Below are 72,089 nucleotides of genomic sequence, written 5' to 3' on the forward strand. Positions count from 1 at the left end.
CCATTCCAAAATACTTGCAACATTTGCGTTTTTACGCGATTTATTTCACTAATTTAATCCCTAATATCTCTATTTATGTTTAATAAAAATAATTTAAAATTTGTATTAATAATTTTTAATCGAGACGAATTAAACAAGATTTTACTTGACTATGTTTTAACTTATAGAGTAAAAATTAATCTCCAATTAAAAAAGATAAATGAATGGTGTAAATATTTCCAATATTGTAAGAAATGGAGAGAATTATTAAAAGGCAAAATATGAAATCAGAGAAGTTAGTTAATAATAAAAATATAATGTGTATAAAGTCGTGGAAGCGTAAAATGAGTTAGAAAATTAAGTCAAACGCTTCAGTGATTTAGTCAATATTTAGTTAGTCACATTATCCACAATAGATGCATATAGTTAGTTAATTCGTTGGGAAGTTTGTTATAACTAATCTAGCTAAGCATAAAGTAAGAACGAAGCTAGCTAGGCAGTGGAGCTGATCTACAAAAAGGATAATATAAAAGTAGTTTACCCACCTCATTCAACTTACTCCATAATACATGTAAACTCTATATCTATACAAATTTGTTCATTCTTTATCCGCAAATTAATTCATCAAACATATATTTAGATTTACCAAGAAATTAAATTTCATAGCTGGCTAGCGACCATGTTTATTTCTTTTCTCATGTTCTTCTTCTTCTTCATTTGTCGTTGTTCATCATCTAACATCAATTCTGTGATTCCATCACCTTCTCATCATGCATGGAATCGCCTTGAAAAACTAGTAAATGCTAGGAAAGGAAATCGTGTTGAAGAGATTGTTGAGCTGAAAAAATACTTTCACCAATTTGGGTACTATCATCATCATCATCATCATCACTCTTTGCTTCCTAAGCATCATCATGATCTGAAATTAGATTTCACAGATGAATTCAATGATGATTTAGAAAGAATGGTAGCTCATTACCAACGAAATTATAATCTACCCATAACAGGTAGCCTTGATCCAACTACACTTTCCATGATCATGTCTCCTAGGTGTGGTATGCCTGACCATCACATGATCATGATGAAGAATGTTAAAAGGTCGTCTTCGTCATTATTATCACACCATGTTCAACACTACTTATATTTCCCAGGGCAGCCAAGATGGACTAAGGAAATACCTATCACACTTACATACGCATTTTCTGAACAGCACATGATTCCTACATATTTGAGCTTACGTGATATAAAAGCCGCATTTGAGCGTAGTTTCTCGAAATGGGCCTCAGTCATTCCTATCAAGTTTGTGGAAACAGAAGATGTTGATTTTGCTGATATAAAAATAGGATTTTATAATGGTGATCATGGAGATGGAGAGTCTTTTGACGGGGTTTTAGGGGTTTTGGCTCATGCATTCTCACCTGAAAATGGAAGATTTCATCTAGACGCAGCTGAAAGATGGACAATTGATTTTGATAAGGAAGATTCAAGCGTTGCAATTGATTTAGAATCTGTTGCATTGCATGAGATCGGTCATTTGTTGGGTTTAGCTCATAGTAATGTGAAGGAATCAGTAATGTACCCAAGTTTGAAGCCTAGAGAACAGAAACTGAAGTTGAAGTTTGATGATATTAAGGGAGTTCAATATCTTTATGGTTCCAACCCCAACTTCACTATTGGAGCTTTGTTACAATCTGAGACTTCTTCCTCTCATCGTCAAATATTTCAACTAATTGCCTCATCTTTTATCATTCTAATCATCCATTATTTATGCTAATTTTCTTTTTGTTGAAAATACTGATGATCATATATATGTACATTTTTATATAGTATGTCGAATAGCTTGTTTTTGCTCGGCTTAAAGTTTAGAGGATGGATGAGGTCCTACGTACTCTCAACATTATTTCTTTATTCTTCATATGTAGTATTTGGTGATTATAATAATATACACCATAAAAATTTACGGACACTATATTATATTTTATGAGAGTGTTTCATTAATCGTATTTTGAGTTGTAATGGATCGAAATGAATTTTGTAAACAAAAAGAATATATAGGGTATAACAAGCATGATTTAAAACCTTATAAAGTAAGTTTTCTAGCTAGACTGCTGCATTAAATTTTCAATACCATTCTCATTATTTGTTATCAACAATTAAATTAATACCATCAACCAAACGAGCTGTAATCGACATTAAATACTAATACTCGTGCGTGATGACCTTCTTAACTTTATGTTTATTTATTTGGACATTAGACATTATAAATTAGAGCTTTATTTTTTAATACTGTATATTCTTGGATAAGGAACGCACAGAAAAGAGTACCCCATTAACTAACTGATGGAGATATTTGTAGGTAGAAGTAGAATAGAAAAAGAATTAGGTGCAACAGATCTTACTCGAGTAGGATTAGCTTAAATGTCACTCTATGTTGATCAGTTGTGCACCAGACCACATAAAAGAGTACCCCATCAACCAACTGCAACAACGTAGTTTTAGTCATATGATATAACGTCTTTTGTCATTCCATTTTTGGTTGACCCATTAATTAATACACTTTGTTATAAAATCATAAAGCTAGGAAAATGCTTGAGTGTAATATCATCACTACAACATAATTTTCTTTTAGTGAAATATATTTAGCGATATTTAATTTAAATGTCCCTACTTTAAATTTCTAATTGTATATTAGTGGATTTTGTGACATATCTTAGACTCCTTAGCATATAATACAAAATCATACTAAAACTTCTCGCGACATAGGATATAGTGAGTAGTGACATTTCTCATAAATGCCACTATAGACAATAGTAACAATTACATATGCCACTAAAGACAAAATAAAGTGTCACTAAATTAATTTATAGTGGAAATTAAAATAAAAACTAACAATTATTATAGTAAAAATATAAATCAGTGGCATTTTTTTAAAGCCACTAAACCTAATGTCGCGAAAAGTTAAATTCGTTATAGTGTACACATATTCGAATCTTAATTATGTTTGGAAAAACAGCAATATCACACATTGATTGTATGGGTCTGGATCAGGAACATCAAATCAGGGTTACTAACTAATAAATCAAGGTTAAGAGTTGACTGAACTGGAAAGGAGTATTAAAAAACACTATTAAGGACGGTCCATTAATTATAAAGTTGATCAATGAGTATATCTACAATACATAGGTCACTCAAGTTGTAAGACCAATAGACCTCTTTTTTAATAATACCACGTGTCAGCCCCTAAAAGAAGGAATGGTTGTTTGCATTCAAGGCCGGCCCTAGGCAAGAGTAAGCTCGGCATATGCCCAGGGCCTACCTAAAAATGTTAGATAAGCATTAAAAAGCCTACCCATACCCATATATAGTTGGTACCCAAAATATTTTGTCACTTGTTTTACGTGTTTGATGGGAAACATAGAATTGAGAATTCTGAATATTCCGCATAACTTTTTGTTTTCTTAAACATTTGTGGTCGTTCCTTTGGTCGAGAACAACCACCCGAATGGTCGATTAACATTCCTACGCCACTAACCAGTCGTTCGCCCCGGGCCTTTGAAATCTCAGGACCGGTTCAGTTTGCAGCACATAATGCACCGCCATGATGAAGCCAATGAGAAGCATCTACATCATGGGTTGTAGCTGACTCTCCAAGGACTATTTCATGGGTTATTCAATAGTTCAAACACTTTGCTCTCAAATATTTTTGATCTTCAAACAATATTTTTGTGAACGCACAACATCAATACATTCTTCGATCATTTTTAAATTTGATGAACTCATTCATTCTATCAGACAAAAAAGAGTTGTTAACGTTACTTAGCCTCACGCCAGAAACAAGCCCTAATATTAACTTTCTAAGCTGAGAGTTAGTGTAAGTTAAGGGTTTATTAGGCAAACATTTGGAACATTTATTGACTTGGGAGTCGAAGAAGGTCTCTTCAAAACCATTTTGGGCCCTCATAACCCTTGTTAGTTGTGCATGCTAAAGGGCATTAAAATGGTCTTACTACAAGATTTGGCTAGATTGCAAGAACAAACCATCAAACCAGCATCATCTTTCTTAAGACAAACTTTAGAATAATTCTAACTTAGTCCTTAATTAATTATATCCAGTTTTTTATAGGAACAATTTAGCGCAAGAAGCTAAGCCTGTAAATTTGAAGACGTATTCAAAATTTGTTATAATTTAGATTTTTGGGGAGTATAAAGCCAAGGAATTTGTCACGCAAAAGTACCTACTCAAGGCTAAAGAACTAATCTCAAAGTTTGAATCTTTCTAGATAGAGAGATTTCCTAGATCCCAGAATGAACAAGTTAATGCTCTATCAAAGCTGGGAAGTGCATGCTTTCAAGACTTGAAAAGTTCGGTCTTAGTGAAAGTAAAGTCACACAAAGCTATTGATGAAGATACCACCTCATTCTTCAACCTTAGCAGAAGAAATGTCTGAGATTAGATGAGTGAAATTATAGCATAGTCCTTCCAGAGGATCCCACCCTAGCTAAAAAAATAAAAAAATAAAAAAATTCCCGTTTTATACAGTAGATGGGGATTTTTACAAAAAAAGCCAAGGGACCCTTCTGAAGTGTGTAACCCTAGTAGAAGCTGACTGTTACGAGAAAAGTTCACGAAGGGTGCTGCGGACATCATCTAGGATTAATAGCGTTAGCTAACAAGGCCAGTAGGATATGATACTTCTGGCCAACCGCACGTGCAGGCACTTTGTTTATAAATGTGAAAAAGTGCTAGAGGTTTGCTTCAAACATCATCCAGCGTGCCTTTGAGCTGAAATACTTCCACAATCTAGTTCCTTTTTTTCATAATGGGATTGCAAATGATGTTTTAGGAAAGAGCATCTCGCCTAGAATTAATATCAAGTTCAAACCAAATCTTCTTGTTACTTTGTTCGGGATAGAAGATCAGTTTCTCGGAGTTCTCGGTGGTGTACATAAGTATAGTTCTTAATTGTCATATGTAATTTGTTTCCTTCTACAAACTTGTAACTTTATTGTATTGTTAATTTAATAGATAAAGTAACATTTTACAACATCTAAGAGGGAAGATTAATCCGGGAAGACTTAGCCTAATAGCTAAGAAACCCACCAAGGTTTGATTAATCATCTGAAAAACTTGACGGTTTCAGATCAGATGGCCAGAATCAAACAAGTCAAAGGGTACTTGGTAATCCTCAATATAGAAAATGATTGATTCCTTTTTGCTCTAGGAAATGGAAAATCAATCTGGGAAGATTTAGCTTTACAGTTGAAAAACCCACCCAGTTTGGATTAAGCATTTGATAAACATAAATATTTTAGATTAAATGGCTGGAAATCAGAAAAGCCAAAGGGTACCTGGCAATCCTAAATCTAGAACATGAGAAGCCTGACTTGGCTTATAGAAGTGATGACCCAATTGAGCATAACTTAACCTAAGAAATTGTAAAGTAACTTGGCTCATAAGGCTGGACTAAGAGGGGTGAAGATAGGGATAAGAGAAAATAAACAAACATGCAGAAAAATTCAAGTTGAAAACAAGAAAAACACAAAAATTAAGTTAAGTGTTGAGATTGCACAAAGGAAGCAGGAAAATACAGAGCACGTAAATCAAAGACAATGATATTTGAAATACTTATTTTTCTGAAAATATTTGCAAGTCCTAAAAGTTATAGAAAAGAGTGGGAGGACCTATCCACTCACAAAAACGAAGAAAATAAATAAAATATATACAAGTCTTCTATATTGAACTGCGAGGAAGAGTTTTCAAAGTTGGGGGAGCATTTGTTTTGTTTTAGTTGGGCTCTCAGAAGAGGGATAGATGGAGAAAGTACAATCCCAGAGATAAGGTTAGGCTCAATCCTATACCAGTCTAGGTCTGGATAAGCCATATACACTGCATTCATGTTAGTAAGCAGGAGGGATTCAAATTGAGCCATAAAGTGGGCTCTAACTTTCTTCCTCTATTGATCTATATAGTGTTCTTCTCATCTTCTGGTTTGCAAATTTCAGCTTCCAGTCTGGATATCTCTTTCTAGGCAAAAGCCTTAGCTTCTTCCTGCTTGCCCATGGTTCACTGTTGAGTTTTGATTAGGGCTATGTGATCATCAGCCTCGGACTTGAGTTGCAGCAATTCTATCTCCTTAACTGACGCTCGTTCAACAGTAGTCAGTAAATCCCAAATCTTCTTTAGATCACGCTAAAGTTGGCCTGCTTCTTCAACCCCACTAACAATTGTGGCATGCTGTTGGCGTATGAATGTAGCATGAAACTAGGTCTCAGCTTCCAGTTCCTTAACCCTTGCATTTAGAGGCTTCAGCTGAGGGAATGCTAAAGCCAGCTCAGTTTCTTGGGCATGAATCCTAGCCTCCCTGGAAGCAGATGATTGAACCGAAAAATCCAAGTGAAGTTCCAAGGACTGGATACGTTGACGCAGATTCCCAGACTCAGTGGTGTCAGCGTGCTTCAGTAGGGAGCCCTACTCGGTGATCCTGAAGTCAAGCAGTTGTGCAAACAAAAAATAATGTTGATGAGAAAAATGGTTAAGTTAATAAAAAAAAACATACATGTATTGGAGAAGTCAGGACCGTTACCTTAACATAGCTAAAGTTGGGGCCAACAAGAAATCGTTGGACTTGTCAATTTGATGAAATCTGGTGTTGTTCTTTTGTGAAAAATATTCTGATCTTTCATTCCTTAGAAGCATATCATATATATACATGAGCATTGTAGTAACTTCTAAGAACATGGGTAAGTGCCTACAATGTAACTGCCTAAGAACAAATCAACTGTAATGAATAAAGTAACTGTAAATAACTGTAAATAACTGCTCTCCAATACTCCCCCTCAAGTTAGGTCGTGGGATCACCGATGCCTAACTTGCATAAAGTGCTATTGAAGATCTGTGATGAGACTGCTTTTGTGAGAATATCGGCTAGTTGGTCTGCAGATCTAACAAATGGAAGGCTGATGACTTTACTTTCTAATTTCTCCTTGATAAAGTGTCGATCAATCTCTACGTGTTTCGTTCGGTCATGTTGTACTGGATTTTCGGAGATGCTTATTGCTGCTTTGTTATCACAATATAAAGGGCTTGCCTGTGCCTGAACGAAGCCCAACTCTCCTAGAAGTTTCCTAATCCATAGGACCTCTGTAATTCCTTTTGCTATCCCCCTGAACTCTGCTTCAGCACTGGACAACGCAACCACCTTCTGTTTCTTGCTTCTCCAGGTGACTAGATTACCCCCTACAAGAGTGAAATATCCTGAAGTTGACTTCCTGTCGTCCCGATCACCAGCCCAATCAGCATCTGTGTAACCAATAAGGTCAAGGTTGCCATTCTTTGCGTAGAAGACTCCTTTATTACTAGTTCCCTTTAAGTATCTCAGGATCCTCAGAACTGCTGCCATGTGTTCTACTTGAGGTCGATGCATAAACTTGCTTACAATTCCTACTGCGTAGGCAATATCTGGTCTTGTGTGGGATAGGTAGATCAATTTTCCCACTGTCCGTCTATAACGATCTTGATCTGTTGCTTCTGCCCCTTCAACAATTCGTAGACCATGATTAGCTACCATAAGAGTATCTGCTGGCTTGCAATCCAACATGCCTGCTTCTGCTAAGAGATCTAGGATGTATTTCCTCTGATTGATGAAAATCCCCTTCCTTGATCTTAGGACTTTTATTCCTAGGAAGTATTTTAGTTGTCCTAAATCCTTCATCTCAAACTCTTGGAATAATTTGCTCCTAAGACGATCAATTTCCTTGGAATCATTTCCGGTAATAACCATATCATCTACGTAGATCACGAGGCATGTAATTTGTTTTCCACTTCGCCTGAGAAATAGAGTATGATCTGAGTTGCTCTGTTTGTAGCCAAATTTCTTCATTGCTGTAGTGAATCTCCCAAACCATGCTCTAGGGGATTGTTTTAAACCATATAGAGCTCTTTTAAGTCGACACCCTTCTCCTTGGCTATACTCATTGGAAAACCCTGGTGGTGGCTTCATATATACCTCTTCTTCAATCTCTCCATGTAAGAAGGCGTTCTTCACATCAAATTGAAACAGAGGCCAATCTTTATTTGCTGCTACTGAGAAGAGGACTCGAATGGTATCAATTTTAGCCACAGGTGAGAATGTTTCCGAGTAGTCTACCCCGTAAGTTTGTGTATACCCTTTCGCAACAAGCCTAGCTTTATACCGCTCAATGGATCCATCAGCATGATACTTGACTGAAAAAACCCATTTACAGTCAACCGTCTTCTTGTCACCTGGTAATCTGCACTTTTCCCAAGTTCGGTTTTTCTGGAGAGCCATTATCTCTTCATCCATAGCTTGCTTCCACTTTGGTTCTTGGAGGGCTTCTTCAATGTTTTTCGGAATGGCACTGGAGTAGAGAGATGCATTGAAGGCAACAGCTGTTTGTGATAGTTGTTCATCATCCGGTCTACTGATAGGATATCGGGATCTCTGGGATTCATATTCAGGATCATATCTCTTTGGGGGTATTCCTCTTGTACTTCGGGGGGGGCAAATTAGATTTCCTGGGAACAACAACACTACTTGGCACAATAGGGTCAGTGGATACATCAATGAGAGGATCAGTAGGACTCGGTGTTACCTCTCGTTCGGCTGGATGCTCGGGGCCAGGATGCTCAGGGATTGGAGTAGTAGTCTTAGGAAATGATTCAGTAACAATGTCAGTAGTAATATCGGTAGTAGTGCCTACTTGCTCCTTGGGATCTCGACTGTCAGCCAAGGGATGAGTCAACCAACTGAGATCCTCACTCATACTCTCCCCCTGAGATCGAGGTTGGGTGTAGTAGGGGTTGTGTTCAAGGAAGTCACAGTCCATGGTGGTATAAAGCTTGTGATGGATAGGATCATAACAGCGATAGCCCTTCTACGTAGTGCCATACCCAAGAAATACACATCTTACTGCCCGGGGGTCGAGCTTAGTTCGAGCGCGTGATGGAAGATGGACATACACAACACACCCAAAGACGCGAGGAGGAAGGGAGTGAGACGAGGGAACAGGAGTATACGAATGAAGTGTGGCAAGAGGAGTCTGGAATTGCAGGGTTTTTGTGGGGAGCCGGTTTGTAAGATAGGTAGCAGTAGCAACGGCCTCAGGCCAAAACTATACAGGCATATGAGTCTCAAACATTAGGGCCCGTGCTACATCAAGGAGGGTACGGTTCTTGCGTTCAGCCACCCCATTTTGTTGTGGGGTGTCGGGGCAGGAAGTTTGGTGGATAAGGCCATGGTCAAGAAAAAATTGTTTCATTGCCATTGAGATATATTCACCCCCATTATCCGAGCGAAGAATTTTTGGTTTTGCATGGAACTGAGTGAGAATCATGTTATAGAATTGGACAAAGACATCAAAAACCTCAGATTTGTGCTTTAAAAAATAAACCCAACACATTCGAGAATAATCATCAATAAATAACACAAAATAGGAAAAACCATGATTGTCAGTATGTGGGGCTGGGCCCCATACATCAGAATGTACTATATCAAAGGGTTTGGGGGCACGAGTATTTCTAGGAAAATAGGACTGTTTATGACTCTTTGCTAAGATACAAGTTTCACAATCTAGGGATGCAATACAATTCTTGAGAGAAGGAAAGAGTTGTTTTAGATAACCTAAGGATGGGTGACCCAAACGCCGATGCCAAGTCCGCAATTGGTGAGCAGGAGATCCATGAGCAAGCATTGCACCACCTTTTTGAATTACCGCATCAACATAGTATAGGCCACCTCGTTCAGTACCACGCCCAATGATCCTCCCCGTCCGAGCATCCTGTACAACACAATGATCAGAGGTTAAAAAAACAGTACAGTTTAAGTCCTTTGTCAACTGACTAACCGACAATAATTTATGAGACAAATTTGGAATGAGCAAGCAATTTTTGAGATGAAGGGAGGAAGAGATATTGACAGCTCCAGCCTTGGCAACCGGTACACGTGCCCCATTAGCAGTTTGGATGTGGGTTCGGTCAGTAGGGTGGGTGTATACAAAATCACTGGGATCGAATGTCATCGTATCTGTTGCCCCACAATCAAAGATCCATTGAGAGTCGTTGTTATGTCCAAGAAGGAATTTGGAATTGGTGGTTTTTGGACTGGAATTGGAATTGGGCTTGGGTATTTGGTATGGGCCGGATTGTGAAAGGGAGGGAGGTAGGGTTTGAGCTGGGCCGGTTTTTAAAGGGAAAGGAAGTAGGGTTCCTTGGCTATAAAAGGGAGGTAGGGTTTGGGTATTGTGGCATTTGACCTTCCCTTTTCCTTCTTGGCTGACGGCTCTCCTTTCTCTCTCTTCCCACTCCTGATTCTCACCATTCTTAGATCTCTTCTCTGAGATTACTGTTGCTTCTCCTTCCTCTGTGCGCCATTCTTCTAGGTCACCTGAGTTTTGACATGATGTCGGCTGATCTGTGGCACTGAGATTAGCCTTGCCGCCGGTCCGGTTAGCCGGTGCCTTGGTGGCGGCTCTCCTCTTCTGTAGATCGTCCCACCACTCAGGGTATCCCACAAGTTTGAAGCACCCCTCCTTGGTATGCCTGGAACCGCCACAGTGGGTGCATCCGAATTTTCTCCGGTCGTCATCTTCTCGGGTTCTTTGGAAGGGTTTGTTTCTCGTGGATAAACCCGAGCCAATCTCTGAGGGACTCGTTCCCGGTGATGAGACGCCGGTCATGATTTACCGGCGTGTGATCTCTCGTCTGATTGATGCATATGCCGTTTCCACCATCGGTAAAGGTTCACTATTGAGTATGTCCCTTTTTTCTTTGTCAAGACTATCATTAATCCCGGTAAGAAATTGATATAGCCTCTGTCTTTGGATGTATTTGTTGAACTCTGTTATATCCTGTGGACAAATCATCAGATTTGGCATTCTTCGATCTATTTCTTTCCATAACATATTGAGCTTACCGTAGTAAACTTCAATAGTGTCATGGTTCTGCTTTAAGGTTGCTGCCTTTGAACTCAAATCGAAGATTTGTAGTTCATCCCTACCACATCCTAAGAGACCTTCGATCCCTTGCCATAGGCTGTGTGCTGTTGTGTAGTCAGGGAATTGATTGACGATATCTCCATCTATGTTTTCGATTATCCATGCGATAACCATGGCATCTTTTTGTGCCCATTGGTTATAATTGGGGTCTGATAGTGGTGGGGGTCTGGCAGTGATGTGACTGAGCCGCCCCCGGCCTCCAATTGCAACGTGCATTAATTTGCACCATTTTGTATAGTTGTGGTAGGTGAGTTTTTCTGAGATTTTGAATGATGTTGGGTTTTCGGTTTGGTTGGTTGAGTTGTTGATTTTCTGGAACATCTGAAACATTTGTTCCATTTGTTCAATAGACATTAAGGTTTGCTGTGTTTGGTTTTCTGATGAATCAGCCATTTTCGAGGTAAGAACAGGTAAATGATGATGCCTGTCCGGATTCGAACCCTAGGGCTCTGATACCATGTCAATTTGATGAAATCTGGTGTTGTTCTTTTGTGAAAAATATTCTGATCATCTTTCATTCCTTAGAAGCATATCATATATATACATGAGCATTGTAGTAACTTCTAAGAACATGGGTAAGTGCCTACAATGTAACTGCCTAAGAACAAATCAACTGTAATGAATAAAGTAACTGTAAATAACTGTAAATAACTGCTCTCCAATAGGACTGAGTCCTAAAACCAAGCTAACCCAATGTTTGGTGAGGCAACTGTTAAAATAATCTAGAAAAATCTAGCATTTTAATTAAATATAAAAATATCTAAACTAAAGAATTAAAAAATAAAAATATCTAAGATAATATAATGGAAGATCCTAGAAAAGTAATTAAAAAAATAAAAATATCTAAGATATTTTAGTAAACTTGCACTATAAATACCCATTGATGTAATCAATTTTTTGTGCAATGAAGAACAATATTCATTCTACATATTCACTCATCTTCCTCTCCAAATAAATCCATTTACTATTTTACCATCTAAATTTTCCTACATTTGGTATCAAGAGCTAATTAAAACCAAGACCTCTAAACAACCTAAACACATTAACCAACATACTCCACAATAAAATAAACCTCTAACCACAAAATAAAAAATGACCTCAACCACTAATTACCCCCAAGTTAATTGGGTTCCCACATTTAAGGAAGAAAAATATGAACAATGGACTATGCAAATGAGGTCAATATTTATCTCCCAAGATTTATGGGAATTAGTACAAGAAAGTTACGAGCAACCACCCAAAGATGACACTAAAGAGTCATCTTGGGATAAAACAAAAATAAAACAATATAAACAAAATAGGATAAGGGATAACTATGCCCTATCCTTATTATATCGTGGAGTCGACGAGGCAATACTTATAACGATCATGTCTGCAAAAACAGCTACGGAGGCTTGGAGGATCCTGGAGACAAAATACAGAGGTTCGAAGAGGTAATTCTTTTTAAACTCCAATCACTATGGAGAGAATTTGATAATCTATTAATGGCAGAAAATGAAACAATACATTCATTTTTTGATCGAGTCACTAATATAGTTTATCAAATAAGATCAAATGGTGGTAAAATAGAAGATGAAAATGTGATTCGAAAAATATTAAGGAGTCTTTCACAAAAATATAACATTATTGCCACAACAATAGAAGAAGTTAACATGAAAAATTTATTACAATTAAGTATACCCGAACTAATGGGATTACTACTTGCACATGAAGATAGATTAAAAAGATTTAACGAAGAACCACTAGAACAAGCTTTTCAAGCTAAATTAAAATTTTCTAATAGTGGAAATAAAAATAGTCATTGTAAAAATTATGAAAAAGGACAAATAGCAAAGGGAGAGGAAATTTTTAAAATCAAAGTAATCGATTAAATAATCAAACTGACCTTTATTATAAATTATGTAAGAAAACTAACCACAATACTAATGATTGTCGGTACAAATGTAAGAGGTGTAAAAAACACTCTCACCTCGAAAAAAATTGTTGGTATCGACAAAAAGAAGAAGCAAACTATTCCGAAAATAATAATTCCGGAGAGCAAATATTTTACACTGGATTAAATGCACAAGAAAAAGTAAGTGACATATGGTATATTGATAGTGGTTGTTCAAATCACATGACCGGCAATAAAAAGTATTTTGTCACTCTTAACGAAAATGTTAAAACACACATCACACTTGGCGACGGTAAAAAAGAAGAAGTCACCGGAAAAGGAACAATCGCCGTTAAAACAAAAAATGGATCATCAAAATTAATTCATAAAGTTTTTTATGTTCCCGGAGTTGCACAAAATTTATTAAGCGTAGGCCAATTAATTAAAAAAGGATATATGGTTAAATTTGAGAATAACAAATGTCAAATCTATGATAAAAATAAGGGTCAGATAATAACAACTGTTGAAATGGCTTCTAACAAAATATTCCCATTAAAATTGTCATTTGAAGAAAAATTGGCTTTAAACTCAATAAATGATGAATCCACCTTATGGCATTTGAGATTCGGACATCTAAATTTTAACAATCTAAAACTATTAAAACAAAAAGAAATGGTAATTGGACTACCATCAATAAAAAATGAAAGTAAAATTTGTGAAGGTTGTATATATGGCAAGATGCACAGATTGCCATTTCCTACCGCACCTTGGAGGGCCAAGGCTCCTCTAGAGCTTGTTCATGCAGATATCTGGGGTCCTACCAAGAATCCGTCTCTTGGCAGAAAAAGATATTTTCTTCTGTTCGTAGAAGACTACTCCCGCATGATGTGGGTATATTTCCTGGAGAAAAAATCAGAAGCTTTTTCCCACTTCATGGAATTCAAAGCCTTCACAGAAAATCAAAGTGGGCATTCTCTTAAGATTCTTAGAACGGATCGTGGCGGAGAATTTACAAGCAACGAATTCAACAGTTTCTGTAAGAAGCATGGAATTAAAAGAGAACTTACAGCAAGGCGTACACCTCAACAAAATGGTGTCGCAGAAAGGAAAAACCGCACTATAGCAGAGATGGCCCGCAGCATGATGCAGGGTAAACATCTACCCAAAGGATACTGGGCCGAAGCTGTTCACACGGCAGTATATATCCTCAATAGATCTCCCACAAAAGCAGTTAGGGATTTAACGCCATATGAAGCCTGGCACAAGAGAAAGCCAAGAGTAGAACACCTCAAACTGTTCAGATGCGTAGCTTATGCCCACATCCCGAAGGAGAATCGGGAAAAGCTCGATGAGAAGGGAGAAAAATGCATATTCATTGGATACAGTCACGAAACAAAAGGATATCGCCTTTACAAGCCTGAATCTAAACAATTAATCATCTCTAGAGACGTAATTTTCGACGAAGTAGCCGAATGGACGTGGAAAGAAAAAGAAACTGAAGCTCGCGAAGGAGATACTCTCCTAAGAGATCCAAGTGAAGAAGACGGAGCAGACCAACCAACAAACCCATCATCTCCGAGTCCAAGTACACCTGAAAGTACAAGATCATTCCCAAGCTCAAGAAGCCAAACATCACGTTCAACTCCTCAACATCAAGAAGCCCGAAGATCAACACGAGATCGGCAACCGCCATCATGGTTACAAGATTACCATTGTGACCAAGCAATGATGGCTCTCTTCTCTAGTGAGCCACAAACATTTCAAGAAGCAGCATAAGAAGAAACATGGATTGAGGCTATGAACGAAGAAATCAAAATGATTGAGAAGAATCACACATGGAAACTTGTAGACAAACCACAAGACAAGGAAGTCATCGGACTCAAGTGGGTCTACAAGGTGAAACATAATGATGATGGCTCCATCAACAAGTACAAAGCAAGGCTCGTAGCAAAGGGATATGCGCAACAACCAGGAATCGACTTCAACGAAACATATGCACCAGTTGTCCGCATGGAGACAATCAGAACAGTCCTGGCATTAGCAGCACAGCATCAGCTACCGGTCTTTCAACTCGATGTCAAATCAGCATTTCTAAATGGAGAACTCGAAGAAGAAGTGTACGTCGAGCAACCGCAGGGATACGTCATCAAAGGCCAAGAAGACAAAGTATATCGCCTTCAAAAAGCTCTGTACGGACTCAAACAAGCACCCCGAGCGTGGAACAGCAACATCGATAATTATCTTCTCCAGCATGGTTTCATCAAGAGTCCGAGTGAACCTTCACTATACATCAAGACACAAGGTAACAACTTTCTCATTTTATGCTTGTACGTGGATGATCTAATCTATACAGGCACACACCCAACGATGATCGAAGAATTTAAAAAGGCTATGATGAAGGAGTACGAGATGACAGACCTTGGTACAATGAAATACTTCCTTGGCATACAAATCAAACAAAGCCCAGGAAGAATATTTCTATCACAAGAGAAATATGCAGAAGACCTTCTCAAGAAATTCAACATGGGTGAATGTAAATCGCTGGCTACACCAATGGCAATCAATGAGAAGTTATCAAAGTACGATGGCAAACCAAAAGTCGACGGAGCAATGTATCGAAGCTTGGTCGGCTCTCTTATCTATCTCACACATACAAGACCAGATATAGTCAACGCTGTCAGCATCGTATCCAGGTTTATGAGTGAACCGAGCAAGGATCATCTAACAGCAGCAAAGAGGATTATCAGATACATTAAGGGAACAAAAAGCTATGGGATCATGTACGAAACTGAAAAAGATTTCAAGCTCACAGGATACAACGATAGCGACTGGGCTGGAAGCATGGATGATAGAAAAAGTACAAGCGGGTACGTATTTCAGCTTGGAAATAAGGTGGTCTCATGGTCATCAAAAAGAACAGGCAACAGTAGCTTTATCATCAGCAGAAGCAGAGTACATTGCAGCAACAAGTGCAGCACGTGAAGCAGTCTAGCTCAGAAGGATATTACTCAATCTACAACATAAGCAAGAGACATCAACTACAATGTTCTGCGAAAACATGTCAACAATAGCAATGACGAAGAATCCAGTGTTTCATAGCAGATCAAAACACATCGAGATACGACATCACTACATTCGTGAGTTAGTAGACAAGAAAGAGATCGAACTACAATTCTGCAAGACGGGGGAGCAGCTCGCAGACATTTTCACAAAACCCATATCAACTTATAAATTTATCGAGTTCAGAAGACAACTTAGAATTCAAGATTTTTCAGATTAGGGGAGTGTTAAATAATCTAGAAAAATCTAGGATTTTAATTAAATATAAAAATATCTAAACTAAAGAATTAAAAAATAAAAATATCTAAGATAATATAATGGAAGATCCTAGAAAAGTAATTAAAAAAATAAAAATATCTAAGATATTTTAGTAAACTTGCACTATAAATACCCATTAATGTAATCAATTTTTTGTGCAATGAAGAACAATATTCATTCTACATATTCACTCATCTACCTCTCCAAATAAATCCATTTACTATTTTACCATCTAAATTTTCCTACGGAAACAACCTAAAACGTTCTGTGGCTTGTCCAGAAAGGGGTCTTCGACTAGACGTTTCCTTTTGTCAAGACATCCTAAAAGGATCAGAGAAATGTTAGCTTGACATCCGAAGAAGGAATGAAACATGTTTACAAAAATTAAAAGTTAGAGCATGAGTACACACTCAAAGTAACAGGCACAACAACAGTTATGATTGGGTCTTGAGCAAAAGGAGACCCAGTAGGAGAAACATGGTGAGTATCCAAAGTCCTAGTGCATTCCTCCATTTCAACCTAGGGCCTGCCTGGAATGAGGGTATTATGGAGACAAAAGTAATCTAATAAAATTTTTGGGCTGGACCAAAGGGTTGGATTGGGAGGAAAAAGTTCATGGAGTAATATTTACTTTTTTATTTGGGGGTAAACATTTACCCTACCCCCTCAAGAGTACTAAGGGAGTTGTTTTTCTCTCACCATTTCTATCTTCTTCAACTTTTTTACTGGACCAAGTTCCATATGAAGTATTTGATACTCTTACATCTTCAACATTCGTAGCCACAAGGTGGTTCAATTCAATTGATGATTATACTATCTCTATCACCATCTGATTTTTCAGTTTTTCTGATTTTAATTTCTCTTTTGAGTTTTTTTGTTTTTTTGAAAATTTCTTGTAATTTTTCCTTTTTTTGTTTGATTCCTCTGTTTTTCTGTTTCTGATTTTGATTTAATTTTTCTATTTCGTGTTTTTTATTTCACTTTTAATTTTCTGTTTTCTGATTTTGAATTTTTTTTTTTTTTTTTTTTTGTGTTTTTGATTTCATCTTTTAATTTCCTGTTTTCTGATTTTAGGTTTGATTTTATACAATTCTTCTAATTGTTTTTTGTTCTTCGAATTTGATTTTCTGTAATTCTTCATTTGATTTTCTTTCATATTTCAATATTTTATTTTTCTTCTATTTATTTTGCATTTTTCTTCTTTTGAATTTCTGTTTTTTCCTCTTTTATTTATTATATTTTTCTTTTTATGATTTTATGCTCTTCAATTAAAGGATATACTTATTTATACTCCATTAATAAAAACCATGAATAAATTTACTCCAAAAATTATTTCTTCCATTACTATATTTCCCATACTTTTTCGCTTGTAATATTTCCCTCCCAAATAAATACTTGTAATTCAGGCGAACCCCTAGAAAGGTTGATTGGGAAGGACTTTAGTAGGCTCCTCGGTCTCAACGACAGAGAGTAGAATTTGTTGAGCAATAGGGTTGGAGGGTTAACCTGGAACTGTCAAGTCGCCTACAGCCTACACAGGGCCTCCTCTGAATTAGGGACTAGAGAAGCAGAGTATTCAGGAACAAAAGTTGAAAGAGAAACAAACACTTACAGAGTATTCAGGAACAAAAGTTGAAAAAGAAATAAACACTTAGTAAAAAAAAAGAAAAAAAAATAAAGTTACAAAACTAAATAAAAGCATTAGAAACACAAGCAAAGAAAGTACCTGAATCCCCCTCCTAGAAATACATAAGTTTAGTTCTTGTTGACATAAATTTATCTCAAAGAGTGACCATAAGTGCACGGGTCTCATAGCACAATACGAGTCATGTCCACGAGGAATGAGTTGTGAGACTTAGGTCCACTTAAGGGGTTGGGAAGCATGTTATGGAAAGTAGGTGGTAGGATAAACTTGTGATGACTATTATATGGTAGAGGTTTATATTTCCTTTTGTATGATTAAACAAAAGCGAAATATGGGGAGAGATCTGATCTTGTATCGGGCTTAGGATCACCGCCAAGAATCTCATCTTCCTCACTCTCATGAGTAAAGACAAGAGAATCGGGCAACAAAAGTTCACTATTACTCAATCCTCCCCTATCGTCGTAGGTGGAGAGTAAAACTCTTAGTTGATGGGGTGGTTGCAAGGTTAAACCTTCATTAATGCCTTGCTCCCAACTCCATTCATTGAGAAAGAATCAAACCTTTACAAGATTCAATTCTTGTGGGTATCTTGAAAATGTTCCTTATGACCCTTTAGAAATGAATGGGGGAAACCTATCTCCTAAGTCTTTATTTGCGCTGTGCCTTTAATGGGACAGCACCGGTAGGTGAACTAGAGGTGTCCATTGATGAAGCAGTTGTTAAAAGTACAACTAAATACAAGTATTTGGGATCGGTCATTCAAAAGGATGGGGAGATTGATGGCTATGTAAACTATCGTATACAAGCGGGTTGGCTCAAGTGGCGAGCAGCCACCGCGGTGCTATGTGATAGGAAATTCCAAAGCAAATTGAAAGGAAAATTCTACCGGGCGGCAATAAGACCTGTTCGGCTATATGGGACCGAATGTTGACCTGTAAAGAAGATTTTTGAACATAAGATGGAAGTTACAGAAATGCATATGCTGAGGTGGATGTGTGGGCACACATTGATGGATCGAATTAGGAACCAAGAGTTTAGGGAAAAAATAGTGGTAGCCCCTACTTCTTGAAAAATGCGCGAAAATAGATTGAGGTGGTTTGGACATGTGCAGAGAAAGACTTTCGTCGCCCTGGTGAGGAGGGTAGATGTAACACCCCTGAATTTCCAACCCCTTAAACGAAACCAAAAATCGTGAAGGAAGTGAGGAAATTCGGGTGTTACATAAAAAGAAAAAGGGAAATAATTAAAGTAAACGCTAAAGATTAATTAGAAAGGTGGGTGAGTGGAAATTTTGGCAGCATCTCTTCTAAAAATCAAACATGTGGTAGAGCAATAGCACAATAAAAACATTAAATTAATCTAAGGCATCATTGCCTTTAAAATCTCACACCACAGCGGAACGATTCGTCAAGCATGGATCGTGGTTCCAGTGTCGACGCTTGTGTTTTAAGATAACTTAACCTTTTAAAATCATACAAAGTTATAAACTACGCAGCGGAAATACAAATATACAGGGAGGACATAAGGCCTCATAACAAAACATATACAACCAAGGTTTACAAAAGATAACAAGAGCTACAAAATACAAAGATAACGGTATGACACAGGTTATGCTTCGCCCTCGTCATTCTCTCCCAATGCAATGCAATGCCAAAGAAGCTCCAATACCTAGGTACTACAAAAAAGGGAAAAGGGAACATGCATAAAGAGAACTTCTATATAGAAAAGAGATCTCTTAGACCAAAGAAAACAATGTTTTTACATAGCAGTTCTCTTTGTTAAAAGGGAACATGCATAAAAAAAACTCCTAAATAGAAAAGAGATCTCTTAGACCAAAGAAAACAATGTTTTAACATAGCAGTTCTCTTTGTTAATCTCTTTGACCCACAACTTGACCAAAGAGAACTCCTTAATTTCCTACTAGTAAGTTCTCTTAATTTTTCTTAAAAATTTTACACCAAAAAACCGCCAAATTGAAAATAATATGAAAATTTATTTTGTCCTAAAGAATATGAAATTTTTTTTTTGTTTCTTAAAAAAAAAAAGAAATTTCGAAAACAGAGTAATAGCCTCACAGGAACACTCGAATTCCCATTTTCCTCTCAATTCCCTCTTAATCAACTCTCTTGCTCTCACTCCTCTCAGTGAAAGAACTCTAACCGTAAAAACTCTACACACCTCTTCCTCCACCTTCGCTGCCGCACTCCCGCACCACGCCACCGCCGGCTGCTCCTCCATCACAGACGAACACTCGAACTCGGTGCTGCACTGCTGGCTGCTGCTTCCCTGTGGGCTGTGGGTTGTTCGAATCGAATCGAAGAATCCCTAAAAATCGTAATTTTTGATTTTGTTTAAGGTATTTTCACTCTTTATCCTAAATCCTAATATTAATCTTGTTGGGTTTTGTATTAATCTTGCTGGAAATTGGATTGATTAATGGCAGTGGAGCAGAATACAGTTTTCAATTAGGTTTTCCTCTGGTATTGTTTGCCTCAAAATCTAATCCGTGAAACTGAATAGCAAAGATGATGATAACCTTGTACTTGTACTTACGTCTAGATACGATGTGGGCATGTATCATTGTAGCTTGTTCTTGTACTTATGTCCTTTTCTACTTGCTTGGTTATTAAATATGTATATTTTTGTTACACTTTCCTTCATTGTCATGGAAATAGGAAGTTTTTGTTACAAATTCACGAACTCTGGTTTTTGGCAACAACTTTTTTTGTTGCTAAAAACGACTTTTCTTGTAGTGTCGATTGTCGACTTTCTTGAGGTAAGATTCTTGAATTGTCCATGAATTGTTCAATTCAAAGCAAGAATTCTGGCATCGGTTATTGTACCTTTTTTGCTCCATTAATATAATTTTCTTATCAAAATAAATATAAAATTTATGTTGATTTGGTTATGGTAATGATGTTTATGCTGCATTGAGTGGTTTACACTGTGCTCAGTGGTGGTCAAATGGTGGTGTGAACTGTTAAGCCAGTTTGTAATGTTGTATGGTTCTCTGGTTTGTTGGGGGAAATTAATATATTTCCTTTAGTATGTAATACACAGTAGTGCCATTGGGATCATCATTTGTCTTTGTGGCTTCATCTTTGTTCACAAGAAGAATACAAAAGCTGTTAAAGACCAGATCAATGTCAGGACCCTTTGATATGTACTTCTATGTTGTAAACTTTTGTGTGGGTGAAAGGAGGTAGAGTTGGAAAGAACTTGTGTATCTACTTTCGATGTTGAGAAGTATCATAACATTGCTTGACTCCTCATAATCCCTTTTATTGATTGTTTATTTTACTTTAAAAACCCTTGGTTAAAACTTCTAAACATATCCCTCACTAGCCCTTCATTTATTCTTTTTTGGGAGGATTGCTCATTCACTAAATCTAAGGGTATGCTGTTTTTGACATGTTTTTGGTTTTGTCCAGTTAGATACTGATAACTTCGTCTCATAGTTCAGTTTAGTTAATTATTAATAAGTACTTCAATTGAGTATTCAACTATTTATATTCTCTTTTGCTTATTTTGATCATTATTCAGTTTTTGTGAGTTCAGTTGAGTTGAGTACAGTTGAAAAGAATAGGCCCTATGTGGGGTTTTTTTTGGGTGAAATGTTTTTGTAAATATTATAGTTCTAGCCAGGGTATTTGCCTTCTGTTATGGATATCGTTAAACTGCCCAGAATGGTCCAGCTATTTCTCTGGTTGAAGGAATTATTTGATATCTCTATAAATATATGTTTTTCTCCAGGAATCCGAGGCAACAACTCTTGAAGCAATGTCTAGATCAAAGCTTGGAAGTGTATGTCTCCCCAACCTAAATTATTTGGGCATTTTTTTTGTATTATCACTTATCGGTGTAGTTTATTTTACCATCGATTTTTTTTTCCTTTTCCCCCTATTTAACTTATGAACCTTCTACTTATTTTCTTCTGTTGTGCTTGCTATATTCTACATCAAGTCTCTTCGAGCCCTTGCATATTTTTTTTGACTTTTTAGTTGGATTAGTATAAGATCTTAAGAATGACTAACTTGCTTCTTTTTTTATTTTTTTATTTTTTTATTTTTATGGTGCGTTTCTAAAGCATTTTAGGTAGGGGAGGGGAGGGGTGGAAGATTATTGAGTTTACCTTCCAAATCTTTCCAATATTTAGTACTAAATATACAGGATTTTCCTCTCCAATTCCCTCCTTTTGTTGTCATCCCCTTCCGTTTTGGTATCTAAATGATGGAAATGGAGGAATGTTATCCCTCCATTTCCTTCCACACAAAGTTCAAACATAACAAAATCTTTTTCACATGGCTTTGATTGCAATCCATATATTTTTGGTTCATTGGCATTAGTATTATTGTCTTTGTCTGTGTTCAATTTATATGCACAAATGTTTATATATGACTTTTCTTGTTTGTCATTACAATGTGTTCTTTTGCTTTTTGCAAGCAATAGTTCTTTTTAAGGAGTGTCAACTTCGGCTTCTAAGTTGTGTTATATCGGCATTTGTTAATTTTGGTTAACAATTTGTTTATTCCAGCATGCTGCAGGAAATTCTTGGCTTGGGTCTCTTATAGCCACCATCATTGGAAATCTCAAAATCACAATTAGCAATGTTCATATTAGATATGAGGATACCGTAAGGTGCATCATCACTTATCAAGTTTCTATATGATAAAGCTAACGTGTTTTCATATCTAACTGTTTTTTTAATCCTTTTGAGACAAATTTTTTTATGGATTGTTTATGTATATCGTTTCTGTTGGTAGTAATTATGGACATCCTTTTGCTTGTGGTGTTACTTTGGCGAAGCTTGCTGCTGTCACAATGGATGAGCAAGGAAATGAAACGTTTGATACTAGTGGCGCCCTTGACAAATTGCGGAAGGTGAACCTTGATTTTCATAACATTAAGGTGTACTCGACTTTATATTAGGGGGCAGACAACTAATTGATAATTTCTTTTCTTGATGTACATTACGATATTAATTATTCTTGTTGTTCTCTAATTTTTGTATTCCTCTAGTTGGTCATGCCATATTATATTCTTTGACACCCAAAATGGTTGGGATTCACGCCTATAACAAATGTAAAGAAAGAGAAAAGAAGAGATTTTGACCTATATATAGACATTTTGGCCTACCCTTTTACTTACAAGACATTATATCTACTCATTATTATAACTACTTCTGACGACTGTATCCAGCTGGCATAACCAGAATTGTTTTATTGGTTAGATCCTGCTAGTGTGGAAAATAAAGTGCGTGAAAATGCTCGTAAAATTATTTATGAGTAAGTACTATACTATTGCATCGTAAATGGTTTTACTTTGATATTTTATTTAGGTTCTATCTATTTAATCATTTTATATGTAAATGACTAGGGGGCTTGTGAAGTTTAGCATGGTCCATCGAAAGGATCTCAAAAAATTTAAAAAGAATCCTAAAGTTGGTTGGAACAAACTAAAAGTAAGGTTCTTTTATAGTAATTTTTTTTTTATTGTTTAGACATGTTCTAAACTTATGACAAATTCTATGTTCTAATTATTTTTTCATCGTTTGTTTGTTTTGATTTCATGTAATAGTGTCCTCGTCAACCTCAAGACGCCAAATACTATGGATATTATGTATGCTGTTATATGCTTGAGACTATTGAAAGTAGGCAACAATTGATTTTGGAGGAGGTAAGTATTCGTCAAAAATTCATATCAAACATTATGATATTGGTATTGAAACACAATGACATTTGGATATAATATTGATTGATTGGATTTTCGGCATCAATGTTCACCTTCTCTTTCTTGGCTGCAATTTATAGGTCTTATGATTACATGTTGTTGTGATGTTTCTAACAGCAAGATGGTTACCAAAAGTAGAGTTAGTTGACTGCATACAAACCTCTAAATCACCCCTGATAAGTATTATAGATTGGGAGAGTGTGATTCAAAGTTGACATTTGTTTGACATATTTTATTTTTGGGCAGTTGATTTTTTTGGGAATATATTATTTGATTAGTTATTGAGACAAGTTATGATGTATTTCATTGTTTCCCAATTTGGGGGTTGTCCTATATACAAAGGAGACTCTGCCGAAATTTTCGCTCAAATTATTGTTGCAATAAGTTGGGTTAATAAAATTTTAATGTATTATTAATGTCTTGCAGTTTTCCCCTAAGGCTCCTTCAACTTATTCTCAGGAGAGCATTGATCAAGTTCAAGATTTATGGATTTCTTACGTTGTCAAACATAGGCAACAAAAATTGGAGAAGGAAGTAGAAGATTTGGATGATGTGTTATAAGATCATATCGATGGAAATTATTAAAGATTAGAATTCATGAAGAATTTTGATGACATTTGACTTTTGGAATAAGATAAATGTATAGTTGAATTCTAGTCTAATTATATGATGAAATAGTTTATAATTTTTGCTGCTCGACATTAGACAAAAGGCCAATGTGTCATAGCAGGACAATCATAGAAAGTCATCAACAATCAAACATAAACACAAATACGTACACATCGGTAACTAGCATCAAATATAATAAGGCCAACTACTAGATAACATTTACGTTATACAACAACGTAAGAGGATTTCATAAAACACAAACACAGATAGTAACCGTTTATTTTCCACTTATACTTCTTAATCTCATTATGTCCATTCCAACCCGAACCATGTGTTCTTAGGTAGAATGCAGGTCTTCACGCTCCTCTTCGCAAAACATAAACTCTTGCAAAACACGCATAATATCAACTCAACCAAGGCATTAACAGGATACCTAACACATGACCTTATAGAGCTTGTCTATCTTAAGGTAAGTGTGATCATAGTCTGTCATACCCTTGAGGTAACTTAACTTAGGCACACTTCTCACTAGCATAAACTATTCTATCAATGAGTAAAAATTTTCTATCAATGAGTAAACATTCTATCAATGTGTAAGTTTTCTATCAAAGAATGAACCTTCTATCATTAAATAACTTTCGATCAATGAATAAACTTTCTATCACTGAATAACTTTCTATCAGTGGATCTTTTCTCTACTTCCTAGCATAGTGACGCGGCCAAGGGCGTTATCGGCCATCCAGTGAGTATGAGCTCATGCCCCCTTCAGCTGACCCTCTCGGGTCCTACCTTCGGGAAAAACTAACAAACTGAGGTACTAAACCAGTGAAGAGACCACCATATTGGGGTTTGTAAGGCCCGTATAGTAACACCTCGGTCAAGGGGCGGTATCGGCCATCCTGCGCCCAATGACCTAGGCATGCTCATACCCCCCTTATGGCGATCCTGTCGGATCTCATCTAGGGGACTACTAAATCAACCGAACATAATCCAGTTGAGTCACGTCAGCTAATCATAATCTAATACTTTATCAAATGGGAATAACTTCCGCTTTCGACTATTAATGAGCGCCCTGGGATAGCAGAACGCCGAAACCCACTGAACCACTCAAACAAAATATGAAATTCACCTATAAAGGAGTCATTCTAACTCCACGTAAGGCATAATCCATTTCTTAAACAAATAAGGGGGTGGTCCCCGCCTTCTACTAACACTCTCATTCTCTAAACTATTCTAAGCGCAAGAATTTCATAATCGATAACTCTTCATATAAAGCGTACTTACTAGTATCCCATAGTTTTGATGTAATGCATATTATTACAATAAACAATAATGTCTTAAATAAAATTGCATATAAGGGTTCGTTACTGTGTGTACGTACCTGTAAGCGTCATCACACGACCAAAAGAGCCACAAAATCACCCAACTAAGGCTCTACTTTCCTCTTATGAAATGGGCACCTATATAAGTTATGAGTAGAACTAGTAAATTCCCTTAACTACTTTGCCATACCAAACTAAATGCCCAATTAACCACTATTACCCATTCAACATGAGTTTTTGATTACTCTAGCACGCACACAACTCATTCAATATGAGTCAAAATCATTAACTCAACACAACATAGGTCTTTCCATCAATTTAAGAGAAAAAGGATCGTGTGAATCATTCCTTTACATCAACCAATTAGACTTATATCAATCCAAGCTACCCTAAGATAGCATATCAATTCACACTCTAATCTTACAATGTTAATGTAGTGCTAATATGACGACAAGGATGATTCTTAAGGTTATCACATCACCATATCATTTATTATATTCTCCAAGGTTAGAACGAAAGAACTAAAATCAAGACATCTTAACAAGTAACTTTAATAATTCTCAATAAGTTGACACTATGTTCATAGCTTTACTAATATTATTTATTTATAACTTTGATAACCTAACGAGAGTACTTGTCATCAGCATTAATAATTTCTTTTACTTCAACAAGGCCAATTAAGATTACCATGCCTAACAAAACTCCCACATTCATCACAAATAAAGTTACTCATGAACTAAGACACCATCAAAATAGCACACAACCATTATTTTCATTCATACTTCAAACTCTAAGTCATAAATATGTTAAATTTAGCAAACACACTCTTACCCGCAAAAAGATTCAATTAAAATAATACAAAGTTCAACACTTTTAGTTCATATTTCAGAAACGCAATTCATAAGTACATTCAAATCATCAATCAAATTCTTACCTATAACAAGATTCAATGACAATCATACAAAATTAAAACCAAACTCATAAACTTAGTAAAATTCTAGTTAGATACTAGGAAAATTACTTAGAGTAAATTTGAGAGGCTTACAATGGGGCAATTAGAAAGGAGTGAAGACTAGGAGGTTGTGGGGGATGTTGGAGCACAACCGGATGTTAAACTTGGGGATTTATGTTTTTTGACAGATGCGGTTGTGTATTTTAATGAACCCACGGATTACCCTGCGCGTGTTACTGTTACTTGTCAATCAGGTCTCATGGTTCATTGTACTTGGACGATATACATCCCTTTTGGAAAACGTTAAGTACTTAAAGGCAGAAGAAGACGCCAACGAAGAAGTACGGCACGCAAACGCCGATGATAAAGAGTACTTTTAATCGTTGGCGGATGAAGTTTTAAAAGCCGACCCCGCAGTTGTACGACGCATGTCTCAGGTATTTGAACATGAACTACACCTTGGTGATACCGATATACCGAGCCACAAGCAAGTCCACCAAGAAAGGGAAGACCAACGACAATTAGAACCCTCGGGAGAAACAAAAGTGCGTTCGAGTACAGTAGATCATCCTCAAGGGGTCGCGGATCCAGATCTTCATCACGCGGGAGATCTAGCAACCGATCAAACCAATCGTCATTTTGAATTAACTTCAGTTTCAACTTATTTGGTACCCGTATTTCCTTTCCTATAATCATATATGTTTTAGATCAATTGAATGATATTAATATGCTGTTATTTTTTAAGATGGTTCAGCAGGTCGTGATTTTTCACTTTTTCCATGGCCAAATCACATTTCGTATATTCTTCCGCTGAACCTGTTTGATTAAATTGATGTTATAGGTGACGAAAACTGTGGATTTAGAGCTATTGTCGTCACATAGTTAGAAGGCATGACCTCTTTTACGACGTGTAATGAGTTTGGAAATGGAAACGCATAGAAATCAATATGCACGCGTGTATCTATCAGCAGAGTTGGTGGAGAATGCTATATACAGAATTTTTCCCATAGCAAAGGACCTGCCCCGTACAGTCACTGGATGGAAATGACAGCATTGTATTATGCAGCAACGTTTCTCAACACTGCAATTGCGTATTATGGCTCTACCGATGGTAATCTAATGTATAATTGTTTAGTGTTTCCGGTAAGGAGAACAGGGGGAATGCATGGCGTTAATAAACTTGTACATATTCTTTGGATGAACGGGAATCATTATGTTCAGCTTTTAATGAACGATGATTCATCTCCACTGCTGCTAGTCCAGCAAAATTGGAGAGCAGTAGCTAACAATTCATGTAGAGATATTAGAGAGACAGTATCGCAACAGGATATCACTTTGGAATAAACTGTGCGGCGTAAAACGACCACAACATAATAACACCGCCGAAGATGCAGTTAATTTAGATACTCCATAGTACAATGTTGTGTAGCCTACGCGTTGATTGTATTTATTGTTTTCATTTTATTAATTGTATTTATAGTATTCATTCCATAATTAAGTTCGTGAATAAATGTTAGTAAATCAAACGCAAGAAATCTCATCCTGATCAGCAAGTATAGGGTGAGGCCGCAACCCGACTCTAGTCTTATCCACCAGCAGCGTGGAACCCACTATAGCCATGTAGTTCGTAGTAATCTGAGTCTCTAGAGACTGAGAACGGTGGCATAGCTGCAACATTTCACCAACGTTAATGCTCCCGCTGGTGAAGTACCCCTTCTTACGCAGCTCCGAAATTGGCTCCCCAAACAGACCGGCCAGGCCAAGCGTCCAGTCACCATCGGCAGGTTCAGCGGAAAGTGAACCGTCAATGCCAACTCCTAAAATGCGTTGCACGTCGTGCAACATTATGGTCATCTCCCCCCATGGCATGTGGACGGTGTTGGTATCAGGCTGTCACCTCTCTACAAAGGCCGTAATAAGAGCACTATCAATGTGATGGTGTATTATGTATGACAGACGACCTAAAGGAATGGTAGGTAACACCTCGCACAGCTCATCAGACATGTCCCGCAGTCTGATGATCGCCTCCAACGTCCTCTTCCTAGGGCGAAAATCCAAAATCGGAGACGTGCGCTCCGATCCATCAAATACAATCTTCGCTACGTGTCCACCGTAGCTAGGTATTAAACTGGTGTGAACAAGGCCCTGGGGCTGGGGTGATGTGATCACCAGTCCATATCAGCGGACTGTGAGCTCCTCCCCCGTGGAGCCGCATCCTCAACCTGGCTGAGTCCTGCGTGATCAGCCGTGCCATCCCCTCTAATCGTAAATTGACCGGTATTCCCTCTGACGAGCGTCCAATCAACAGGATGCCGGACAGACTCATCCTGACCGACTGACAGACTCGTCGTAATTAGTATCATCATCACCTGAGCCGTTCGTATTACTACGCAGGCTAGTCTGGCGCTCAAAGCGACTATGCACATGGTCTAGGGTACTCGAACGTTGGGCCTAACTATGTCTGGCTGCCTGGCTCGCCTTGCAGAACCCGTAACCCCCCTTTTATGGGGAACCCCTCTCAGTAAACTCGGCCTAGAACTTATTCCCGTCAATAACCCTCTAAAAAAGCCTTTTTCTTTTCCCTGATTTTCAGCCATTTACTACAATTTTCAAATTTTAATAAACTATTAATAAAAAATTAAAAGCATAAAAAAATACATTAAGTTATATTCATTTTAATTACGCTTACAATATTAATTTAATAAACACTTACAATCATATAAATTATTCACAACTAAGATAATTCACACATATAAACAATTATTATATTAATAAATAATTAAACAACTAAAATAAAATTTTATTAACAATTATTATATTAAAAAATTATTGACAACTAAATTTTAATTAATATATTATTATTATATTAAAAAATAATTAAACATTTAAATACATTATTTATATTCAAAACTAATTATTATAATAATATTATCATATGATAATATATTAAACTAAAATAATTTATTACAACATTTATTAAACAATAATAACTTAAAAAATAAATTAAATAAACAAAAGGAATTTCAAAATTAAAAAAAAAATTACGAGTCGCACTTTTTTTAAAAAATTTTGAATTACATTAAAATAGAAATTATCTCGAGTTTTTGTTAACGACTCCTCCTAGGTTCAATTGCACTTTAGGTCCGATTAATTTTATGTGTAGATTTTGTGTTTTTTGAAGTGATAAAAGTGTTATTGAGTGAGTTTGAAGTGTTTTATACAAATTTAAAAATTTTTAAACCAAGGGCATTTTTATCATTTTATTAAATTAATTTAAATAGGAGTGGCGAAAAAATAAAAATTGAGTTGATAAGGTGAATTTCTCAAATTTCATGATGGTTTCTCTAATGAAATCTAATTTTTTGCTATCACCTTTTTTTCAAAATCTTTATTGAAGTAGCTAAAAAGCTAAGAATAAAAAAGGAGCAAGCCAAAAAAGCCTACACCTAATCGGGTATTGCTAAACCCGATCAGATATCCTGCATTATTATAGTAGTAGCTTCATATTAAGAGGATCTAACCGGGTCTCCTCAATACATGGTGGGATACACCAGCTCAAGATCTGGTCGGGTATCATCAAACTTGACCAGATTTTCCAATTTATGGTAATTTTGTCAAGTTCGTATATTTTTACATACTCAACTAAATTTAAAAGTGGTTTATGTCATGTTTTTACATTCTAATTTTTGTATGAATTTAGGTTTTATTTAGCCTAATTCTATCTTATTGTAACTATTTAAACCTCCTGTGTACTCTATTTTCTTAAACTTATTCTCGAGTCAAACATCTTATGGTTTCCATTTACAGCATTTATTTAATTAAATTTATTTTCTTTAATTCATGTCTTCTTTTATTATTTAACATATTGTTGATAGTTATTAGTATTATGTTTATTTTAATATCATATAACTAATTACTTTTACTATTAATTTTTGTAAGTAATAAAATTATTATTAAAATTGTTATTTTAAAAATAGCATTATTATTCTTTTTGTGAAAATTTTAGATTTTGAGTTGTAATTGGTTTTATAAAAAAAAACAGTTTCAATCTGTAAAATGTGAAAAACTAAAATTGGTATTGTTGAAAAAGATCTAATAGTCTAGTCAATTCAACTCTCAACCCTTGAAATTTTTATGGGACTAAACTTAAATGCGAACCCGTGATATTTAAAACATAGGCAAATAACTTTAAAAAAGAATATGCCAAACAGAAACTTGTACCCTTGCTCATACCTAAGTCTAAATAGTAAATACATATAGATAATGGTTAAATTTCAGCTATTTTATCCTCCAACTATATTTCTTTTCTTAAGCCATGTAAAAATAGATCCTACCCCATCCAATCCACATCTGAACGGAAAAAAATGGGAAAAGACTGGGAGATGGCGCATGCAAAAGAATGCTAGTTTTATTTTTTTTTTTAACGATTGTACGAAAATAGATCAAAAGTAAAATTATTGCATGAAAAATTTCCTTTTTACCATTAAGGAGCTATTTTGGATTGCAAAGTAATACTTTCCAAGTGTTCTACGTATAGATATAAAGATATTTAATACTCCCTCCTATTCACATTAGATGTCCCATTTACTTTTGAGACATTATTCATCTATCAATCTTAAATTGCATTTTATTATTAATCTATAAGTTAAAATATAATCATGTGGGATCTTATTTGATCCGTTTTGATGTAAAGATTATTAATATCAACTTTTTATAATTTTTAATTGTACATAACTCGATATATTAAGGATTGAATAAGTGCATTGAATAGAGTGCATAAAGTAAATGGGACACTTAAGATGAATAGGAGGGAGTAACAAAGTATTTGAGAAACTTCAATTTAACACACATCCACAAGCATGTTACCCTTCTGATCCAAGACCACATACAATTTCAGTAGGTCTCTAAGACAACAAAATTTTCAAACATAGAAATCAGCATGATTTATCTCAAGTGAAGACACTACTTAAAAGCAACCTCAATAGTTTAAGCCCAAATGACAGAGAACAGCATCAATCTAAGCAGCCTCAGATGTACGCTTGGTAACGGCAGAGAGTTTAGACCTTCTCTTTGCCAAACTTTCACTTCGCCTCTCCCTCTGCTCCTTCAACCTTGAGGCAAGGAGCTTTTGGTACTCAGCAGCATCAGCCTTGGCCTTAGAGATCTTTTTCTTCTTCAAAGCAATTCTTCTGCGCTTTCTCTGGAGTGTCAATGGAGTAACCAGACGCTGGATTTTAGGAGCCTTGCTTACTTTCTTGCCTGGCAATAAAATGACAATGAATTTAGTCAACTACATCATGTCCTCCAAAATTGACAAATTCAGTTTCTAGGATATTCATACCAGTTTTGGTAGTGAATGTCCTGCGGTATGTGTTGACATATTTGCGAACATCATCCTCCTTGGAGAGGTTGAAAAGCTTGCGGATCTTGGAAGCCCTTTTGGGACCTCTCATCCTTGGCTTCTCAGTGTCGGTTAGCCCAGGAAGATCATTTTCACCCTTCTTAACAATAACCAAGTTCAAAACAGACAAGTCATGACTTACAATGCACCCGCGGACAGACTTCCTGCGACGCTCTCCATCACGTCTACCATAACCGCGGAAGCAGGTCGTTCCTACAAATGGCAAGCATTGCAGGTAGCAAGTTCATAAATTAAGAATAGATAAACATGAATGATGAATCACATAACTACCCAACAATACATAACAGGCCAGCCATCATTATTACTGATTTGGCATTAGCATTGAAACGTTGGGTAAAAAAGTTGAGATGGCAAACCTCTGTGGAGCAACAGGCGAACTCTTCCAGGAGTCAACACACCCTGTTTCATCGGGAAACCCTGCTTGTCACATCCTCCCATGATTTTGAAGACGTAACCCTTGAATTCCTACATAAGAAAATCATCCATATTAGTCTCCTGATGCCAACAAAAAATGTATGAAAGTATAACACAAAACTTTTTACCTCTCCGAGGGCATCACCACTAACTTCCTGGGAGATCCTCTTGTCATAAAAGGCTCGGCTGTTCAAGAATGAATTTTATCAGGTAACAAGTCAGAAAACAAAGTTATCATAGATACTAAAATAAATAACTAAGCCCAAGTCTAACTACCAAAACTACCATACTAATGAAGCCCAAGTGTTTAAATCTTAAAAATACAAACGAATGTAATCATCAAAAACAGAACTCTGATTCAATTAATAACGTTCACATTTAATTCAAAGAGTGTACGAAAACCTGAGTGCACAGAGCCATTGAAAGTAAGGCAATGATGCAAGCATTGGTTAGCTCATGTCACTCTAGGCAATGCAAAGGGCTAAAAGCACTAATTCTAACAGAAATATGCCCCAGCAACGCAAACGATTGCCTAAGACCTTAGTAAGGTGGATATTTGACTAAAATAATATCCAAATTCATATACTAATTAAGTCCAAATCATAAAGAGTATATGAGAACCTGAGTGCACAAAGCCACTACAAGTAAGGCAATGATGCAAGCATTGGTTAGCTCAAGTCATTATTGGCAACGCAAAGGGCTGGAAGCACTAAATCAAAAAGAAAAGTGGCCCAGCAACGCAAACGATTGCCTTAAACCTTTGTAAGGTGGATATTTAACTAACACAATATCCAAATTCATATACTCCCTCTATTTCAATGACTTTGTTCCATTTCCTTATTCATCCATTTCACTCACTTTGTCCTATTTCCTTATTTGTTAGATCTTTCTTTACAATATTACCCTTATTTTGCCCTACTTTACAGTGGTCCCCTCCATTTTTTTGTCCTTTACTAATAACATAGCAAATTATGTACCACTTTATAGTGGTTCCCTCTACTTTCTTAAACTTTATGTCCAACTAAAATGGGAGAAAGTCATTGAAACGGAAGGAGTACTAATTAAGTCCAAGTCTTAAAAGAGTATATGAGAACCCGAGTGCACAAAGCCACTACAAGTAAGGCAATGATGCAATCATTGGTAAGCTCAAGTCACTATTGGCAACGCAAAGGGCTGGAAGCACTAAATCAAAAAGAAAAGCGCCCCAGCAACGTAAACTATTGCCTTAAACCTTAGTAAGATTGTTAAGAAACCGACACAAAATCAAAACCTAAATACTAAACCAGAGCCTAAAATTAAGCCTATCATCAAATTAAGTCTATCATCAAATTGATTATCTGACAAGTAATCCTCGTTCAATCATGAATATTCAATATCATTATAATGGAATGCTTATACACGTATTTATTCCTTCAGTTTGATTACTGAACCACCCAAAAGTAAAATACAGCTAAATACAAATGTAGACATACAAAATCTCAAACAAAAAACCCTTAAATAACATCATAGCTTATGAAATCACATCAGAAATAAAAAAAATCATTTCACAAATACAAAACTAAAATCCAATTACTAAACAAAAACTATCCTTGCCTTCGATCATAATCCAAGATTTACAGATCCAAATCAATTTATTTACAATACTTACAGTTTCTGTTCATCATCGATTTCGAGCTTCTTTTGGCATCCTGTGGTAGGGTTAGCTATGTTGAACTGCAAATTCCACGAAAAACCACAAAGTTAAAACCCAATATATACAGAATCACAGAGAATTAAGTCAGTTCAAAAAAAGACCTTCATGGTGGAAGAAAATCAGAAAGGCGGAAGGGAAAATCAGGTACAAGAGAGGGCAACTGCACTCTGTTTCTCTATTTTTCGGCCTTGTTTTCTTTCCTAGGGTTTATGGTTCTAAACGAATCCCTTTCTATTTATTGATAGATAACCCGATTTTAACTATGGTTTCATTCTTCGACAAATGGGCCTTGGGCTTTGGTGAAAAAAATAAGACAAATAAACAACTTATTTTCCAAAATAAGCTTCGTGAAAATTTTTTTCTCAAAATAAACGTCCGTACATCCAAACCAGTGGTTTGGATAAGTCACTGTTAGTAACAGCGAATGAGGAAAAAAAAAATTAAAACCCCAAAGTCGCTGTTAGTAACAGCGACTTAAGGAGTTGACCAGTCAACTCCTTAAGTCGTTGTTACTAACAGCGACTTTCGGGTTTATAATTTTTTCCAGTCCTTCTTCCTCATTTCAGTTCGCGCATTACTTCAACTTTTACGATTTCTTCTTCTTCATTCCTCCATTAAAATCACATTCAATCCTTCAACTAAAGTCATCAAATTTGAAGTTTGTACCACTAATTAGTTCTGTAATCATCCTACATCGACCTAAGGTTTTTTTTGTGTTTTTTTTTTCATATTTTCGAAAAATTAGGGTTTATTTTTCAATTTTGGTTTTACTGAATTTTAATCAACTTTCACATTAATGTAGGTTCAAAAGCTTGCAATTAACTAATTCTTGTTGATCTACAGCTTATTGAGGTACGTTTTTATTTTAAATTTTGTTATTTGGTGCTGATTTCAAAATGTATGTCATGTTTAGTGGTCATTTACACTTAAACTCTACGAAAATGTCGAATGTAGTTGTTATTTACCTTGATCTTCATAATTAAAAGTTTGTTTGAGAATTTTTTGTTGAATTTAAAATGTATAGTGGTCATATATTTATGAACATGATGGTGATGTTGATTTTGTATGTGCTGTTGTAGAAATGGATTCATTTCGTGTGACCGTTGTATGCTTTTGGAATGGTTTTATTCGATCAACTAGTACATGTATTTGACTATATGAAACAAATAAATAAATTAATTATTTATTGCAACACATAACGCTTAGTTATTGTTGAATTGCAGCAGAGATGGATCCAGCAGCTCCAGGCCCTCTCGACCATAGTGTCCTTACGATGCAGGCGAATCACAAGAGCAGTGTGCTATGGAATATACAGGTTATTGAACTTACCCCTTTTGAATTTAGTACTTCACACTACTTTATCTTGAAGCTAACATAATATTTGGATTTAGGTGTCCGACACGGAGACCATATACACCAGGCATCCCGATTCAGCTCCGTGGGCCATTGACGCAAGGATCATCCCGTACCTTCAGCTTGCGAGGTTTCATGACTTCCACCTGATCGCGTACGGGAGAGTCGATCGGGCGCTAGTCACGGCTTTAGTCGAGCGATGGCGCCATGTCACGTGTCGACTCTTTCCCTAGTCTTACGTGTGCCACTTGCTTACACTCCCGTCGTAAGACAAGTCAGGCAAACCCCCAAAGATGTATTGCTAAATGATGTAGTTGGTGTGTTTGTGTGGATTTGGCTAAGACTTTAAGAAGATGTGAAGTAGGAACACAATAATTGGGAAATGTAAGTGAGGTTTATGTATTGCACAAGGAAAGCTTTACAAGTGAACTCTCAAGTTGTTATGTACAAATGAATGCCTTGGGGTATTTATAGGCAACACCCCTTACTACTTGTCCTACTTCTAGAACATTCTAACCTCCTCAAATGGAGGGATCTAGATTACATCTTTCTAGAGAGTTCTACACAATTACAAGTGTTAAGGTACTCTAAAGTATGTACAAGAGTTGCCTAGAGAATTCTAGACACTAGATATTTACAAGGCTCCTTCAAGAGTTCTCTGGAACCTTCTAGAGTTCTCCGGAACCTTCTAGTGTTCTCCGGAACCTTCTTGATGATTCCGGAAGTCTCTATAACCTTCTTTTGATGTAAGACACCCGGATACCAAGTTTCGTGCTTCTGTTTTGTGTGGGGGCTACGAGCCATGCGTGACATGCTCCCCCACCAAAGTCCTTGACGACCCCGTCAAGGCCGAGATTCAAATGCCTCGATCTTGTCCCGGAATTGCCACAAGTCGTCCTCTTTTTCCCACGTTGCTTCGCTATTCGGGAGTCCCTTCCAACGGATTAGATATTCGTTATAACTCGGCACACCCCTTCGTCGGATGAGTCGTTTAGCCTCGATTTCCTCGATGTCCCGGTCAAATGAGGTCACAACTGCCGTAGGTGCACGTTGTGACACGCCCCTTGTTGGATCCTCGTTATCTCCATGATAGGGCTTGAGCATACTCACATGGAACACCGGATGAATCTTGAGCTTCGATGGTAACTCAACTTGATACGATACCTTCCCGACTTTACGTAGTATCGGGAACGGTCCCTCATATTTGTGCACAAGCCCCTTGTGCACTGTTCGGAACACCTTGAATTGTTGTGGTAGCAACTTGACCATGACTAAGTCCCGTACTTGGAACTCGACCGGCCTCCTATGCTTGTCCGCCCATTTCTTCATTTTCTTTGCCGCTTTATCCAAGTATGCCTTGGTAAGGTCTAGTTGCTCATGCCACCCCTTGGCAAGTTGATATGCAGCGGGGCTACTTCCCGTATAGCCTGACGCAATCGCCTGTGGTGTCAAAGGTTGTTGCCCCATGACTATCTCGAAAGGACTTTGTTGCGTCGACTCAGACCGCTGCAAGTTGTAAGAGAATTGGGCTACATCCATCAACTTTGCCCAATCTCGTTGGTTGGCACTCACAAAGTGCCTCAAGTATAGCTCCAACAAGGCATTCACCCTCTCCGTTTGCCCATTGGTTTGGGGATGAAAGCTTGTAGAGAAATGGAGACCTGACCCCATCAACTTGAATAGCTCCGTCCAAAACTTTGCGGTGAATCGTGGGTCGCGGTCACTGACAATGCTCCGAGGAAGTCCCCAATACTTAACAACATGTTTAAAGAATAGCTTGGCGGCTTGCTCGGCTGTGCAATCCCGTAGTGCCGGTATGAATGTCCCATATTTGGAAAAGCGATCGACCACCACCATGATAGAACCACACCCATCTGACTTGGGTAGGGCGGAAATGAAATCCATCGAAACACTTTCCCATGGCCTCTCTGGTATAGGCAAAGGTTGTAGAAGTCCCGCCGGCACTTGCTGCTCGATCTTGTCTTGTTGGCACACAAGACAAGTCTTCACGTAGGCCTCAATATCACTCCTCATATGAGGCCAATAATACAACTCCTCCAAGAGTGCCATAGTGCGTTGCATCCTTGGATGCCCGGCCCACTTAGAGTCGTGGCACTCCTTCATGATTTCGCGCCTAAGGTTGCCCCACTTAGGCACATACATGCGGCGCCCCGTAGTGTAGAGAAGATCACCCTCTACCCAAAATCGCCGTGTCTTCCCTTCCTTGGCCAACTCCATAAGTCCCTTGGCTATAGGATCTTGAAGAAGTCCCTCCTTGACCCGTTCAAGAAGGTTGCTAGCCACACTACTTACGCTAGCTAGCATAGCCTTACGGCTTAGAGCATCGGCAACGACATTAACTTTGCCCGGCTTGTACTCCATGACATAGTCGAACTCCGCTAAAAAGTCTTGCCAACGAGCTTGCTTGGGGTTAAGCTTCTTTTGATTTTGGAAATAACTTGTTGCGACATTGTCGGTCATGATGGTGAACCGACTCCCAAGCAAGTAGTGCCTCCATATTCGCAAGCAATGAATGATGGCGGTCATCTCCTTATCATGAATGGGATAACGCCTCTCCGTATCATTCAACTTGCGCGACTCGTATGCAATGGGATGCCCCTCTTGCATGAGCACCCCACCAATGGCAAAATCGGATGCATCGGTATGGAGTTCGAATGGCTTTGAATAATCGGGCAATGCTAAGACGGGCTCTTCGGTGACTGCTTTCTTCAAATCATCGAATGCCCCCTGACATTCCGGCCCCCAATGCCACTGTACCTTCTTCTTGAGCAAATCGGTTGATGGCGCCGTCCTTGCCGAATAGCTTTTGATGAATCTTCGATAATAGTTAGCCAACCCGAGAAAAGAACGAAGCTCCGAGATATTCTTGGGTGGCTCCCACTCATTGATGGCTTGCACTTTGTCCCGCTCCATCATGATCCTCCCGTCCTTGATGTGGTACCCAAGGAAAGATACCTCCTTTTGAGCAAACGAGCATTTCTCCTTCTTCACATAGAGCTCATTTTCCCGCAAGACCTCGAACACCCGTCGCAAATGCTCCACATGGTCTTGCAAATTGTCGCTATACACGACTATATCGTCGAGATAGACGACTACAAACTTATCAAGGAATGGATGAAAGATCTTGTTCATCAAAGTGCAAAATGTTGCTGGGGCATTAGTGAGTCCGAAAGGCATCACCAAAAACTCGAAGGACCCATATCGAGTGACGCATGCCGTCTATTGTTCATCCCCTTCGGCGATGCGCACTTGCCAATACCCCGAGCGAAGATCGAGTTTAGAGAAGTATCTAGCTTTACCGAGCCTATCAAAAAGATCGGCAACCAAAGGAATTGGATACTTGTTTTTGATGGTTACCTTGTTCAATGCTCGGTAATCGATGCACATGCGTAATGACCCATCACACTTGCGCTGGAATAACACTGGTGCCCCGAATGGTGCCTTGGAAGGTCGAATAAATCCCGCATCCAATAACTCCTTCAACTGCTTCCGCAACTCTTCAAGCTCTGGAGGGGCCATCCGATAAGGTGCCATGGCTGGAGGCCTTGCCCCCGGCTCTAACTCGATCACATGATCAACTTCCTTTCGAGGGGGAAGCCTCTTCGGCAGTTCCGGAGGCATAATGTCTTTGAACTCCTTTAAGACCTCCGAAACTTCACTAGGAATCTCGGACCCATGAGATTCTTTCTCAACGAGTGTGGCCAAGAATGTTGCTTGTCCCTTTTGAACTCCTTTCTTAAGTTGTATAGCTGATAGCATCTTGGCCTCCACCTCTTCCCGATTGATTGGGATGGAACAGGCCACACAACCCTTTGAGATGGTCATCGTTCCATCCTTCTCCAAGGTCCATGGCTTTACCATATCCATGAACTCCATGCCAAGTACTAATGAAAAGTCGTCCATAGTGACGACGGTGAGATCAATAGTCCCCTTCCATTCTCCCAAACGAATGGGGACACTTCTTGCAACACCATGAATGGGCGTCGGTGATGTGTTGACGGTCTTCAGCTTGCCCGGCTCCTTGGTGTAGCGCAATCCTAACCTTGTGGCTTCTCCCTCGGCCACAAAGTTATGGGTAGCACCCGTGTCTACGAGTGCCCTAGAAGCCTTATCATTCACCATGGCTTCAACAAACATAAGAGGAGACTTCTTAGAGCGTGGTAGGGTGCTCACCTTTACTACGTTGCCTCCCCCCTTGGGCTCCTCCATCGTAGCCTTGACGCTGTTAAGAAGACGCTACGTCCCCATTTGCGCCTCCTTCCCGGAGTGTTGCTCATGTGCTGCTACCATGGCATTGAGTTTTTGCCGTTGTGGGCATTCCCTTGCAAAGTGTGGCCCTCCACACAAGAAGCAATCGCGGTTTTTAGGCTTGCCATCGGAATCGAATTTCCCTTTGTCCTTCTTTTCAAATGGCTTGCCTCCCCCATTCCCGCGGTCTTTGGTGGGTTTTGCTCCCCCACCTTTCCCCTTGTCACCGCCCTGCTTGTTGCTTTTATCCTTCTTTGAGTCTTGCTTGTACTCAATTAAGGACTCAGCTGCTGCGATGGCCTCAGCAAGCGTTTGTACATTACGCCTCTTTAACTCTTGTTCGGCCCATCGTTGTAGACCATCCATAAAGTAGAGAAGTTGTGCCTTCTCGGGTAACTCCGTTACCTCCAACATAAGGGATGAAAATTGTTTCACGTACTCTTTAATAGTACTTGTATGGTTCAACCCCCGAAGCTTCTTCATGGCCACCTCCTCCGCATTCTCTGGATAGAATTGCCTCTTGAAGTCGGTCCTGAACTCTTCCCATGTGTTGATGGTAAAAGTCCCCTTTTTAATATCTGACTCGCGTCTTCTCCACCATAGGATGGCATCGTCCCCTAAATACATAGTGGCGGTGTTTATCTTGGATGAATCATCGTTCACCCGCATTGCATCAAAGTACCTTTCGATGCTCCATAGGAAGTTGTCGAGCTCCCTAGCATCGCGCTTCCCATAATACTTAGGCGGCTCGGGAATCTTTATCTTAAGGCCTTCCTGAACGATGGCACCCCCGGCCACCGCCGCCTTGCACAAGGTGATGTCCCCCTTGAGGGACTCATCGAGCTCCTTCACAGCTTGGAGCTCCCCACCAAGGGAGTCACGAATGGCTCCCATCTCAGAGCGTAGCACCTCGGCCATTTGATTCACAAGGCTTTGGGCTACCTCATCTTCCTTGTCCTCCAAAGCCCCGACCCGCTCTTCAAGCTTAGTGATGTCGTCGAGGGCATCCCCGAGGCTCATCTCCAACTTAGCCACTCTTGCCTCAAGATCCTTCTTTGAGGTCTTCCTAGTGGTTTGTGACTCCTCTCCTAAGAGAACAACACTCTCCTTGTCCTTCGATGCCATTATCACACAAACGTTAGAACAACTACTCAACCCGACAGCAATACAGCCAACCTGGCTCTGATACCACTTGTCACGTGTCGACTCTTTCCCTAGTCTTACGTGTGCCACTTGCTTACACTCCCGTCGTAAGACAAGTCAGGCAAACCCCCAAAGATGTATTGCTAAATGATGTAGTTGGTGTGTTTGTGTGGATTTGGCTAAGACTTTAAGAAGATGTGAAGTAGGGACACAAGAATTGGGAAATGTAAGTGAGGTTTATGTATTGCACAAGGAAAGCTTTACAAGTGAACTCTCAAGTTATGTACAATGAATGCCTTGGGGTATTTATAGGCAACACCCCTTACTACTTGTCCTACTTCTAGAACATTCTAACCTCCTCAAATGGAGGGATCTAGATTACATCTTTCTAGAGAGTTCTACACAATTACAAGTGTTAAGGTACTCTAAAGTATGTACAAGAGTTGCCTAGAGAATTCTAGACACTAGATATTTACAAGGCTCCTTCAAGAGTTCTCTGGAACCTTCTAGAGTTCTCCGGAACCTTCTAGTGTTCTCCGGAACCTTCTTGATGATTCCGGAAGTCTCTATAACCTTCTTTTGATGTAAGACACCCGGATACCAAGTTTCGTGCTTCTGTCTTGTGTGGGGGCTACGAGCCATGTGTGACAGCCATGAGACTCATACCTTCCACCTACCTGTAGGTGAGGCTACGGTCACATTACTTGACGTAGCTGTGCTTACACGGCTTCCCATCGAGGGACATGCCGTGTGCATCGATGAACGCCAATTCGAAAGCCTTCTAGACAAAGTCCATAGATTACTAGGAGTTCGACCTCCGGCAGAGGTAACCAAAGGGAGTAGCCTGCGCGTAACATGGCTTGCACAGAACTTCTCGCACCTCCCTGAAGGTGCTGATGACGCCACCGTTGAGAGATACGCTAAGGCGTATATCTTTTATCTGATTGGTGCTGTCTTGTTCTCCGACAAGACTGGCAACCGGGTACAACTATTGTACTTGACGTTGCTTGATGCGCCATGGGAGGTCATCTCCGGATACAGCTGGGGTTCGGCAGCCCTTGCGTATCTGTACAGGAGGCTTTGTGAAGCTTCACGGAAGAACGTGAAGGAGATCGCTGGGCCCCTGATAATACTGCAGGTAATACGAAGTTTTCATGTTACCGTTTTGTTTCATTTATTACATATTTTTGTGTTTAATTTTACTTATGCAACAAGTACACCTTCTGCATACGACCAACACAAGGTTGATACTGGGAACAGTATAGAGGAACAGCGTACTGATCCAGGACCAACTAGAGTTAACAAAGCTGATATACAAAGAGCTGAGGAACAGTTACTCAATACTATGAATATACATGGTCCAGCCTCGAGGAAAGCTCACATAATCTTGTACCTAAAAGAAGAAGGGTAGGGAACAGCTGGATGTTCCCAAATTCTTAGCACACTCCGTTTTTAGACGTCTAATATGACCGTTAGAAGTTAGACGCCCTTTTTCTTGATTGTAAGCCGTTAGAGGATGGAAGCCAATTCTATAAATAAGGCTCTCCTTCACATTGTAAAACATATTATTCAGTTTTAATTCATCTACGTTCTTAGTAATCATTCAGATAACAAGGTGTTTGTCTCTGTTTTGCCATATTCTGATTGAGAGGATTGAGTATATCAAGCCTTCACAGATTCATACTTTCAAGGATCACGTTGATCATTGAGAGAATTGTGAGGATTAAGGCCTTGCATTCCTTAGGGGAATCAGTGTCTTCTTCCAGGATAAGTAATCATTAAAGATTGCTTAGAATTCATCTAAAATCGGTCAATTTGATCGAGAAATTCTTCGTTCTTGATTGTCTGGTTTTGAGCGATCGAACAAGTTAGTCATAATCAATCTTCCGCTGCAAACTTGTTCCAACTTACTTATAATGGTAATTCATAGCTTTGGGCATGGGAGCATGTCCTCATTGGTCAACCGATGAGAAATGTGGGACGTGATGCATTTTCGCCACCACTACTTTCTCCTCCGCATGTGCCATATGGATCGCGTTGGTCCTTTGTAAGTATTCTTCAACATTGATTATTATCCATATATATAGAACTTACACGTTATACATTTCATTAATAATTAAGTCTTACTGCAGGCACAGGGAATTGCATCAGTCATCAGCTCCTCCCAAGAGGAGCCCGTACGGAAGATTGCCCAAGGCATACTCCTAGGCACGCAGTTTCAACAGTTCATTCCTGAAGTGACTGCGCCCCACATCACAACGTACGAGTCATCTCCTCATGACCCCGACGTTCATCTTGAGGAGGTTGACTTAACGTGCCCGGACTACAATGCCGGGTCCTCGCAGGGTGCCATATCATCACATTATCAATCACCTCCCCTAACCAAGCGTCATGCGACGGCCTCTTACTATCGTAGGAGGCGTCGTAAACCGTCACAGTTAGACAGGGTACAGGAGGAGGATTAGCATTTGAATACTGTTTGTAATTATTGAACATTTGTACATACTCAATATTTGTAACAGTTGGTCTTTTGTGTGTAAATTGTAACATATATGTAGATGTATATATTTTAAAAGTAGTATCACACGTTTATTATGAATGAATTGATGCTAAGTACTCAGACTTTTCGGCGATGAATCATTCCGCCAAGAATACAGTATGAATTTAATCAAAAACAAACAGACGATCATATTCAAATAAGGATGTTGCTATCGAACATTCAACACAATTTCAATCAAGTTCAACAAATCCATATCAAATTACATACTTCATTCGTTAAGTTAAACTACCGTCGCTAACTAAGAAGGCTTCTTAAACTTTCTCATAATCCTTTCAGTCTCTTCTTTCCTATGCACCATATCATCCATTTGTCTCTTTAAATTAAATACCTCATCTTTAGGCTCTTTTTTTTCCTTTTCAAGCCGTATTATTACGTCTCTCTGCCATTTTGTACCCTCCGGAGCAATCCATCTAAAGTATGTGCATCCTAATCCGTCAACCAAGTAGAAAGGGCAAGCAACAAATTCACGCCCTGGATCGAAGTCGCTCTAATCTGTATTAATCTCAAATTCATAACCACAATCACAGAGCTCTTCAACACAATGCTCCTTTGACATCTACATAACACATATAATATACAAACGTAAGTAAACTTTCAAAAATAATATTAACATTTATAAATTGACATTAAAACTAACATAATACCTTATGTTACCTTTAAAAATTGATTGAAAAGAAGAAGAATGATGCAAAATGGGTATAATGAAGTATGGGAAATGATTGAGCTATTTATAGAACATCATTACAACGGCTATTTTCACGTTACTAACGGCTATTTTTCTAAATTACCAACGGTTACTTTAGTTCTCCAAAAGAAAAACAAAAAAAAACTTAAAGGTTAAAGTCGTTGTTACTAACAGCGACTGAATGAGTTGACTAGTCAACTCCTTAAGTCGCTGTTAGTAACAGCGACTAAAGGAGTTGACCAGTCAACTCATTCAGTCGCTGTTAGTAACAACGACTTTAACCTTTAATTTTTTTTGGATCTTTCACTGTTGATAACAGCGAATTATCCCGATGCTAGGCTCGGTTGTACGGACGCTTATTTTGGGAAATAAGTTTTTTACGAAGCTCATTTTTAGAATTAAGTTGTTAAATAATCTTATTTTTTTTCAAATTTTCTTCGCCTCCTAGGAGAAATCATGCAACACTTTTAGAAAATTTGAAAAAAATAAGACAAATAAACAACTTATTTCTAAAAATAAGCTCCGTGAAAACTTATTTCCCAAAATAAGCGTCCGTACACCCAAACCAGTGGTTTGGATAATTCGCTGTTAGTAACAGCGAATGAGGAAAAAAATAAAAATTCAAACTCCAAAGTCGCTGTTACGAACAACGACTTTCGGGTTTATATTTTTTCCAGTCCTTCTTCCTCATTTCAGTTCGCGCATTACTTCAATTTTTACGATTTCTTCTTCTTCATTCCTCCATTAAAATCACATTTAATCCTTCAACTAAGTCATCAAATTTGAAGTTTGTACCACTAATTAGTTCTGTAATCTTCCTACATCGACCTAAGGTATTTTTTTTTGTGTTTTTTTTTCATATTTTCGAAAAATTAGGGTTTATTTTTCTATTTTAGTTTTATTGAATTTTAATCAACTTTCACATTAAGTCTCTCTGCCATTTTGTACCCTCCGGAGCAATCCATCGAAAGTATGTGCATCCTAATCCGTCAACCGAGTAGAAAGGGCAAGCAACAATTTCACGCCCTGGATCAAAGTCGCTCCAATCTGTATTAATCTCAACTTCATAACCACAATCACAGAGCTCTTCAACACAATGCTCCTTTGACATATACATAACACATATAATATACAAACGTAAGTAAACTTTCAAAAATAATATTAACATTTATAAATTGACATTAAAACTAATATAATACCTTATGTTATCTTTAAAAATTGATTGAAAAGAAGAAGAATGATGTAAAATGCGTATAATGAAGTATGGAAAATGATGGGGCTATTTATAGAACATCATTACAACGGCTATTTTCACGTTCCTAACGGCTATTTTTCTAAATTACCAACGGCTACTTTAGTTCTCCAAAAAAAAAATATTAAAGGTTAAAGTCACTGTTACTAACAGCGACTGAATGAGTTGACTGGTCAACTCCTTAAGTCGCTGTTAGTAACAGCGACTAAAGGAGTTGACCAGTCAACTCATTCAGTCGCTGTTAGTAACAGCGACTTTAACCTTTAATATATATATATATTTTTTTTTGGATCTTTCGCTGTTAATAACAGCGACTTAACACGAGCCTAGGCTCGGATGTACGGACGCTTATTTTGGGAAATAAGTTTTTACGAAGCTCATTTTTAGAATTAAGTTGTTAAATAATCTTACTTTTTTTCAAATTTTCACACTTTTAACGGAAGCTCTTTTGAGCAACATGTCGACGAATAGTCCAATCAGTTCAATTATAGTTTTTCTCATTATGTGATTAGTAATCGATATAATTAAGATCATAAATAATATCTTTAAGATTAAAATTGATTTTTTAATAAGTCATAAATGATCATACTTGATCATTTTAAAGTCTGAATTGATCATTTTTAAATCAAAATTGAAATTTTTTTAAAGCAGAGAGCCAACAGTGGAAAAACTAGTACTACTATTATTGGTCAATGATTAAGGAAGAAAAAAGTACTCTTATGTTCCATAAGAACCATCATGTTGCATCGAATAAGAGTACTTGTAATATGCAATGTATTAACACTATTATTGCCTTATTGGTAGTATTATTGACCATTTATTTATTGTTTGAAATTTATCCATACAATAATACCATTTTATTACATTCGTTATGAAATTGTGAAAAAGAACCATATTTTGGTGAAATTGATCAGTTTTAACGTCAAAATTGATTACTTTTTAGTCAAAATTAAATTTTTTTTATTTTAATTGATCTATTTAAGGTTACTTTAAGTTTAAATCGATACCTTTAAAGTGAAAATTAATACCTTTAAGGTTAACATTGAATTTTTATTCTTTAATTTCTGAAAGACCGGTCATTTTTATTTTTCAATTTTTGAAAAAATTTAGGAAAAATTATTTGAGTTATTCTTGTGAGAAACGATCTTTCGGAGATACGACCTTAAAATAAGGAGTTTATATGCTATTTTTTTTTTAAAAAAAGTCCGATGTATATCAAGAAAAGAATAAAAAACACTGAATTAGATGAAAATGCAGCCCACCGACATAAAAAACCTCATGAAAGGGAAAAAGCCATTGGTTACGCCCAAACTAAGACAAGCCATCCAAACAACATAGAAATGGACTATGTTCAAAAATCACCCGTATCAACAAAATAAAAACATACTAATCCAAAACACCAATGCAACCCCACAAAAATCCCAAACTAGAACCTAAATAAAATCGTACCATACACAAACCAATCTAGATATGAACAAAACACTACAACTCAAAGTAGCAGCTTCCACGGCAACCATCAAGGCAGCAAACCTAGCAGCAAAACCAACCACCAACAGACCCAAAGAAAACCATAGTTGTCCCTCAGACTAGCAACCAGCAAGGGCGAAACAAAATCCAGCAGAAGACCCGAGACCACCCCTTAAAAGCAAGCAAACAAAAGCTACAGCAGAATCAGCAAATATATCAACAAAACTAGACCCCAGCAGCAGCATAGGCCTCTTGATGCAGAGGCAGCAGCATCACCCCTGAACAGCCAAGCAAACCACCAGCAACATACTAATAGGGGTTAATTTGTTCCTTTCTATACTAATAGGCTAAAGTTTGCGAATTACAATTGATGGGTTAAACTTTAAGGGTCGATTGTTTTCAACGGGTAGTGACTAGTTTTTAACTTGCAACATTACATTTACCTAATTATGAAACAATGTAGAACCCACTAATAAGAGATGGCAGCGTACTAGGCTATCTACTTGACTTTATATATGACCTTTTTTATTTATAATATAATAATTTATTTTAAATTACATATTTATTTTATTTTATTTAAAAAAAAATCAGTTTTTAGATTATTTATTTATTACTCCCTCCGAACCATTATAATAGTCTCATTTCCTTGGGCACGGTTATTAAGGGTTGTGTGGGGTCCATTAAAAAGGTGGTAGTTGGGTATTTTTAAGTAATTGGATTAATTGTTAATGATTCTCTCCTTTTGCTTAATAAAGTAGATAGAATGAATTTTGGAGGGAAAATTGGGTTTCACATTCTTTGGGAATTAAATGAAATTAATACATTTTTAAAATTGTTATAATTAACCAAACATTAAACTACTTAATTTAAATTACAAAAAATTACATCAAATAAATTACAAAAACCGTCAAAATCATAAAATAAACTAAGTCTTAAATTCTTCCTTGATTTCTTCAACGTTTTTTGAACGGCAATTGAAAACGAGCAACCCTCTCGCCACATGCGCATGCGGATATAAAATCTTTCGTTGACTTCAGATGTATAAAAAAACAAACACGGTATGCATTTAGTGTTCAAAATTAATTAAATAACTACAAAAAATCTAAAAGTTTTGATTTTGAAAAGAAGCCATCAATGTCAGTGGAAAAAAAATAAATTGATGAACAGAAGCAAAAGAATGAAACTGGAAGATAAATACACTGATGAAAAGAAGCCATGAATCCAGTGAGTTGACAAGTATTTTTAGTGGAATGGCGCCAAACTAAAAAAATTGCGCCCATACAACCAAAAACACCAACATTCATTGCATCTATATAAGGCAACATTAAATAAAGAAATCAGCACCTCCCATTAATTTCCACCAACCCACATTGAAGTATATACAATGGTTAAAAAAAAAGATGTAGATATTTTTAGTAAGACTCAAATAATGCATGAGCTTTTAACGTCACTAAACAGTAAAGGGAAGCCACCATACGGGTTCATCAATGAAATTGCCAAGAAGTACGATGTGCATAGGAGGACAATCGGAAGGATATGGAGACAGATTCGGGATCAAAAAAAAAATCAAGTTCCAATTAATGTCAACAACAAGAAGACAGGGAGCAAAGGAAGGCCATCCATCCCCTTTGATGAAAACAAATTCAAGTCAATTGAAAAAGTGAAGAAGACAACTTTAAGAGCACTGTCAAGGACCCTGGGAGTTAGCCAAACCACAGTGTGCAGATGGAAAAAAAAAGGTACTTTCGAAAGCACACCAACGCAATCAAACCGTTACTTACAGACAAAAATAAACTCGACAGGTTAATTTTTTGTCTTAGTAGTTGCATTTTAGATGAGCGAACAAGCCACTTCACATTTAATGAAATGTCAAATGTAGTGCACATGGATGAAAAGTTGTTTTATATTACAAGGACACAACAAACATATTATCTAACTGAAGATGAAATAGAGCCACATAGAGAAATCCAATCTAAAAGATTTATCCCCAAGATCATGTTTATGTGATAATGTTTGGTGGCTTATGAATTGAAAACCCTAGATTGGTGGCAAAATGAATGGATTTAAGGATTTTGTAGCTATAATCAATTGTTTACCCTCAAAAAAAAAAATCATAGGGCAACAAAAACAGAACACGAAAGACATGCATACCATACATACCACATAAACAAAATCATCATTAGTCATAGAGGAAAGATGTATCCATACGAGAAAATGGGCCTCGAACATCTATATCAGACATCAATTCATCATCATCCAATGATTCTTCATCTGAGGAAGGGAACAAGTTCTCAATGTATAGATCTTGAAGATCCAGTTGTAAATCAATCATACCCTGTATTTCTTCATCTTCAGAAGTTATACTTCTTCCCCAGTTAGGATCCGTTTCATCAGAAGTCGTAGAAGATGCAGGTAAGCGATTGTAGAAATCGAACCATGGGTTAGGAGATCCAATCGTAGGATCACTTTCTTGGGACGAAGACAACCAAGAAAGACAAGACCTTGGTGACGCCATGTTCAAAAAACCCAGAACAGTCAAGAACAAACCCAGATTTAAAAAACCCCTAAAATTATTAGGGTTTCAAAGAAGACGAAGATGGTGGAAAAAAAATGAAGATGAAGATAATAAACCGTAAACAGTAAGAATGGGGATGAAGATGAAGATCATTGAAGAAGAGGAAGAAAAATACAGATGTTGAGGATGAAGATGAGAGAGAGGGAGAGGTAGGGTTTCAGAGTAAATAGGAGAATTATAAAAGGGAGGGAATGATTAAGATTATTGATGTTGGGTTATATTCTTAATTATTTTGGGTTAGTAGGGTTTACGGGGGTAAATTTGTAATTACGTGTGTGAACTAAGGGTATTTAAGTAAAAAAAGTTTGACAAAAATAGAAATGGGACAACTAAAAAGACTTTGCCAAATAAGGAAATGGGACTATTATAATGGTTCGGAGGGAGTATTAAACATATGGTTTAAGTAGAAAACATATATTTTAACTAAATTAATTAATTAATTAAACAATAGTAATAATAATAATTTATCTTTCTCTTTTCTTACTAATTTTCGAGTATCGAAAACTCAGCTATGGTTCTTTCTTTCTTTTTTATGTCCGTGTTTATATTACTAGTAATGTGGCTGATAATGTAATAACAACTCTAATAGTAGTGGTGTGGATGAAAAAGGGGAACAATAGTGAAGAGAAGGTGGTCGGAATTTTCAACGGCAATAGAGGGCTATGGGTGAGAGAGGAGTTTATCTATGGCAGACTGGCAGTTGTTTAGTTCTTCATCATATACTTTTTCTCCTTCCTAGGATTGATTCCAAGATAGTAACTTCTATTTTTCTTACTTTATTATTTTTAATCTTATTGTTATTGTTGGTATTTTTTTTGTTGGACCTCTTGAGTTTTGATGATGACTACACTTTAACAAATATGTTTTTAAGAGATTGTGTGCAGGTCGATATCCGGTCGTAATTAAAATCGTTGATAGTACCTATGGCTTGGTTCATCGAAATGTACGTGTCAAAAGGATCCGAAAGATGTTAGAAGAAGTATATCGCTTGGGATGTAAAATGGAGACAGCAGGTCCACTGTTCCTAAGTTGGATGTTCTAACAAAACTGGAAATCGGAGACAGCGCACTGTTCCTGAACTGGAGTCAGCCTACGTTAATTGGAAATTCTGGTTATTTATTTTTAGTTAATGTACTGAAATTAATTTGTTGCATTTATTTATTATAGTTAATTGGCAAAAAGTTTTCTAAAACTTACTTTACGTATGAGTCTCTAAATAAAGATCCTTTACTTTAGGATCTATATTTAGTAAATATTGGATTTGCTAAATATAGGAATAGCTGTTGTTGAAAAAGTCTTTGCTATTATTTTTAACCGGTCTTTATCTTAGAAAATAGGTTATCATTCCTATAATTAGTTAGCATGTAACCATTCCTATTAAGTATAACCGTTTCTATAAATAGCATAAAGTTCCAACCATTATTATGGGAACAGGAACTATTGCTGAAGAAACTGCTGTTTAAGGGAACATAACCTATTATTAGGGAACAGCGGTTATTGTTGTTTTAACCGTATGCTTGATTTATTCAAGTCTTGTGGAAATAACCGTCTGGTAGTTTAATCCACATTATTCCCATGATTATTTTGGATAAGAAATAATGGGTTGGAATATTCCTTTTTATTAGGGATTTTAGCTCTATAAATAGTGGACTCGGTTATTCTTCAAAACTATCCTTAGTATGAGCCATTTAATCATACGTAATTTTGGGAGAATTTTTACGAGAAAATTTCGTTTTTAAAATTCCAATTAATTTATAATATTTTCTTGTGCAACTTATTGATTTTATTTTTAGAGAATTTTTTATCCTTTTGTAAGGGTTTTTGAGAGAATCTTTGTAACTAGACTGGGTGAGTCTAGGGGATATTAGAAAGCTTCTAGTGAAGCTAGAGAAGAGAATAGCTTTGAGTGAAGCTAGTGTGGAGTTTAGCTTTTAGTGAAGCTAAGTTTGTTGCTTTGAGTGAAGTAATTTGAGAGAGAAGTTGGCCTAGTTGATGCGCTTCGAGTGAAGTAAGATGTTTAATGTAATTGTAACGAGTTGCCTTAAACATAGTGGAGAATTTAGAAATCCCAAGGGGTCGTGGTTTTTCCTTCTGTTTAGGCCTAGAAGGTTTCCACGTAAAAATTGTTTGTCTCTTTTAATTATTTCGCTCTAAGTTTAAGCTTTATTTATTTTATTCAATTCCGCAAAAACAGGGCAAAAACGCTTAAACTAGTAACAACAACAATTCACCCCCCTCTTGTTGCTGTTCTCGTTCCTAATTTAGTCTATAATTGGTATCAGAGCCCTGTTCCTAGTAGATCAGGAAACCCTGAGGGCAGAATCCTGGTGTTCCCGAAAATGTCAATTATGAACCAGCGAATGGAAGAAGGATATTCTACTCAAAGACCACCCATGTTTGATGGAAAATTCTATACTTTCTGGAAAAATAGGATGGAGATCTTCATCAAAGCGGAAAATTATCAAGTTTGGAGAGTCATCGAAATTGGAGATTTTGAGGTAACCATTACTAACTCCAATCATGAAATTGCTCCCAAACCCAAACCCTATTTGAAAAAGAAGATTTTCAAAAGATAGAAATTAATGCCTTTGCCATAAAGCAGGTATGTTCTTCTAACTCATTTTCTGTCTATCCATCCAAATTGAGTAAAAATAAATTAATAGAGTTGCTAAAGGAGACACAAATTAAACTTGGAAAAGGAGCTCAAAGTAAGTAAAGACCATGTCTCCTATATAAACACCTTTAGATCCGATGTCCAAAACAGATTTTTCGGTTTGTTGCCAAAACATAATTCTAAAGGAAAATATGGAGAGAATTAAAAAGGAAAATGTTATTCTTAATATTGAGTTATCGCAATACAAATTATTAGGCTTGAATAAAGAATTGAATGATGCATCTACTAAAGATATGTGCAATGATTTTCAAAATTTAAAGTTGAATCTAGAATCCAACCGTAACAATAATGATAAGCTTGAATTAAATTCAAGAGAAAAAGGGAAAATTAAAATTACTCCCAAATGGATTTAAGATGCCAAAAGTAAAAATTCAAAAGGCCTAAATTACTTTAAGAATAACAAGAAGAAGAAAGCTTGCGTTGATCTTCCAAGTGACAGATTCTGTTCCTTCTGTGGAGGAACTGGTCATCTGATGGACCAGTGCACTAAAAGGGAATAGTACACCATCTCCAACAGAAACTATGTCGATAACATTCAGATTAAGAAAAATGATTCATGCAAAATCGACAAGGAACCCAAGAAAGTCTGGGTTCCTGTAACTAACCATTAATTTTTTTCAGGTCCAAGTGAGGGGGAACAGCTCATGGTATCTCGACAGTGGGTGTTCCAAGAAAATGACGGGTGACAAATCTAAATTTCTCTCACTTGAAGCCAATGATGGGGGAACAGTAACCTTCAGTGAAAATATGAAGGGTGAGATAATCGCTAAAGGAAAAGTTGGAAGGTCATGTTCCTATGCTATCAATAATGTGTTTTTAGTCGAGAATTTGAAACATAACTTACTTAGCATTTCTCAATTTTGTGATAAAGGTAACTCTGTGAACTTTACTTCTGAAAAGTGCATTATTTCTAGGAATGACACAGGAGACTTCGTTCTTGAGGGAATCAGGAAAGGGAACACTTATGTAGTGAACCTGGACACTGTTCCCAAAACCAATCTAACTTGTCTAAGTGTTATAGAAGACGACCCACTTCTTTGGCATAAGCGTCTAGGTCATGCTAGTTATACATTGATTAAAACACTAAGATCAAAAGACCTAGTTAGAGGATTACCAGCTATAAAATTCCTTAAGGATGAAATTTGTGATCCTTGTGCCAAAGGAAAACAAGTGAGGTAATCTTTTAAATCAAAGAACTTTGTGACCACCACTAAACCACTTGAATTATTACATATGGATCTATGTGGACCTATGAGAACACAAAGCCGGAGTGGCAAAAGATATGTGTTTGTTATTGTTGATGATTACAGTAGATTTACTTGGATTTTATTTTTAGTTAGTAAAAATGAAGCTTTTGATGAGTTTGTTTCTTTCGCTAACAAAATACAAAAATCTACCAATAATCAAATTATTCACATAAGGTCATATCATGGAAGAGAATTCGAAAATTCAAGTTTCATGAATTATTGCAATAAACATGGATTAAGTCATAATTTTTCGGCACCACGAACACCACAAAAAAATGGTGTAGTAGAAAGGAAAAATAGGACTTTAGAGGAAATGGCTAGAACCATGTTAATTGCTAGTGGTCTACCTAGAAATTTTTGGGCCGAAGCTGTTAATACTGCATGTTATATTTTGAATCGTGTATTAATAAGACCAATCACTTCAAAGACACCCTATGAACTGCTTAAAGGTGTTAAACCAAATATTTCCTATTTTCGTGTGTTTGGATGCAAATGTTTTGTTCATGTGAATGGAAAACGAAATATAGGGAAGTTTGATGAAAGAAGTGATGAAGCAGTATTTCTTGGCTACTCATCACATAGTAAGGCTTACAGAGTTTATAACAAAAGAACAATGAGCGTGGAAGAATCCTTTCACATAATTTTTGATGAAACTAACTTTTTGTCAAGTGAACAGGATACAAATAATTTTAAGATAGGTCTTGCAAATCTAGAGAATGATGAAGAAGAAATGAAAATGCAAGATCAAGGAACAGCAGGTGAACAGCTGATCCCAGAAGAGGCAGAAAGGAACGATCTTGATCAGGAACAGCCGGTACTTCAGAACCAACAGACTGTTCCCACAGAAGAGCAAGCTAATCCAGTAGCTGAACAGAATGACAATCAAGCTGATGAACCAGAACATACTGCTGTTCCCACAAGAGAATTTGTGCCCAAACCTTGGAAATATCAAAGTTATCATCCTCTTGATTTGATTATAAGTGATTTGAATAAAGGAACACAAACTAGATCTCAAATAAGAAACTTTTGTGCACACTTTGTGTTTCTATCATCACTCGAGCCCAAGAATCATGAAGAAGCTCTAAAAGATTCCGAATGGATCGTGGCCATGCAAGACGAACTAAATGAATTTGAAAGAAATAAAGTATGGCACTTGGAACCCAAACCAAAACACAAAAAGGTAATTGGTTTGAAATGGGTATTTCGGAATGAACTAGATGAGCATGGAATAATTGTAAGAAACAAAGCAAGGCTCGTGGTCAAAGAATACAATCAACAAGAAGGTATTGATTATACAGAGACATTTGCATCGGTAGCAAGGTTAGAGGCTATAAGAATCTTATTTCTTTTGCTGCATTCATGAACTTTAAATTATATCAAATGGATGTGAAATGTGCTTTCTTAAATGGTTTTCTTGATGAAGAAGTTTTTGTTGAACAACCCCCAGGCTTTGAAAACACCTCTTGTCTTGATCATGTCTACATGCTTGATAAAGCTCTTTATGGCTTGAAACAAGCTCCTAGGCAATGGTATGAAAGACTATCAAAGTTTTTGATTCAAAATGACTTTGTAAGAGGCAAAATTGACAAAACCTTATTCTTTAAGAATAGAGGTTCGGATATTTTAGTTTTTCAAATATATGTTGATGATATTATTTTTGGAGCCACCAATGAACTGTTGTGTAAAGAATTTGCTAACCTAATGAGTAATGAATTTGAAATGAGTATGATGGGAAAACTAAACTTTTTCCTTGGGTTACAAATTAAACAAACAGCTAATGGTATCTTTATTCACCAACAAAAATATATAAAAGAACTTCTCAAGAAATATGGCTTAAATAATGCTAAAACCAACAATACACCTATGGCTACAAATGTTAGATTAGATGAAGACCCAAATGGAACAAATATTGATCAAACTATTTATAGAGGCATGATTGGCTCTTTATTATATCTAACTGCTAGTAGACCCGATATTGCTTTTAGTGTTGGTTTATGTGCTAGATTTCAATCCAATTCTAAATAATCACATCTCACTGCAGTTAAACGAATTTTAAGATATTTGAAGGGAACAGACGACTTGTCCCTATTTTACCCTAAAAGTGATGTCTATGATTTGAAAGGTTTTAGTGATGCAGATTATGCAAGTGATCTAGTTAATAGAAAAAGTACGTCAGGTACGGTACAATTTCTTGGCTCATGTTTAGTGTCATGGTGTTCAAAGAAACAAAACACTGTTGCATTATCCACTGCCGAAGCTGAATACGTAGCAGCAGCAGCTTGCTGTTCCCAAATGCTTTGGATGAAACAACAGCTAAGAGATTTTGGTATTAAGTTTGAACGTGTTCCTATTTATTGTGATAATACCAGTGCCATATGTATATCTAGGCATGGCCACGGTCCGGGTTGGTCCGGTTCCACCCGGTTTCGGTTCCATTTGGAACCTGTCGCGAACGGTTTCGGTTCCGGGCGGTTCCAAACGGTTCCTTGGCGGTTCATGAGGCGGTTCCGGCGGTTCCAACTCACGGGTTAGATGCTTTCGCTAACTCTCCTCCTGACGATGATTCAGATGTATCCATCATCATCCATGGATCATCATCGTCGTCTTGATCATCATCATTCCTTAGTCCTTGTGTTCGAATCTCCGCTTGATCCTAATCTTTATTGCAAACACATATTTGAATACTCTGTGGAGCAAGACGAAATCTCTTTTCGTCCAAAACTCTTCTACCTGCACTAAAAGCAGACTCCGACGCAATTGTTGACGCGGGAATTGCAAGGATATCCTTTGCAATTCTCGATAAAATGGGAAATTTTACAGATTTTTCTTTCCACCACTCTAAAATATTATAGCTACCTTGGTCTATTTCAAAGTGGTGTTTAAGATAACTATCTAGTTCTAAATATGAGGTCGAGGAAGAAGATAATCCTACAAAACTATCATCTTGACTCATTATATTAGCTATTACCGAATTATAGTAAGAGGGACGTGCCGAAACGCTAGCACGCCTAGACGTATCGCGTTTTATGTTATAAACACTAGCGTAATAATCATAGAGTTCTGCTAAATATTTTTTACATGTTCCTACATAATTATGTACATCAGTAGGCGGGCGATCTAACGATTGGTAGTAAAATCCTATTACTTTAGTAAGGACCTCAGTTTTAAAACATGGGTCCAAAATGGTTGCGATTCCATAAATATAAGGAAATTCGGTAAAATATGCCTTCCATTTTTCCATCATATCTGCAAGAATCGGCTTCAAATATGGGTTAGTATCATCATGCGTATATTTAAGGAGATGATAAAAAATAGTAATACACTCACTTATTACTAAGTGAACGTTCGGTTCATAAACATATGAAAAAATCTTAATCGCGTGGTCATACACTTCTAATATGTTATGTACACCTATAGCTAATTCCCAAGTGTCATCAGCTATGTAACTATCTGTACACTCACTATATAGTTGTGTTATAACTGGACGATAAAAAATCGCCTTTCTTAATAAATCGTTGGTTGAGCCCCAACGTGTAGGAGTATCTAATGACCAATACACTTTTTTAAGTTGATATTGGTCACATAATTGTTTATATCATCTCTTTATCTTTCCAATCCTAAGCCACTTCACTATATCCCTAATTGGTTCTAATAAATCGCTTAATTGTTTTATGCCAGCTTGGCAAGATAAGTTAACTATATGCGCACAACAACGTATGTGTAATAAGCTACCCCCAAGGATAAAACTAAATGCAGGTTCATCATACAAAAGTTCTAGACATTTAATGTTCGCGGTTGCATTATCAGTTGAACAACAAAATATCTTATCTAATAAGTTCCATTCTCTACATATCTCTACTAATCTATATTTTATGTTTTCACCGGTATGTCTTTCTGGCATTGTTTCAAAAGCAATTATTCTTTTTTGAATAATCCAATTTTGATCTATCCAATGTGCTGTTACACACATATAAGATTCTAAATGTGGGGGAGCAGACCAAATGTCAGTTGTTATGCTAACCCTACCATTAAAAGATTTAAACATTTCAACTAATTCATAGCGCATTGATTCATATAATTTAATTGTGCGTCTTATAAGAGTGCTTCTAGGGATTGCTCTATATTGTGGTTGCAAAGTTTTTCTAGCGTAACGCTCGTGTGCCCTACTTTCACCGTGGTTAAAAGGCAATTCATCACAAATTACATACCTAGAAAATTCATCAATCATATCATTACGATTATATCTAAAAGGCATACCTGTGCTGGGAATGTCCCACTGTGTCTGTCGGCTTCCAGTTCCACTTATGGTCCCGCTGCCGCTTGTTGCATGAGTTTCTTTTGTGATTCCATGCTTCTTTGCCAAATGTTTGTTAAAAGATCCCGTACCACCACCTAACACGTATTCACAAAACACAATAAATAAATTTTTATAAAATATGAATATATAATGTATGTATAAAAAACTTAAAAAGTATTTACCTCTGGCGAAATTGTATGAAACTAAGGGCTTTACTCCTTGACTTTCACAAATTTGACAAGTGCATAAGAAAATATCTGGATTCTCGGTTGGTTCTTTTGTGAAATACGACCACATATGTGAAACAGCTCTACCACTAGGAGGTGGCATTGCCGGAAAAGGTTGTCTTACTGGTTCATCTTCATCTAAATAAATAATTTAAAATTATAAACCTATAATTAAATAAATAAATAATTTAAAATTTAATTAATTTGAAGAATAAAATTATAAAACTAACCGATAGTTTGAAAATTGACTCGTTTACCACGAGCTTGTCTTTGGTGTTGTTGTTCTCCTTGTTCTTCATGTGATCTTGTTGATGACTGTCGAGATATATGTATCCCAATAGGGGTAGTTGGTTCCTCTTTTTGTTTTTCTTCTTCATCAATTTGTATTTCTCTTTCCACTTCTTCTGCATAATTATGTAATTCTGGGTCGTACCCTTCTGGATAATTTGGTTCATAATTATAATTACTAATGGAAGGTGTTGTTGATACCGACGGAGTAGAAGTGGCCTTTCTTTTGGAGGAGCTGGCACCTCCCAATGATTTTGCCACTTTAGTAACTTTTTTTGAGGCTTTTTTCAAAAATAAAGACATGATTGATAATATTGAAATAATAATAGAATTAAGAAATAAATAAAATAATTAACAGACTAATTATGTAATTAACTAAATTAAGAAATAATTAAAAGACTAATTATGTAATTAAGAGAATAATTGCGTAATTAAAGAATTAAGTAGAGAAAGTAGAAGAAGAGATAAGTTGTGAATGAAAATGATTGAAAGTGATGAGTATTTATAGGGGAAAATGCAACGGCTAGTTTTGGCGGTTCCGGTTCCATGGAACCGTTGAGCCGGTTCAACCGGACCGGTCCCGGTTCCAGTTCCATGGAACCGTGGGACCGGTTCCGGTTCCGGTTCCCTGGAACCGTTGGACCGGTTCACCCGGACCGATTCCGGTTCCAAACCGCGGTTTTTTAGGTCCGGTTCATGAAGTATTTTTCCGGCGGTTTCACGGTTCCGACAACTTTTTTCCGGCGGTTTCACGGTTCCACGGTTCGGGGCGGTTCGGAACCTATCGCAAACGGTTCCGGTTCCGGATCCGGTTCCAAGCGGTTCGGGACCGGTTCGGTTCCGGGTACCCGCCCCGTGGCCATGCCTATGTATATCTAAAGATCCAGTGCATCACTCACGAGTAAAACACATCCACATTAGGCATCATTTTCTTAAGGACAATGTTGAAAATAAGATAATTATTGTAAAGCATGTAAACACCAACGAGTAAATAGCAGATATCATGGCTAAACCACTTCCAAGGGAACAACATGAGAAAATGAGATTGGAACTTGGCATGATCAAGCTGCATTGAAGTGAGTGACATATGTGATCCTTAAAGACAGAATGAAAATTGAAAAGGTCGATCAACCACAAAATCTTGATTGAAAAATCGATTATCGAAAGGATCAGGTACGCACTATTTGAAAGCATATACTGTGAATGCTCTTATGATTGCATATTTAATTTGATCAGACTGTAGTAGCATAAGATTTTCATTTATTTTATTTTCATAAAATATATTTACATACGTTTACCCAGCATTTTCCATTAAAATAGCGGGAGTTAAATCATCATAGTTCTTCACTAAATCCGTCTGTTTCCATTTCACATTTTGTGTTCATATGCGCGAATTAAATAAGGAACATGAATCTCCTAAACACACGTCCCCTCACATTCATTTTATACACTCTTACACGTCAAGCCCTAAACCCTTCATCCTCAAACGCAATCAACTCTGAATCCCAAAATCATCTTCATCAACAACCTAAGCCTTTAAGAATTATCCACCCAACACCTTTATTATCTTCAAAAGAACAGCAGGACACTCCTGGTGGGTCTAAAAGACAAGCAAGGAATAAGAGAAAAAGACCGACCACTTCAAATAGATCATCTTCAAAGAAGGCAAAAGTCGATGTTAACTTGAACGCTGAAGAAGTGTCAAAAGAAATGATGGTTGGGTTTGGTTTAGACAAAAAATGGTATGATTCAACCTTTTTTCCTCAGTTACACACTATATTACAGACTCAGTCTTGGGAATCTTTGATCGCTGAATATTGCTGCAATCCAATATACCCAAAACTGATGCGTGAGTTTGTCTCAAATTTTTTGCTTAATCATGGTGTCTGTTCGAGTTCTGTTAAAGAAGTTAAAATAGAGTTCAACAGTCAAAATTGGGAGAATGGCTAGGTGTGCCCGCAAATGGATTTGATGTTTATTATGTTGGATCAAAAATAACTTTCTTTGAAATAGATAAAAAGGATGTTTGGAAATTTTTAGGGATCACTGAAAAACGAGGGAAGGTCAGCCGTAATGCACTATCCCCTTTACACAAATTGCTGTATAACATTGCACGTAGATTTGTTTTGCCGTGAAATTCCAAACGCAGTGAAGTAAGTCTGCGAGATGCAACCCTAATTTACTGCTTGGCTAACAATATTAAAATCAATTTTTCCTCTTTGATGATCTCTCACTTAAGTGAATGTATTTCTAAAAGTTGTGTGATTGGATATGGAGGTTTGCTGACTTGATTTTTAGGAAGATAAGTGTTCCACTTGAAGGACAAAACTTTCCCATGGGTCCGAACAATATGATAGGTGCCAAGTTCTTAAATAACTTACACCTTAAATTAAATGAGAATGGGACCCTTGAGAACGTTGTTGAAACAATCAATGTTAATTTTGATGATGAGAAGGAAACCGAAAAGGGAGAGGTTGAAATGGAGGAACAGGAGAAGGAAGGATCTGGAGATAAGGAATATGAGACTGTTCTTTGTGATAAGGAGAAGGAGGACATTGGTGTATGCAAGGAGGAGGTATCTGTGCCTACTATGAAGCAGTCTTGCTCAACCTCAAGGAAGAGCAGAAGGCTTGCTGCCAAAGGGAAAAGACCTGTAGTTGATCTTGATGATGACTCTGGGGCTGAACCAAATCATTTCCCCTCACCAAAGCCAACCACTCCATCATCCCATCATTTGCCATCACCACCACCATCACCAATACCAACTTCACCACCACCTGTTCACACATTTCCACACCAAGGCTTTGACCAGACAACAGTTCCTACAGCTCCTTTAGACTCCATTCTCCTCAAACTTGATGAATTGCAGGATCGCTTCTTTAAATTTCAAGATGAAGTTCGTGTTTCCTTAGCCTCACTAACTGACCAGATGACTTAAATGGAGGCTCGTCTGGGTGCAAAATTGGATACTGTGGAGGTGAAAACAGAATATATAGATGATGAAGCTCCTGCATCCTAATTCTTCCTGATAGATTTTTAATATCTTCTTATTTGTTGCAACCATCACTTTCATCAAACAATCTTTTCTTGTTTTTGAAGTGTACCAGCTGGGGTACTGTTTGTCTAATTCATACTATGAACTACATTTTCTTTTATGCTACTAACTATCTGTGACGATTAATCATAGATGATCTTGTTTGCATTCATTGTTACTGCTTTTTACTTTGTGCATCCTTATTCTGTCTTTGACTATGACTATATGCTTAGTGTTGTGGTTTGATTGCTCCAATTCTTTTTAAATGATGTCAAAAGGGGGAATATTTGACACAAACTTAAATAATGCTTGAGTATGCTTAGCTCTGATTATATCTATTATGTTGGACTTTAGGATTAAGGTTATGATTCATGATCTAAGGCTGTTTGGCTGTGTGCTGTTGATGATTGTTTATTGCTTGATTGCTTGTTTGTTTGATTGTCAAAGTCCTTTTATAATATTGATTTTCTGATAATAGAAGTTACTTGATGAACTGTTGCTCTGATGACTCTGATGATGAACTGTTCTAATAATTGTTTTGAATGTTCTGTTGATAGGAGTATAAGATGTATGCTCTGATTATACGATTAATTGTTCTGATTTCAAAGTTATTACATTTGAAATACTTAGTGATTTATGTTAACTATTTTTGGAAACTATTTAAAAACATATATTTTATATTGTGTTTTTATATACTATACGGAGTAAACTGTGTTGCTATGATTGCTTAGTAAATTATATTGTAACGAGTTAATTTACTAAGTTATGTAGAGTTGTTTTAATCTCTGACATGCTCTATAATATTGATTTTACTCTAATTTTATTTTAAGTTTGTTTAAAAGTTTGTCATCATCAAAAAGGGGGAATTTGTTGGACCTCTTGAGTTTTGATGATGACTACACTTTATCTAAACAAATATGTTTTTAAGAGATTGTGTCCAGGTCGATATCCGGTCGTAATTATGATCGTTGATAGTACTTATGGCTTGGTTCATGGAAATGTACGTGTCAAAAGGATCCGAAAGATGTTAGAAGAAGTATATCGCTTGGGATGTAAAATGGAGACAGCAGGTCCACCGTTCCTAAGTTGGATGTTCTAACAAAACTGGAAATTGGAGACAGCGCACTGTTCCTGAACTGGAGTCAGCCTACGTTAACTGGAAATTCTGGTTATTTATTTATAATTATTATTTTTAGTTAATGTACTGAAATTAATTTGTTGCATTTATTTATTATAGTTAATTGGCAAAAAGTTTTCTAAAAATTACTTTACATATGAGTCTCTAAATAAAGATCCTTTATTTTAGGATCTATATTTAGTAAATATTGGATTTGCTAAATATAGGAATAGCTGTTGTTGAAAAAGTCTTTGCTATTATTTTTAACCGGTCTTTATCTTAGAAAATAGGTTATCATTCCTATAATTAGTTAGCATGTGACCATTCCTATTAAGTATAACCGTTTCTATAAATAGCATAAAGTTTTAGCCATTATTATGGGAACAGGAACTGTTGCTGAAGAAACTGCTGTTTAAGGGAACAAAACCTATTATTAGGGAACAACGGTTATTGTTGTTTTAACCGTATGCTTGATTTATTCAAGTCTTGTGGAAATAACCGTCTGGTAGTTTAATCCACATTATTCCCATGATTATTTTGGATAAGGATTAATGGGTTGGAATATTCCTTTTTATTAGGGATTTTAGCTCTATAAATAGTGGACTCGGTTATTCTTCAAAACTCGCTTTAGTATGAGCCATTAAATCATTCGTAATTTTGGGAGAATTTTTACAAGAAAATTTCGTTTTAAAAATGCCAATTAATTTATAATATTTTCTTGTGCAACTTATTGATTTTATTTTTAGAGAATTTTTTATCCTTTTGTAAGGGTTTTTGAGAGAATCTTTGTAACTAGACTTGGGTGAGTCTAGCGGATATTAGAAAGCTTCTAGTGAAGCTAGAGAAGAGAATAGCTTTGAGTGAAGCTAGTGTGGAGTTTAGCTTTTAGTGAAGCTAAGTTTGTTGCTTTGAGTGAAGCAATTTGAGAGAGAAGTTGGCCTAGTTGATGCGCTTCGAGTGAAGTAAGATGTTTAATGTAATTGTAACGAGTTGCCTTAAACATAGTGGAGAATTTAGAAATCCCAAGGGGTCGTGGTTTTTCCTTCTGTTTAGGCCCAGAAGGTTTCCACGTAAAAATTGTTTGTCTCTTTTAATTATTTCGCTCTAAGTTTAAGCTTTATTTATTTTATTCAATTCCGCAAAAACAGGGCAAAAACGCTTAAACTAGTAACAACAACAATTCACCCCCCCTCTTGTTGCTGTTCCCGTTCCTAATTTAGTCTACATTTTTAATCATGGATTCATATCAATTATGTTCTGTACTATATAAAACTTTGTTTTCATCATGAATGAATAGTTCAATTTATTTTAGACTAGGACTTATCACCAAGTATGTAGTGTAATTGATGTGTTTACTTTTGGGTTGGATATGTGCTTTATCGTTCGAGATAGGTTTTGCTATTATCATAGTGTCTTTTGATTAAAGGCGAGAGTCAATTTCTAATGATAATCCATGATTCAAAATTGAATCATCTCCATGAGAATAGCTAGATGTTTTGATTGGAAATATTGAATGCGTACTCTATGTCTTGAAATGTGTTTAGCTCCAATAGAATAGGTAGTTGAACATGTTTTAGGAAGCTTTTGTTGCTAGAGAGAGCACTAGTATTTAAGATACATTCTTTCCAATAACCTATATCCCTGTCCTGAGGTTTAAGATAAATAACAACTATTTTGGTGAGAAAGCCTAGACTTTACTTCTTCATCATCATATTAACTTTCATGTCTTTGTATTTACTTTACCGTTATGTTCTTAGTTATTTAGCATCTTAACTTATTTTATGCTTAGTTTTAGCTTAAATTTTTATTTGCTTGTTTTTATTAATTACACCTACTAATTGATTGAGAATTCCTTCATATAGATCCCACTCCTTGATGTGCTCATTTTTGAACATGTTTGCGACCCTATTTTAGTGTCAAGTCTCGCGGTTTTAGATTGTACTATGCACATTACACGTGATTTTAGCTTGTTCTTGTCTTTGGGTTGTTTCATGGTTATTTCAGTTCTTTTGGAAGGCTTCGAGGATAAACTTCGTGTGTTCGAGGCTTTGGCATACATTTCGAGACGTTCCCAAAGGCCCCGCAAAGTTCGGAAGCTGTTAGATGCCTTAAGAAAGCTATGAAGCAAGAAACTAGCATTGATTCAACCGAATATGGACCCCATTCAGTCGAATGGTCACCAGCTACTCAAGAAAAGATTTGTTTCCATGTTGTTTTGGCCGAACGATGCCCCATTCGGTTGAATAGGGGTACATTCGGGTGAATGATTGTGTCATTTGGATGAATGGAAGATTAGAACTCAAAGATGCTTCAAACTTGCTGGAAATGGCGAATGAAGAGCCATTCGGTCGAATGGGTGCTCATTCAGTCGAATGACACCTCCATTCGGCCGAATGGGGGTTTGTTTCTATAGGAATTGTTTTCTTCGTAAGTTTTTATCAAAGGGCTAATTTAGGGCTTTCTTGCCCTTTTGTTCTTACTCTATAAATACTCAGTCTTTGTATTATACTCATTCCTATTGTGAGAGTCATTGTGGCTCACCTTAAAACATCAACATTTGTTGTTTACTTTTATTTCCATGCCCTATATTAGTTTAAGCTTTCTTTTATGCTTTCCTTCTTTGTTTTTCTCTACATTTAAATCTTTTATTTCAAGGACTATATTTGGATTCTAGCTTTCTTTCATACAAGCACTTTCATTCATGTAAGTTTTTTCTCTTTATTACTTTCAAGTTATTCATTGCATTCATTTATTACTTTGGTTGATTTATTTCTTTCATTTATTGCTTTCTTGTTCTTCAATATTGTTATTGCTTTCTTTATTGCTTTTTCTAATGCTTTCTTGTTCATTTACATTTAAGTTCTTCATGGCTTTGTTTATTGCTTTTGCCCTGGTTAGTTTAGATATGATTGAGTAGTTTCTTAGGGGTTTTTATTAGTTGAACCCTATGATTGCTCTTGTTCTTTATCGTATAGAATAGAGTTTGAGGTCAATGATGCTAGTTGTCAACATTTGATACGAATCTTGTTCTGTCATTCTTTGGAAGACATAGTGCGATTATAGGTCGTTCGAGTGACTTGTGGGGTCACCAATTTCCTCTCGTTATCTTGAGTGCCATGATTAGTTATTGTTAGATCTCCCTTGACCTAGCTTATATGTTGTCTCAATTGAGCTTCCTATTGTGGACCTAATCTATCCTCGCTTGTCTTTCATCGTCGATTGACATCGTTTTCATTCTTGCTTATTTCTTGTTGTCATTAGTTTAGTTTAAACAACCCACATTTCACATAAACCTTTCTACGTTAAGATTAAAGTCTAACATCCCTTGTCTTTGTGGTTCGATCCCCTACATACCATTAAACTCGTTGTAGTTATATTAGGGTGGTTATAAATATTGTTTGATTGATTGGCCTTTTAGCAAACGCCAATAAAATCCCGTTATTACTCCTTGTGGATTCGACTTGTAGTTTTTAATGTACTACACTACGTCGTACACTTACGGTATTACTATTTAAGGATGTAAAGTCTCAATTTGTAAATTCTGGAAAAAAATAAGATAAATTACATTTTCATCAACTAGAATAGGAAATCTTTGTTGAAGATCTGAGACTAATAATGATCACATGACTCCTAAAGGCAACAAACACGCATTTCTCATGCTAGAAAACAATTAGTTATGCTTGGTCATTAAAAATAAGAAAAAAAATACCCGCACTTCTTTTTCTATGGAAAGAAAAGTTATTCATACTATTATGAATAGTTGTTTTTTAACAAAGTCAATTCTAAAGAATTGTTAACTAATCTTGCAAACGATGAAAAACTGCAGGAATACATCTTGTTAGACACCTATACTGATGTATAAGCCAGTGATAGTAGTTTAACAAAAATGGGGGAACTCAAATGAAATACTTAAAAAGAAAAGAAATGTGTTTGACATAGAAAGAAAGATGGTAAGAAAAGGGTATATGTGTAGTAGAGCTGTTCATGTGCGGACTATCCGCTAGGTTCGACCCATCCGGCATAATTGGACAATGTTTTTCAAAAAAATTAAAATTTGGACCGCCAAGATAAATGGGCGAGTAGCGACACTAAAAAAATACCCGCGGGTATACCCGTCCGCCCGCTTAATTTAATATATTAATTATTAAATAAATATTTCTATTAATTATTAAATAATTATTTCTATTAATTATTAAACTAGTACTACTACTTTACTAGTACTACTACAATATCCATATGTTCATGTATATTTAATTACTTTTTTATTTGTTTATATCTTATAGTTACTTTAATAATTTTTTTTTAAACTTATGATGATTGCTGGAGGTGTATGTATGGACTCTTTAGTCCATAGTTCGTAGTAAAATGATGATAAATCGATGATGCAATGTTTTGTCGGATCATTCAAAGTAATGTTTATATTCGTACAATTTGAGTATTTTGGACAATGTATTGTATTTTAATTATTATTAAAACTTAATCTTCTAATTTGGATTATAATAAGAAATACCCGCCTACCCGCGGGTCTCGCCCACTTTAAACATGGGCGGGTAGCGACAGAAAAATATGATCGCAAATGCGGGCATACTTTTGAATATTTGAGCCGGCAGGTAGATTTTTAAGGCACTACTCGGTCCGCTACTCGCCCATGAACAACTCTAATGTGTAGCTATTTTATAAAGTTGCGAAAAACAAATTTTATTTTATTAGTTTTCAAGACTTTGAAAACGATTTCAAAATTTTCTGGTTATGAATTCGGATATTTAAAGATATGGAAAAACAAATAAGTAAATGATTTTGTTTGATAAGGAACAGTCACTTGAATCCTCTTACTATAACATATGTGTAAAGCATTAATACTATTCACATTTGCTCAATGAACCGTAAAAATACTGTTTTCAGTTTTACTTTCCCTTTCTCACTTCACTCCTCCTAGCTCACCTTTCTCATTTGCTCTTTCTCCCGGCCTCATCACTTTCCCTTCATCCATTTTCCTTATTTTTCCTTAATTTTTCCTTCATTTTTATTGCTTCATATAAGGTTAGTTCATTTGCTTGTTATGATTCATGATAAGATTTGCGTTTATATAATTATTTTTGCCTCCTTTTGGTTTCTCACTCTTCATCAATTGCTGAATCAGCAGTGGCGAACCTAGAGTTAAATTCAGTGAGAGTAGAATCATGACAAAAACGATTTAATAAAAAATATAAAAAAAATCATAAATATATATGTTAAAAATTAATGTTTTCAATTCAACTCAAAAAATAATATTATACAATTTATTTTGACAGGTTTTCATAATGTGAGATTAGTTTTTTAAATTGCAAATTAAAATGTATAAATATGTGCTTTATAGAAGATTAAGTAATAAGAACATCAACAGACAAGAGCCCTTCCATGTTACTTTGACTTGGATTGTGATTCTTATGATCCATGAGGCTTAAATTTCTTATGATTGAAAACGTTGGGACTTTCTTCCCACATGCTCGAGAAAAAGGGAGGACCGCGGCTAATATGAATTTTGAGAAGTTTAATGGGTTACTTCTAATTGCTAAACCAATACACAATAAGACCCTTATGTACCGATATTAATATAGAAAACAACCAAAATACATTTAGGTGATTAATTACTGTCTTTGATTTAATTGGCTCAACCTTTTTGGTCTCAATATATATTTGGTTCTTCAATCTCCTTTTGTTTATCTTAAATCAAAATCAAAGTTAAAGTGTTTAATGTAATTTTTTTTTCATTCAGTATCAATGAATTCGATTCGAGATGAAGAGTTGTGCAGCGTTTGTTCTTCATCTTCAGTCACAATTGTGCGTTCTGTATTTGTTTATGTGGATTTGACTTTGTTCTCTTTTAGTGTAGAAGGCTAATGGACCACCCAAACAAAGGCCACCAAAATTTGCATCAAAATCTTCATCACCTTCAGTTCATTCTGAAATTGAACTGGAGATTGCTGAGATTTTATATTGTCTGAAAAGGAAATCTCAAGCACCGTCTAAACAAGATGGGATGATGCCAATTGATTCAGCCAAGTTGGATTCTAGATCTATTGTTGATTCCAAATCCAGAATGTAGAAAAGGTTAGAGATGGTGGATAAGTTTAAGTATTTTTGCCCTATTTTTACGGGATTAGATTGCGGAATTAAAGCTTAACTTGATACGAAAAAAAAGAAAGAGACAACACAATTTTACGTGGAATCCTTCTAGGCCTAAATAAAAAGAAAAACCACGACCCCCGGGATTTCAAAATTCTCTATTATTTTTTAGGCAATTAGTTACAATTACATAAAACAAATAAACAAAAATAGGCCAACTTCTCTTTCTCCTTCTTCTTCTCTTTCGCCTTCTCTTGCTTATTCTCGAAGTTTCTCTCTTCTCCCTTAGACTTTCCCAAGTCTAGAAACAACAATTCTCTAAAAAAACCTTTACAAAAGACAAATTTCTAAGGACAGAATTAATGAGTAGCACAAGAAAATATTTTAAGTTAATTGACAATTTTTGGAGCAAAAATATTTTTTGTTAATTTTTTATCTCACGTATAGACACTCCTACTCTCTCAATCCGGTTGAATAAAAACTCCCTTTTATATAGGAGCTTAAGTAGCTAGTAAAAGAAATAACTACCTATTACATCCTTATTCCTAAGATTAAGGAGAAGTTAGTGGATCTTGAATAGCAAGTAAAATAGTTACGGTTACTTTTCTAAAAATAGACAAGGTAGTTTTTTCTTAATTAAACCCATATTGCAAACCTATTTATGTGGAGAAAAATAAGGAGAAGTTTTCTCCACTTTAGAAAAGGTACGGTTATTTATTTTTTAAAAATAAATATTTTGTTAATTAACTTATTAAATTAATAATGCAACAAATTAATTTTAACCAATACATCAACTAAAAATCAGAAAAATATATTCAACAGAATTTTAAGCTGACGTGGGAACATAGCACTGTCTCTATCAACAAGTATAGTCAGATCATCAAGCATTTGACATATAGCACGTAATGTCAAATACAGTCATTTAACATATACACAGTTCATGGACCAAGCCTTAGGCATTATCAACGATCTTTATCAACACTGGATATTGACCTGAACACAATCTCTAAAATACAGTCATTTATATTAAGTGTAGTCATCATCAAAATGTAAGAAAGTCAACAAATTCCCCCTTTTGATGATGACAAACTTATAAATAAATTTAAACAAAATAGAGTAAAACTAATGTCATAGAGCATGCAAGAGATTAAAACTACTCTACATAACTTAGCAAATTAAATCATTACAATAGAATTTACCAAGTACATATAATAAAACAGATTACTCTAATAAAAGCATAATATTTTTAAATAATCCTAAAATTAATCAACATAAGTTAGTAAAATACTAATATACTAAGTGCTAACAAAATAAGAGTAGAGCAAAATAGTAACTGACGACTATGAAACTAAGCCTAAGCAAAATTCTATCAGAGCATACATATAAATTTAAATATAAACAACAAAGCATGAAATTGATACTACAAACCAATTAGACCATAATTCCTAATCAGAACATTACATTACATTTTGTACGCAAAACAATAAAGAAGAATTAGGAACTATGTGATACACCAAGCATACCTCTTAAGTTTGTGCAATTATTCCCCCTTTTGACATCATTCAAAAAGGAGAGGAACATTCAAACGACAGTACAAACAATATATGTATAGCGAAAAGAAGGTAAGCATTGAGCAGTGAAATAAAGCAAGTACTAAGAAATGCAATCAAAAGTATGCAATGATTAAACATCACAGACTATAGTAATAAGAGCAGTAGTATTAAAAAAAAAACCAATTACAACATTGTACCCAACTTGGTACATCAAAAACCAAAATAAAATTGTTGGTTTGTTAGATGGAGCAACACAATAAAAGATAATAGTTAAGCGGATCAGGCAGTAGGTTGGTCTTCTTCATCCACCTATTCGGTCTGCACCTCCACTCTATCAAGTTTAGCACCTAGACGTGCCTCCATTTGAGTGGGCTGGTCAGTGAAGGATGCAAAAGTGACACAAACTTCATCTTGAAAGGAATAGAATTGGAACTGAACATCCTAGAGTTTGTTGAGGACAAGGTCTAAAATAGTTGCAGGAGCTGAGGAAGGATTAGAGAAACCAGCAAAACCAAGACCTGGTGAAGTGCGTGGAAGTGGTGAAGCAGGTGTAGCAGTTGTTGGTGGAGGTGTGAAAGGAATAGGTGAAGGTGGAGATGATGATCCTCCTTTTCCTTTTCTTTTTCCTTTTCCTTTTCCTTTTCTTCATCTTTTTCTTCATCAGAATCCTTTTCCTCCTCATCCTCAATGGAAGCTTCCTCCATAATTCCCTTATCAGATAATTTGAGGTGCAAATTAGTGAGACATTTTGCACCAATTTTGTTATTAGAGCTCATGGGGAATTGCAGTCCTTCCAATGAGACTCTAAACTTTCTAAAAATCCAAGTCAATAAGCCTCTATACCCTACCATGTCTTCTTCTCAATACAGTCAGACAAGTGTGAAATCATAAGTGAAGGGAAATTGATTTTAATATGGTTAGCCAAGCAATAAATCAGTGTGACATCCCTAAGACTTACTTCACTATGCTTGGAGTTGCGTGGCAAAATAAATTGCCGGGCAATGTTGTAGAGCAGTTTGTGCAAGGGGGACAATGTATTTTGGCTTATCCTACCTTTTTTCTCATTAATCCCTAAAAATTTCAGCACTGTCTTCTCATTTATCCTAGAAAACACAATTTTTGAACCAATCAAATCCGATTGTAGGAACCCCAAAGCATTCGCTAACATGATACAATTAAAATCAATTTTAATCTCCTTGACTACACTCGAACAAACTCCATTTTGAATAAAAAAATTTGAAATGAACTCATGCATAAGGTTAGGGTAAATTGGATTGCAACAAAAATAAGACATTCGAGTTTCCCAATTTTGATTTTTAAGAATGGCGTAAAGTTGGGGGAAAAGAGTAGAATCATACAAATACTTTTCAAGGCCAAAAGCAACGGACATTTCTTTAGCAACTTCATCATGATTGTTGGGATCAAAGTTCTTACTTTTCTTTGTAGGCCTGGATAATGAGCCTCCTCCTTTTGGGGTTGTGTTAGGGCGTTAAAAACCGGCATGCATGGTTGATGAACTCAGTTGATCGAATGGTTTTGGTGAAGAGGATGATGATGGTGGTGCATTGATCAATGGTGATAGGTGAATGACTTTTAGCGGCTTTGGTTCAGTTGTTTTACGGGTCTTCTTGCTCGATTTCTTGGTTGATTTTGTGGTTTTGGGAGTTTTCATGGTTGGGTTAATAAAAAGAGAGGAAGAAGGAATGTTGATGGTGAGTTACTGATATTGATGATTTGGAGGAGATAAGCAATGAGTACTGAGTAAAGTGATGTGAGGGTTTAATATGTGATGGAGTCATGTGACATGAGAGAGTATGGGTGCGAAGTTAATTTTTATAAGTGTGTATAGACGGTTTCATGGGTTACTCAAGAGATTAATTTGTTCATTGAATTAATTAAAAGTGTGAACAAAGGTGAATGATGAAGAGTTACATTCATGGAATAGGCGGTTAGTAACGGTTTTTCGAAACAGTTTACTTGGTGATGATCCGACTCCCACTATTTTAAATATATTACGTTGGCCATCTTAATTAATGAGTACTTATGCTAACCGATTTTCGAAACATAATGATGCTGGGATTTTTATAAATACAATCAAAAATAAGAAATTAAAAATGTCCTCGTTCTTTTTTTTTAGTATGAGGACTATAACACATTGAACGAACAAATGTTGCTTTGGTTTAATCAATTTAAACATGCATTCAAGAAAGTAACCATAGCATATACTTTAAATAACTGCATATCTGAACCTTACAGTGATTAATTTCTTGATC

General features: G+C 36.5%; 4 protein-coding genes across 10 annotated transcripts; 2 read left to right on the plus strand and 2 right to left on the minus strand.

Annotated features, from left to right (window-relative positions):
* Nucleotides 1-632: 632 nt before the first annotated feature.
* On the plus strand, nucleotides 633-1,940 carry LOC130802742 (metalloendoproteinase 4-MMP-like). Its single transcript, XM_057666792.1, has one exon. It carries the CDS (start codon nucleotides 659-661, stop codon nucleotides 1,751-1,753), a length of 1,095 nt encoding a protein of 364 aa, XP_057522775.1. The 5' UTR covers nucleotides 633-658; the 3' UTR covers nucleotides 1,754-1,940.
* A 17,976-nt stretch (nucleotides 1,941-19,916) lies between these two features.
* LOC130802928 (intermembrane lipid transfer protein VPS13-like) lies at nucleotides 19,917-24,702 on the plus strand. 7 transcript variants are annotated; one of them, XM_057667051.1, is made up of 8 exons: nucleotides 19,917-20,184; nucleotides 21,582-21,632; nucleotides 22,363-22,466; nucleotides 22,592-22,709; nucleotides 23,059-23,113; nucleotides 23,205-23,289; nucleotides 23,406-23,504; nucleotides 23,985-24,691. In XM_057667051.1, exons 2-6 carry the CDS (start codon nucleotides 21,609-21,611, stop codon nucleotides 23,213-23,215), a joined length of 312 nt encoding a protein of 103 aa, XP_057523034.1. In that variant the 5' UTR covers nucleotides 19,917-20,184; nucleotides 21,582-21,608; the 3' UTR covers nucleotides 23,216-23,289; nucleotides 23,406-23,504; nucleotides 23,985-24,691. The 7 variants fall into 7 exon arrangements, with proteins under 7 accessions (XP_057523034.1, XP_057523036.1, XP_057523030.1 ...); XM_057667053.1 differs by having other exon boundaries at nucleotides 23,028-23,289; nucleotides 23,985-24,697; XM_057667047.1 differs by having other exon boundaries at nucleotides 23,059-23,289; nucleotides 23,985-24,695.
* A 6,541-nt stretch (nucleotides 24,703-31,243) lies between these two features.
* LOC130802938 (40S ribosomal protein S6) lies at nucleotides 31,244-34,212 on the minus strand. Its single transcript, XM_057667063.1, has 6 exons — nucleotides 34,072-34,212; nucleotides 33,926-33,990; nucleotides 32,406-32,463; nucleotides 32,220-32,328; nucleotides 31,783-32,055; nucleotides 31,244-31,700 (listed from the first exon to the last, which is right to left on the minus strand). Exons 1-6 carry the CDS (start codon nucleotides 34,075-34,077, stop codon nucleotides 31,459-31,461), a joined length of 753 nt encoding a protein of 250 aa, XP_057523046.1. The 5' UTR covers nucleotides 34,078-34,212; the 3' UTR covers nucleotides 31,244-31,458.
* An 18,126-nt stretch (nucleotides 34,213-52,338) lies between these two features.
* Nucleotides 52,339-57,830, minus strand: LOC130802647 (uncharacterized). The gene is made up of 4 exons (XM_057666654.1): nucleotides 57,675-57,830; nucleotides 57,473-57,587; nucleotides 52,924-52,930; nucleotides 52,339-52,434 (listed from the first exon to the last, which is right to left on the minus strand). Exons 1-4 carry the CDS (start codon nucleotides 57,820-57,822, stop codon nucleotides 52,339-52,341), a joined length of 366 nt encoding a protein of 121 aa, XP_057522637.1. The 5' UTR covers nucleotides 57,823-57,830.
* Nucleotides 57,831-72,089: the final 14,259 nt, after the last annotated feature.

The sequence above is a fragment of the Amaranthus tricolor genome, chromosome 16 (assembly GCF_026212465.1).
Source record: "Amaranthus tricolor cultivar Red isolate AtriRed21 chromosome 16, ASM2621246v1, whole genome shotgun sequence".
Taxonomy (NCBI): domain Eukaryota; kingdom Viridiplantae; phylum Streptophyta; class Magnoliopsida; order Caryophyllales; family Amaranthaceae; genus Amaranthus; species Amaranthus tricolor.

What these genes read in the sequence shown, in the direction of transcription:
- LOC130802742 (XM_057666792.1), top strand. Translation starts at nt 659, where the DNA reads ATGTTTATTTCTTTTCTCATGTTCTTCTTCTTCTTCATTTGTCGTTGT.
- LOC130802647 (XM_057666654.1), bottom strand. Translation starts at nt 57,822, where the DNA reads ATGCCACCTCCTAGTGGTAGAGCTGTTTCACATATGTGGTCGTATTTC. An exon ending in TTCATACAATTTCGCCAGAG is followed by an intron (nt 57,588 to 57,674) that starts GTAAATACTTTT and finishes AATACGTGTTAG; the next exon opens with GTGGTGGTACGGGATCTTTT.
- LOC130802928 (XM_057667046.1), top strand. Translation starts at nt 22,597, where the DNA reads ATGGACATCCTTTTGCTTGTGGTGTTACTTTGGCGAAGCTTGCTGCTG. An exon ending in CCCTTGACAAATTGCGGAAG is followed by an intron (nt 22,710 to 23,204) that starts GTGAACCTTGAT and finishes GTAAATGACTAG; the next exon opens with GGGGCTTGTGAAGTTTAGCA. An exon ending in TTGGTTGGAACAAACTAAAA is followed by an intron (nt 23,290 to 23,405) that starts GTAAGGTTCTTT and finishes TTCATGTAATAG; the next exon opens with TGTCCTCGTCAACCTCAAGA.
- LOC130802938 (XM_057667063.1), bottom strand. An exon ending in ATCGATGATGAACAGAAACT is followed by an intron (nt 32,464 to 33,925) that starts GTAAGTATTGTA and finishes ATTCTTGAACAG; the next exon opens with CCGAGCCTTTTATGACAAGA. An exon ending in GACATTCACTACCAAAACTG is followed by an intron (nt 31,701 to 31,782) that starts GTATGAATATCC and finishes TTTTATTGCCAG; the next exon opens with GCAAGAAAGTAAGCAAGGCT.